The sequence below is a fragment of the Pteronotus mesoamericanus genome, unplaced genomic scaffold (assembly GCF_021234165.1).
Source record: "Pteronotus mesoamericanus isolate MK-2021 breed Mesoamerican mustached bat unplaced genomic scaffold, CSHL_Meso_final contig_347, whole genome shotgun sequence".
NCBI lineage: Eukaryota > Metazoa > Chordata > Mammalia > Chiroptera > Mormoopidae > Pteronotus > Pteronotus mesoamericanus.
Genome location: NW_026555137.1, coordinates 1,211,176 through 1,281,448, shown reverse-complemented (window position 1 = coordinate 1,281,448; position 70,273 = coordinate 1,211,176). Strand labels below are relative to the sequence as shown.

General features: G+C 57.3%; 1 protein-coding gene across 1 annotated transcript; it reads right to left on the bottom strand.

Moving 5' to 3' along the window:
* Nucleotides 1-43,116: 43,116 nt before the first annotated feature.
* ZNF281 (zinc finger protein 281) lies at nucleotides 43,117-47,998 on the bottom strand. Its single transcript, XM_054576544.1, has 2 exons — nucleotides 47,964-47,998; nucleotides 43,117-47,810 (listed from the first exon to the last, which is right to left on the bottom strand). Exon 2 carries the CDS (start codon nucleotides 47,790-47,792, stop codon nucleotides 45,183-45,185), a length of 2,610 nt encoding a protein of 869 aa, XP_054432519.1. The 5' UTR covers nucleotides 47,793-47,810; nucleotides 47,964-47,998; the 3' UTR covers nucleotides 43,117-45,182.
* Between the last annotated feature and the right edge of the window lie 22,275 nt (nucleotides 47,999-70,273).

Sequence of the window (70,273 nt, the reverse complement as noted above, 5' to 3'; positions counted from 1 at the left end):
GCTACTTCATAATAATTTTCAAGTGGCATCTTTTGAAGACTGAGCAGAAACAGAGGCAGCCAAAGTGAGGGGAGCCTGCAGAAGCCCCCCGAAACGCGAAGAGTGAACCACGGGTCACAGGTGGCATGAAAGGAGATGCCTGTTGAAGCCCCATGTGACGTATAGATTCGTGCTTCCAGTGAACTTAAAAATCTGTTTTATTATAATTATCTTTCTTGATACAAACTTAAGGGGTGGGGGGCGGCAAGCCCGGAGGACCGCAGTTTCCATCGGCCCGATATCCAGCCCTGAGCCACACACGAGACGCCGGGCGGGTGGGTCACCAAACCGCCCTCCAGACTGTGACAGGAAAACCACAGCCCCCCAAAAATCGATGCAACAACCCCATTACCGCATACTAATCACACTGTCACTTAGGCCCGTCAACTGTGCGACGCTGGATATTTGCAATAATGATCCTCAAGTCAACCAGACATCAAAGCGTAAGTCGCAACCTTTTGAATGGACATCTTTAATGACTTCGTAATGAGTCAACGAACCCCCCCAAAATTCATCAGTAGCAAAACTAGGAGACGCGGACGGGCAAAGGCAATATGAGCAGATGACCCAGGATCTCATCACCCAAGAAAACTAGCATCTTATTGTACATATTCTCTGGAATCTCCATTCATAAAAATTGGCAACTCAGGCTCTAGACCAGCTCCTTTCTCACCAGTAAAAACTATTCAGGTCACCGTTTATTGTATAACGCCCGGGAGACATGCTGTCTCTTCCAGCCGGACCAAGCGGAGCCGGGTGGGGGCGTGCGTGAGCCCTGCCACGTGCCGGGCAGGGAAGTGACTGGAACCGTGAGCCCCGTATCCTCCCCTCCACACCTCCTGTCCCCACGGAGCCGCCCACGTGAAAACAGCGCCGCACATTTGACCCCAGTTAAGGAGGATCAAGCCAGCCAAGGGTGCACTTGATACGAGTCTTTGAAAGAAAAACAAGTCGGGCCACTCCATCCTTGGGTGGTCAGGACCTCGCTGGGAAGTGCTCCGGGGGCTCCGCTTCCTGCGTCTGTGAGGAAAACACAGCCCTGGCCGCGCAGACGACACAAACAAAGGCTTCGAGACCAGACGCGGCATACGAATGAGGGCCCTACAATGCGGGCCACTGAAAGCCCAGCACACAGGACAAAGGGGACGTCGCGGGGAGGAGATGTGGGCAGCCGTCCAGGCTCCGGCCGCAGCGCGGCAGGCCAGGCGGGGCAGCCGGGGGCAGGGGCCAGCCTGCAGTTCAGCCAGGGCTGCGTGAGGGCAAATCCTGCCTCACCTGTCGCGAGCCCCACGGCCAGCGATGACCTGCGGGCCTCGGAGTCCTCGGTGATAAAAGGGAGAGGAGATCCAGTCCCTCGTGTGAAATCAGGTGACAGATCTAAACCACTGGGCACGTAACGGGAGGCCAACCAACGCTCTTACTGGGGACGAGTCTGCAGGGAGCCCGCTGTACTCAAGGGACTGTGCTGCTCCCAGGGCAGCTCGTCAACGCTCCTGACCGACCGAGCCCTGCCACGTGGTGACGAAAGGGGCCACGTGGCTCCGTAACACGTCCAAACCCATGCCGCTCCGCAGGGGTCGATATCCGATCTTCAAACCCAGGCAGCCTGTGTCCAGAGCTGGTGCCCGACCCGGAACTGCCCCCGGCCCGTGTGGTCTGAGTCCCTGTCCAGGAGCCGGGGAGGGGAGAGCACCGTCGGGGCACCCGCGACGCCCCTACATCCGGCAGGAGCCGGCGCCCGGGACTCGGCACCGAACACCCACTCGCCCTCCACCCACCTCTCCGCCCCCCCGTCTGTTGCGTCTCACGGAGCCCCACGTCCTTCCCCCTCTCGCTCTTGCCTCTCAGAGCAGGAAGGGCCAGCCGCGTCGGCAGGGTCCTCGGTCCCTGAGCCCCTGCCGCCCCCGCCCCCGACGGAGCACGGGGCCCGGCAGCCACGTCCGAGGCGGCGGAGGCCAGTCCACGCCGGCAGCTCTTTCATGACGAACGTGGCCGCGTGCCCCTCAGAACCCCTGCTTGTCCTGTGCTCACGTCTCCAGCCCGCTGTCCCACAGCTTCTCCCCGCTCCCCGCTCCCCGCTCCCCGCTCCCCGCTCCGGGGTGACAGCCTGTCTCTGGGAGATGCCCCCCACGGGGCTCCCCAAGTGAATCTGAAAGGCACTGCCAAGCCAGGGTCACCCCATCATTACTGTTCAAACTTGACACTTCAGCCGGAGGGGGCACACGAGTAATAACCACGCCGGGACAGCGGGTCTCCCTCCAGGGGACAGGCAGGGCCCACGGTCACCTCCGGCCAGCGGTGTGTGACTCAGCTCCCTGCCCCAGCCGGCCCTGCCCGGAAGGGCCCCGCGGTCCCGCTGGATCAGCATTCGGTCACCTGACCCTTGGTCACATGGGCCCCAAAGGCCTGACCTAGGTGGAGAGTCCAACCTTGTTCTAATCACACGGCCGGGACACGGGACGTGGCCGGGACACGGGACGTGGCCGGCCGGCTTCGCCAAGGTCAGAGCCCAGGGCCGGCTTCCCCGGGAACGTGACCGTGGCCACCGTGGCCGGGGACTCTGAGGTGGCCGGCCACCGGGAACCCCTCCTGGCACCCGCCCTGAGCCCACTTCTAACGGCAGGGCAGGGCCAGGCGGGGCGTCGGTAACAAGGGTCCACGGGACAGTCGCCACGGCCACGCTGAGGGCCTGCGGAAAGGAACCCACCACGCGGGGCCCTGTCACTCAGGAACGGCGGTGTCTACCTGGCGGTGCGCGGGTCCCACGGGGAAGGGCTCCGTCTACGAGGACGGCCCTCAGCTTCCGGCGCCAGTGACCCCGGTGTCGTCACGTGTGCTCTGACCTGCCAGCCAGGCCTGGAGGTGCTAACGCCCGGCCTCCGCCCTCGCTTCAGAATTTGCCAAAGCGGCTCCCGGAACTCAGAGAAACGCGGTACTTGCCGGTGACCCCCCCGCGTGGGGTTGGGGTGCCCGCGCCCCTCAGGCGTCAAACCGGCAGGCAGCCCCCGCCTCCCTCAAACCCTGCGGCGGCCTTCACATCCGGGCGCTCGGCTGACCCGGATGCAGACGCGAATCTGCAGATGGGAATGAGAAAATGGCTCCTGCCCCGCGGCGGGGAATCTGCCGCCGGGAATGAGAAGACAGGTCTGTGGTAACAGTCCTGCCACGGGGGATGCCCACGCGGCCGCGGGAGGGACGCAGGTGGCCTGTCCCCGTCACGGAGAACCAGGGGGACGCGGCCCGCCGAATGGCCAAGCGCCTCAGCGTGGGCTGTCAGAAAACGCATCCGCTCTCCCCAAAACACATGTTCAGGAGGGGAAATGTACGCCTTAAACCTGGCCAGTGTTCAGTTGTCAGCCAGGCCTCACGGACCAGGGCGGGTGCGACCTCTGGCTTCGGACCGCGCACAGCAGCAAAGCTCCAGCAGCCACCCCATGACCGCCCCCAAGGGGGGCGGCCGTCCGCACTGGGCGGCGCGCTGAGATTAGCTGAAAATAAAACGGAGAAGGCGATGACCGTACCAAATTTAGAATCAGTAACAGTGCCTTTAACGGGAAAAGTAGTCTCTATTGCTAGAGTCGAACAGGCCGGCCGGTGCGAGTGCGCCATAGCATTTTAAGGAACACGGTTTTCCGTGTTACGGAGAGGAGAGTCCCAGACCCCACACTGGATGCATCATTAAGTCTGACGAACTTTTAAAAGTGGAAATACTCACAGGACCGCCGCCGCCGCCGCCGCCGCCGCCCAGGGACGCGCAGCCCACAGAGGCCCCTGGAAGGAGCCGGAAGCCCCTCCGCGCGGGAAACGGTTGAGGCGCCCAGCCCCTCCCTCTCCAGCAACACTGGAGGGAACCTGGAAGGGAACCAGGACGTGCGCCCACCCAGAGGTAAACAGCAGGGGACACACGGGCACAGGGTTCTCCCTGTCACGTCACGTTCTCTGGGAGCAACACAAACCCATCGTATGCGGGGTCCGGCACAAAGACGCCCTGTGTTTTTATCACAACCCTTTTATTACGAAATCATCAGCATGCGATTCTCTAGCACAGCGATGTCGCACGCGCGCACACAGTAGGACGTGGTAGGCGGAAGGCTGGCCTCGAAGCTGTAAGCGCGCCCGCCCCCCCCACCGCACTCGAGCAGGCCGCCCTTCTGCCTGACCCTGCGTCTACGGCGGGAGGAAACGCGGCAGCCTCCTCACAGCCATCCTCTCTGCGCTGCAGTGGAGTTGGCGCTGGCTTTTAACACTTTCCTCCTTACGATTTGAAGTATTTTCCAATTATTTCATAATGAATAATTATTTCTTTTGTTCAGTACATTTTATTGATTAGGCTCCGACGGCTGTGCCAATGTTTCCCCCTTGCCCGCCTCCGCCAGGTCCCGCCTTCCCGCCCGCGACCCCCACGCGTGGTTCCTGTCCGTGGGTGCTGCACGTCAGTTCTTTGGCTTCCTGGGCTCCTACGCTGTCCCTAACATCCCCCTGGCTGTTTTGTGTCTGCCACTTCTGCTTCCATATCCCAATGCCTTTCCCCCATTCTCCGTCCCCGTCCCCGCTGACCTCCCTCCATGGGGACTCCATTTCTGGGATTTTAGTCCTGTTTTAGCTGTTTGCTTAGTTTGTTCTTCTTTTTTAGACTCCGTTGTTGATAGTTGTGAGTTGGTTGTCATTTTACTGTTCATAGTTTTTTACCTTCTTTTTCTTAGATAAGTCCCTTTAACATTTCATATAATAAGGGCTTGGTGATGATGAACCCCTTTAACTTGACCTTGTCAGGGAAGCACTTTATCTGCCCTTCCATCCTAAACGACAGCTTTGCTGGGTAGAGCAATCTTGGATGTAGGTCCCTTGCCTTTCATGACTTTGAATGCTTCTGGCCAGTCCCTTCTTGCCTGCAAGGTTTCTTTTGAGAAATCAGCTGACCGTCTTTGCAGGGAACTCTGTTTTTCTCTTGTTGCTTTTAAGATTCTCTCTTTATCTTTAACCTTTTGCATTTTACTTATGATGTGTCTTGTGATCTTTACTTATGATGGTGTGGTCCTCTTTGGGTCTAACCTGTTGGAGGCTCTCTGTGCATCCTGGACTTTTATATGTCTATTTCCTTTGCCAAATTAGGGAAGTTTCCTTTCATTATTTTTTTCAAATAAGTTTTTAATTTCTTGCTCTCCCTCTTGTCCTCTGGCATCCCTATGATTTGGATGTTGGACCTTTCAGAGATGTCCCAGAGTCGTCTTAAATTCTCCTCATTTTTTTGAAATCTTGTTTCTTCATTTTGTTCTGGTTGAATGTTTCTTTCTTCCTTATGTTCCAAATCATTGATTTGAATCCCGGCTTCCTTCCCTTCGCTGTTGGTTTCCTGTGGAATTTTCTTTGCTTCCCTTAGTAGAGCCTTCCTTTCTTCCCTGGTGCTTTGGCCGTGTTCAGTGAGATCGTGGAGCATCTGACCGCCAGCGTTTTGATCTCTGCACCTGGTAGGGTGGCTACCTCCACATCGCTTAGTTTTCTTTCGGGGGCTCTGTTCTGTCCCTGCGTTTGGGCCCCCTTTCTTTGTCTCCTGGTTTTGGCAGCCTCCCGATGTCTCTGTAGTAGGGAGAGCCGCTCTGATTCTGTTTTAGGGCACCTGTTAGGTCTATGGGGCGCAGCGTTGGGTATTTGCCAGGGCAGGGCCCCCCAGCTCCGTGGGGCGGGAGGAGTCACAGAGGGGACAACGCCGCTGCTGGCCGACTTCTGGAGGTTTGCCTGGCCCTCGCCCCTTTCCCAGCCACGTCGCCCACCTCCCGTGGGCGCCTGGCACCTCTCCCGCTGCTGCCCTGGCTGTGGTTCCCAGGGCGGGTGGGTTTGCGTGTGAACCTGCAGTGTCTCCGCCGCCCCAGCCCCCGCTGGGTTTACAGCCAGAAGTTACGAGGCTTTACTTTCCTGGCGTTGGAGCCCCGGGCTGCACGCGCTTGCTCACTGCTGTCCCCCCGATTTTCACCCACCACACGTGAATGTGGGGCCGCACGCTCTGCCTCTCCACCACCACCCCCGCCACTCCCCGCTCCCCGCAGCCCCACGGCGCCCTCTCCACCCCAACGCCTCCTCTGCACCCCTCCTTCCCACCTGGGCGAACACAGCTTCTTTAAATCTTTGGCTGTCGGACTTCATACAGTTCTGGGTGTTTTCCTGGCAGTCCTGGGTGTTCTTTATTTCTGAGTCAGTTGTGTTCCTGCTATGGATGTGCAAGGAGATGGGGCGTGACTACCTGCGCCTCCATCTTGACTGGAAGCCCCAAATATTTCTTTTTTATAATCAGGACAAAGGCGCACTTTTTAAAAGAGAATTAATTGGGGTTAGTTCGAAATAAAATATGTGCCACGAGCTTCAGCCTCTGTGTTGTGTTATGGACCCAGAGGTCCCCGTGGGGACTGTCTGCCACATGGTGGGGGGCCAGGCGCTCCCCGCAGCAGGCTCGGGGGCACCTGCCTGTGGGAGGAAGAGGGAGGGGAGAGGGGTGGGGGGCTTTGCAGCCAAATCTGGTTCCCACTAACGCTCAGGGGGAGGAAGACCAGGGGTACCAGGAAGCCCCAAGCCCCAGGTCACACGACCCGGGGCAGCACCAGCCCAGCAGAGAAGGAAATACCGTTAAAGACATTCCTACACGGCCCGAAAACGTCCACAGTTTAACGCTAAAGACGAGTGGCAGTACCTGCTGCTTATAGTTCACGCTGCTGTGTGGTTGCTCTGCTTAAACGTTGCTGTGAAGTTAAATCCTAAACGTTCTCACCGTAAGGGAAAAAAATTGTTTTTTCCTATGAGATGATAGAGTTACCGAAGCTTATTGTGGGAGTGATTTCACAAACTACATGAAGTCAGGTTGAGTGCACCTTTTGCTACATGGCAGTTACATATCGGAGAACTGGAAGGAAAAAAAAATCGTAAAGACAAAGCTACATGGAGAATATTATTCCATTTTATTACAGAAAACACACACTGGAGCGGCTGTGTATGCGAACAGTGGTTGTCCCCGGGAGAGAGGATGGGGGTCATTTTTTAGTCTCTTCTGTATTTTCCAAGTTTCCTACAATGAGCATGTGTTACCTTCGTCACCTGGAAAAAGAAAAGAAATGATGAAAGTGACCGACATGCACACAGAAAAGGCAGGGCCCAGGTCGTGGAGGGGCCGAGGCTGCTGGGAGAGCGTGCCGGCCCACGTGTGTGGCCATGGGGGGCTCGGGACCCGGGGCGCATTCGGGGCTGGCCATGCCCTACAGCCCAGGGCCCCTGACGGACGGACGGACGGAAGGACGGACAGCAGGGAGACAAGCCCCCAGGGGTGGGGCCAGGCAGCTGAGCCCGCAGCACGTGTCTGAGGACCGGACGCGGCCGGTGGAGAAGGCGGCCGATGATGGGAAGTTGAGAGGACCCCCCCAACACACACACACACACGGTCTTGCCACGTGGGCGGCTTCCCTGGTCAGCCCGGCCTTGTCGGCTCCCGCCCGTGGCCGCTGCACACCCTGGAGAAGACCTCCTGCCCCGTCCCGTGGATTTGGCCCCTCGCGTCATTTTGAGGCCTGGAAAAACACCGGCAGTGATGGAACAGGTCAGTGACCGGCGCAGCTGGAGTTCACTAGCCAGGTGGGCACCTTCCAGAACCTTCGACGCTGACCGGGTGGCACGGCCATCGCTTCCTGGTCAGAAGCCGAGCGGTGACAGATCCCTGAGGAGAGGCAGGAGGGCACGGCAGGATCCTGACCCTGAAGGTGTCTGGTGCAAGAAGGGACAGGGGTGTCCCCGTAGCTTCCAGTAAGAGACGCCTAGTGCGGGCACAGTCGCGCCTGCTGTGAAGCTATTAGACTGCTGCCCTGACATCCCCCCAGGCCCCTGCCTCCTGACCCGGCCCAGACCGGAGGCCACCGCCAGGCAGGGCCGACCTGGCCCCGGGGGGGTTCTGAACCTGCTCCACCGCACGACGGTCCGCGTCCTCCGTGCAGACCGGCCTGTGCGGGCTGACGGCCGAGCGGCGAGGGTCTCAGCCCGGGTGAGAGCGGAGCTCTGGCGACCGTCTCCCCCTGCCCAGGGAGCCGGGGGCGCCCTGGCCGCCTGAGGGGAGCTGAGGGCAGGGAGCTGCCCACGCAGGCCCGGGCAGGACCACGGGGGAGCGTAGGCATCACACGTGCCGGCTTCCTCATCACGGGAGCCTTAAGCTGGGACACCAGCCGGTGTGGCGTCGGGGAATTCTCAGCATTATCTGCTGCATTATCTGCAATCAGTCTGTGTCTCTTTGACCCTGTCCTGGGCAGCTGCGAAGTTTACGTAAAAGCCCACACAGAAAGGGAGCCGAGCAGCTAACTCCGATTTGCCTCGGATTTGTCTGCATGTAACCAAATCACAAAAGCGACTGGAGAGCTTCCAGTTGACCCAGAAAAAGTATGAACCTGGCGTGGACAGTGATGGTGTAGTCTATTTATAACCATCCTCTTAAGAAACACTGAATTCCCTAAAAGGCCTGAGTCCCAGCCAACTCGGAAGTGAATACACAGTGAGTGACGCGTCCTTGCTCCTTGGTTCAGCACAGGGTTCTCAACGTATTCTGGCCTCGAGGGGCCTCGCGAGACGTTTGATTCGCAATCCAGGAAGAGAACGTCCCTCACCCACCCCGTCAGCGATCTGGGGATCTCAGTCCCGTGGTGAGTGTTCAGTCTTAGGAAAGCACTGAGAAGAGAGAGGCAGCCGGGCAGTTTCTCCGCAAGGTCAGCGCCGAACGGCCGCAGGGCCTGGTCACAGGACCCAGCAGCACACCCCAAAGAAAAAGGAGAATCCGTAACTTGTATGGGAATGGAGCAGCCTTGTGCCTCACAGCCAAGAGGTGGAGACGACCCAGAAGCCCACGGACAGATGGACAGAGAAGCGGGGTGGAGCGCTACTGGGCCGCACAAGGAGGCGCCGCCGGGGCTGCCACGCGGACGGGCCGTGAGGTCGCCGTGCTGGGTGGACGGACGGGCATCCGGGGCCCCCGCTTGCCCGAGCTGCCCGGGAGGTCGAAGGCCCGCGGGTTACGTCATACTTATTGAACCAAATTTAAGAAAAGAAAAAGATAAAAGGAGACCAGTGGGTCGTGAGATCTGGAGAGCAGAGTCTCACGACCCCGGCTCAGGGACCCTGAGTTCCGGCACCTCCCCCCGCCCCCGCCGCGCCTGTGGCTTTTCTCCTCAAAGAGCAGCGCCCCCGCCCCAGCAGGATGTGTGTGTGTGTGTGTGTGTGTGTGTGTGTGTGTTCAGAGCTCTCTTACTAGGTTTTAAATCTCCAATATTTACCTTCCTCAATCAGATGAGAAGACTTTTTGCAAAGTATTTCTTTCTCTGATACTCGAAGGACACAGTACTTTTTCCCTGAAAGGCATCAGTGGCCCAGCCACAGACATTTCGCTGTTTTTAAGGACACGCTTGTACCGAGGTACCAATCAAAGGAGCTTCAGGTAAAGGAAACGTTTGCTGGCCCCCGGTCAGGACGGCAGACGGGCTGGGGCGACCAGCTCTGAGCCGGGGGGCCAGGGGACGCGCGAGGGGGCCGCCGTTCTGCGCCCGGGGCCCGTCGGCAGGACCACGCGGCTGCCCCACTGCAATGTCCGGCTCGTCCCCTGCGCGTGCGGACAACACGCACGTGGTTACGTGGTGCACCAGGCGGGATAAAAACGTCTCATTTCTTGTCTGTGAAAAGCACGGCAAATTTTCCACCAAAAAAAAAAAAAGAAAGAAAGAAAAAACACGCACACAATTTTAGATGTCCTATAGACTTCTGAGTCAAAAATAACATCACAGTCTGCTATTTTAAAACCAAATGGGGGGTTTTGTGTGTGTGTGACAGGAAACTACCCGGACATAACACCTTATTTCCTGGAAGCTACAAGCAAATTACACGGATTCCCGCGCTGATGTTACAGAAACCGAAGCGCTCCGGTCCGCGCACGCGCGCGCCGGCCGCCTGTGCCATCTGAAATGACATGTGCTCTGTGTTCTGAGACTCGCCCGGTGTGTGAGCCACACGGAAGGGGCTGGACAAACTAACATACAGAAAACAGCAGCCCACGAGGAAGGTTTCTACTCTCCCAGCTGACTCCGATTTTTACTGGGCCGCGGCTGCGGGGCCGCTGGAAGGCTCCCGAACAACCCCAGTCCCGATCTGCACGATCGCGGTCCACACCCTTTCCAAGCGGGGCTCCTGCCGTTGGGGTCAGGGTGTTTTCCCTTCCCGTCCTCACCTGGGGCACAGGCTCTCCGCTCGCTCCAGCGTCTGGGGCCTCGTAAGCCGGCGGGCAGGGAAGGTGGCCCCGTCCCGGGACCTGGCCGCTGGCTTGCACCCCGTCTGTCCCTGCTGTGCACACTGGCCAAGGCCTCCCGGAGGGTCACAGAGGTCTGGGCTCGGGACTCCTCTCTCCTTTGTCCAAGTCCCCAGTCCCTGGCCAGTCCTTCCACCCAGGAACACGACTACCATGCCGCAGGCGCTGGGGACCCCGCCAGTCTGGGCAGCTCTGCGATTCACGGCTCCTGCTGGTCTGGACAACTGTGGTTTGAGTCACGAAACGCCCAGGAATGTCCAGGTTTTTCATCCTGCCAAGCAACGACTCCCCCACGGCGCAGAGGGCAGGCGTCTGTCTGCTCACCTGTCACCCTCGGGCCTGGTGGGGCCTTCCAGTCCCCTTGGTAGGAGACGGTCTGCGGGGTGGGACGGGGCTGACAGCGGTGACCACCGGCTTTCCCTTTGTCCCTGAGGGGGTTCCCCAAAATGCCATTACAGAAAACCTCTCCCCGCGCTGCTCCCCGGCCGCAGAACACGCAGGAAGGCCGGCTCGCCACCCCCACGGTGCAGAGGGCGCGCTCTGGGACCCAGCCGCAGACCCCAGGCCACTGCTCAGCCTCTTCCTCTGCACAACAGGAGAACAAAGCGCCTGCCTTTTGGGGACAGCCTGCCAGGAAAGGTCAGGAGGGACCGTGCACGTGCACACATTGCTGCGGTGTCTTGGTCCCCGCCTTCCCCCTGCGCTCTCGCAGCTGTGACAGCCGGGACGGGAGCAGGAAATGCAACTGTGGAGGGGGAGGAAACGGGGGTTCGCGGCTGAACTCACAGCGTGAGCGGAGGTGACAAGGCGCGCGGGCCGGGGCGGAGCTTCTGGGCCCGCGGAGTGCCCGGGGAGGCCCACGCTGAGAGGACTCGGAGGTGCTGGCCTGCGGGGGGCCGCGGGCGCGTCTGGGAGGGCCCGCCCACACGGCCACCACTGCCGGAGCCGCCGGTGTGGGGTCGGCCCCTGGGACGCACGCACGGGGCCTCCTCCTAGGCAGCGGGCTCCGGGGCCACCCTGGCAGAGAGGCACGGAGCTGGCCGGCTGCAGCCCTGAACTCACCACCACCGGCGCTGGGGGCGACCCGGGCTGCACCCCCTCAACCTACGTGATGGGAGAGGTGGAGGCTCCATCAGTATTTGTTGGATAAAGAAACGTCTGAATGGACGCACACAGGAACCACCTGTCCGCTCGTCCTTCGGAACGGGGCGCGCGAGCTTCCCCGGAAAGAGCCACGTAAGGAGCTGGCTCGGCTCTGCGCCTGGAGCAGACGCGGCTGCTACGCTCGCCTGCGGCCACGGGTGACGTGCAAATGAAGAGACGGGGGTGCGGCCCTGAGCCCCGGCACAGCCGCACCCTCTACCACCACCTCTCGGAGTTTGTGTGACGTGCTCTGGTGACGGATTTGGCGTCCTCTTTGCGCTTTTTTCAACCACTTATAAATGTCCCCGTCACTCCGTTCCCAGGCAGTATAAGGACGGGGCAGCGGGTAAGGCCTATAACGAGTTTGCCCCCCCCGGCACCCCCGCCCCCCGCGCTCCCCGGAAAACCTGAGACGGAAAGGCGAGGAGGCACCGGAGACGAGGCCAGGCCAGTCCAGGCCGGGGGCCTGGAGCCAAGGAAGGAGTGGGGCACTGACCTGGACCCGCAGCGGCCGGGCCCCGGGGGGTCATTCAACCTGTGGCCCCATGTAACCCACCGACCGCCCTGTGGCGACGGGGAGAGCGCTCATTGGGACAGGCAGACGGCGCGCCTGGAGTCTCGCAGCGGGTGACCGGGGACACCCTGTCCCAGGCCCAGTCCTCGGTTCCGCGCCCTGCGTCCTGGGAGCAGCCGGAGGGCGGACGCACCGGCGCGGGGATGTGGGCCTTCACCGGCGGGGCCGCTTCCGAGGAGGCCGAGGACAACGAGCAGGTGCTGGTGCACACGGCGGAGGACCGCGCAGGGCACTGGCGCCCAGCAGGTGTCCCGCGGGTGCTCGGAACCCATTCCGCTGTTCCCCGTGCTGTCAGCCCGCGGGGGAAGGCAGGGAGGGCCGGCCGGGAGCCCGCGCGGCCGGCGCGGCCCTGGGGGTGGACGGACGTGCCCTTCGGGCCCCTGGGCAGGTGCCTGGGAAGGAGGCTTCCCCACTGAGCCTCCACGTCTGGGCCATGGAGGGGTGCACCCTTATGTGGCGGGGCTGCGGTGAATCACGGGGGACCCTGCCCTGTCAGAGCCGCGCTGGGGCGGGACGGGCGCCCACCACGCGCTGCCCCTCACGGGGGGCGAGTCAGGAACGCGAGGCTGCGGGTCTGGGGGCTCCCGCACTTAGCGAACAGGCTGAGGAGCAAAGGGTGCAGAGAGGAAAAACAAACCAATCGATAAAACAAACAGAAGGAAGGACAAGAGCGCAGGCGGACGAGCCCGGCTCCCCCGAGGAATTCACGTGCCCTGACCCCGCAGCTCCTCCCGCGGGAATAATGTGCTCATTCAAAATGTGAGACAAAAATGTGTGTACGAAACATTCGTGAAGCCTTCCACATGAAGAACATCAACGGCGAGAGAGGAGGCACATCAATTGCGGTGGATTCACAGGCCTTATTTTACGCCTGGGGGGCGGGGGGGGCGGAGTGGGGAGCGTGACAGGGAAGGCTCAGACCAAACGTGTCAGCTATTAATGGAGACCAGCTTGTTTCATGAGACTTTCCGACTGCTGCCACTTCCTCATTCATTACAATAAATATGCATGATTCACAGATGCACAAATGCACACCCTCCCAGTCCCCCACCTGAGAAAATGAGTAAGTACAGGGAGGAATTGCCGCGTATCTTCCTGCGGGGCGGGGGCCGGGGGGGGGGGCGCGGCGCTCACCTGGTTCCAGCGTCCCTCTTGGCCGCCCTCACCTGTGCGCCTGGGGCTGCTCCTGATCGTCCCGCCTGCGGTGGCCTTCCTCCCGCCGCCGGGCTGCGCGGGACGGCGGGCGTGCTCCTGGGTCCCCCTTTCTCGGACGCCCCGCCCCGGCCTGGAATGCTGCCCTCCAGAGGCGACCGCCTCGCGAGGCCGGCCTGCCAGCAGATCCCCCAGCACCCCCCGCCCTTCCACGCCCCCCATCATATCTGTCATCTCCATCTGGGCAGTGACTACGGCTCTGTGCTCCTTTGAAAGCATCACGATTGCATTTCGGGCCAAAAGCACACCCCTGCGGTCACGGCCCCGGACTGTGATGTCCGAGTCACTGTGTTGTGCACACACGCAGCGGCCCTTTCCCGGGGGGAGGGGGGCCCCAGCCCCCACCCCCCGGGCCTCACACCTGCCCGGCCCAGCGAGGGGAGGGAGCTCTGTTCCCATCCCCACCCCCCCCGCCCCCCGCCCCCACCTCCCTGCTCTCTGCTCTGCCCGCTCCCCCAGGACTGGCCAACAGGTGGTCCCGGGTTGTGGAGTCCACATAGACGGTGGAAAGGGGGGAGTTTTCGTAAGGAAAAGGACAAAAGTGAAAGTGAAATTATTGCATTTCATTTCCCCACACCCGAGCCCTCCAGCTTGGCCAGCCGGGCTCAGGTCGGGGGTCCTGGGCCACCTCAGCCGGTCCCTGCTGGTGCCTTGCTGGGCAACCTTTGTCCCAAAGGCACGGCCCTGGATCCCTGTCCAGGCACCGTGGAAGTCACGCCTGCCCCTCATCTGCCCAGGGAGGAGGCTGTAAGGGGACAGGGGGCGCTTTCTGAGCAGCTCACGGGGCAGCGCCCACAAACCTCCTCCCCCGAGGCCCGGGAGGCACAGGCCCCCCACCCTGGGCGCTGTTGATGCACAAGGAGCAGCCTGCTTTGGGGCCCCAAGCGTTACCTGACGAGCCTCGATGGGCCACCGTGGGGAACGGGCCGCAGCCACGGTCCAGCGAGCCCGGCACGACAGCCCCGGCCCCCGCTCCCGGCTGCAAGCCCTGCAAGGCTCGCTCGCTGTCAAGGGGCACACGAGGGACACAAGGGTCGCCCCCACCCCCAAAGGGCGCGGTTCCACAGTGAAGCCCCCTGCGGGGGAGCGCCCTGCGTGGGCGGGCCTCAGAGGCGTGTGCGGGGGGAAACACGCCAGATTGGGGGCTGGGGCGCGTGACCGCCGACACGTGCCGCACGCGTGTGCTTACGGCGAGGGGCTTTGCACGTGCAGGAGGCTGTTTTAGGAAATCCTATCACCCCGTGGGGCTCCTCAGGGACACGGCACCGTCGCCCCCGGCCCCATACACCTGCTGAGAAACGGAGCTGCGGACCCCGCCGCCGACTCGGACTCGTCCAGAGCCCCCGCTCGGCCCGGGAGCAGCCCCGCTCCCCCAGGCCCGGCGTCCGCCTCCAGCTCCCCCCTCCTGCCTCTTCCTCCTCCTCTTCGGGGCCATGGCTGGGGCAGCTGAGGAACCTGGGGCAGCTGAGGAACCTGCGGCAGCGCCTGCCCCCTGGTGACAGGCGAACGGCCAAGGCCACGCCGTCTGCGCGTCACCGCGTCCATCACTGAAGGAAACGCACAAGGCAGGAGGCTGGGCGCGACCCCCACGTGCAGGGCCCCCTGAACCCCACCCGAGGACAGGACCCAGGGACAGAGGACAGGCCGCCGCTGGGAGGGGCCGTGAACCCTGCGTCTGTGTGTTCTCCAAGCTCTTGACGCCGCGGGAGCTCAATCTCCAGCCTCAGACACGCCAATAATAACAATATTAAGTGTAAAAAAAACACGGATAAATAATTGCCCTGTTAGTAGCTGTTACCATCCCTGCCAACACGCGAGCACCAGACTCGTCCCTGAAAACCGAGCCCCGGCTGGCGAGGAACGGCTGGCGCATCTGCGGGGGCGCTGTTCCTCCCCGGCCACCTTCCGGCCCTGGCCTTCCCGGGCGGACCCTGGGGGCTCAGGGCAGGAGGCCAGCTCCCTCGCCGTGGCCTTGCCAGGCCCGTTGTGACCGTCAGGTGGGTGGCGCGGCCCTGGGTCCAAGGGAACAGCAGCGGGCCCCGTGGCCAGGACCCGCTCACCGCGGCGAGGGACCCGAGAGGCCTGCCCCCACCACGCCTGTCTCCGGGTTGCCACACGCTGCCCGTCTCCTCGTTCCCTTTGAGAGGCGTCCGTGACAGAGCGAAAGTCATGAGACAGGTTCTGCGCAGCCCCAGGAGCCCCCGGGGTCTCAGCCTCAGGCCCGCGTTGGGGCCGCGTGTGCCGCCCCCGGCCCGCCCCCTGCGGGGCTCTGGCCTCACACCGCACCCACTGCCCGCAGCGCCTGGATGGGCCAGTTCCTCAGCTTCCGGCTCGAAGGGGAGCTCAGTGTTTGCCTCAGGACCCCCACCCCCCCACTCCTGCGGGCGGCGGCGTAGGCGCGCCCTCGCCCTCCCTCACCTGCCTCGGAAGAATGCGGACCAAGCCCATGGCCGCGCACGCAGCCCGCCCCTGGGGCCGCGAGGCCAGGAATGCCGATGCAGAGATACGTCGCTGGGCGCTGGCGTCTGGAGACAGGGAAGGGCGGGAGAGGACATTCCTGCCTCCCAGGAGAGAAGGGCCACCGACCCAAAGGGGGCAGAGGGCACCCGGCAAGAGGGGCACCGTGCAGGGCGGAGAGGGGCTCCTCGGCCCCCATTCTCACTCGCCCGCTGTTCTAGTTTGTTTGTTTGTTTGTTTGTTTGTTGAGAGACAGGAAGAGAGGGAGAAAGGAGGAAGAAGAGAGGGGAGAAACCGGCGCCTGAGAGATGCATCACGCCATCTGCCTCCCCCACGCCCCCAGCCAGGGGCCTGGCCTGCTGTCCACGGGCCCCCCCAGAGGGGCAGGGCGACTCCCCCAAGACTGCACCCGGCAGGCTCACGGTGCTGTCCCCAGGGCTAGCACACAGCCACAGCCCCGTGTCTGGCCTCGGAGGCGGCCCAGGGAAGCCCCACTTCCTCCTCAGCCCTCCCCTCTGACCTCGGCCAGCTGTTTCCACGCTCCTGTCCCCGCACCGGACTGCGGCTGATTCACTAGGCAGACAGTGACCACGTCGGTGGCATCCTCGCTGCCTCGGGACCCAGGAAGCAGCCCGGGTCCTCTGCGGCCGCCCCCGCCCCCTGGAAACGGCCTTCCCGGGTTCCCCCCGCCCCCCGCAGTCTCCCCTGCGTTTTCCTGAGATGCCGGAGCTCCTGACCTTCCGTCTTGGTTGCCCTGTCTCACTCCACTCTCCCCAGGTCTGATCCGCTAGGCTTCACACTTTCACTCACAGAACCGTTAGGATAAGAGCTACGTGCCCCTCACGTCTGATTTGAGCTCTGGCTTCTCACCCAGCTGGCGTGGCCGCCGAGGACCCAGCTGGCCTGTCTGCTGGGGACCCTGGTCCTCCAAACTCAGAGGTTTCAGATCGTGGTCGTTTCTGCTTAACTCCTTCTTCCTCCCACTCACCCCAGATTTTTTTTAAAGTTTTATGGAGATATAAATCACATACCGAACAATTCACCCACTTCACGCGCGCGATTTTCTGGGTTTTATATATTCACAGTGATGTGCAACCATGCCCACCAGCAATTTTAAAACATTTTCACCCCCTTCCCCCGCCCAAAAAAAAACCCTTGGGCCCACTGCAGATCCGCCCCGCTCCCCAGGGCTCCTCCCCCACGGCTCTCAGTCGCCATGGAGACACTTCCTGTCGCCCGCTGTGTCCGCCCGTCCCGGACATTGGTGCAGAGGGAAGCGCGCACGTGCGGTGCGGTCGGTCCCCTGCCGCTCGGCGCCACGACTCCGGGTTCACTGTGTCGTCTCAGGAGTCATCACTTTGTCCCTTTCTATCGTCCAGAGTGTCCCACGGGGGGCGTGGGGGGACTGTCCCTCTGTCAGCCAGCGAGCCCGCGGGCGGTCCTCACATTTTCGGCCGTGACGAATGATCAAGCCGGTGTTCCTGCCGCCCGCGGGTTTGAAACCGAATTTATGGTTAGGCTTCAGGATCTGCGGCCCCAGCCTTCGCACGGGTCGCACCCACAAACTGCACACACCGACCGAAATTTAAAATCGCAACAAAAATCCCCTGGGATCATAATCCGCTAAGAACACAAAAAATTCTCCTGGGTGGAGGAGCAGTGAACTCCAGGGAAGGACTCGCAGTGTCGTCAGCAAATCGCAGCCCTGGCAGCTGTGGGACACAGGAAGCAAAATCTTCTTGGAGACACAGCCCTTCGCGCAGCGAACTGGGCGTGTTTTCCAACTATGAGTTCACCGGCGGCAGGCGCCGCATTGGTACCAACAAACCCTTTGCTGTCTTCTCCGTCGACACGATCTCCGAGAAATTCTTCCGATTAACAAGGGGGGAGACGCAAGCACCTACACACAGCGGGGTCGTCTGACCTTTGCAAGCCACAGCCCCCGAATTGCTTTATGATCCTGAGTCCGAAACCTCGCTCCTCCCTCAGCTGTGCTGCGGCCGCGCGGACGCAGCTCACCTGGGAGCGGAAGGCGCCCGTCCCGGCGCCACGTGGGCCTGTGTTTCGGAAGAGCCGTGCGGAGCTGGGCGGGGTGGCAACCTGTGGGGCCCCCCTGGCTCCCCACCCCGATTTCACTCGCCTCCCTGCCGGGCTCCACTTGGCCGCTGAGCCCATCCCCCCGCCCCCATCTGCCGCCCACCCCCCCACCCCCACCCCGCCCCAGGCACCCGCATCCCGCATCCCCTCTGCTCACACCCGCCCGCATCAGCCTGTAAAGCAGCAGCCCCCAGGGTCACCCGCAGTCCTCTGCAGGCGCCCCAATGTCTGGCCCGGCCGCGTACAAAGCGCCCCCTCTGAGAGGCAGTGGAGCCAGACAGACGGGGACACCTCTGACCCTGACCCGCGTCACCTGCTGAAGGAGGGCTGGGCTCCGGGCCACCGCGTGGGCAGCCCCCCCACCTACAGGGGATGAAGCGACGCGACAGGGCCTTTTGTAAAGGGCAGGCGAGAAGAGTCAACGACTGGAGGAACGTAATGCGCTTGGCACGGAGCCCGACTCAGGGCAAATGAGAGCGAAGCCTCCCCAGCCCTCGCTGCCTCTGCACGGCAGGAGCCACCAGTCTGCCCCGGAACCTCCCCACACCACGCCCCGGCCGCCCTCTCGGGCCTCCGCGGGCTGCGCCCCTCTGCTCTCTGCAGTGCCCTCCCCTCGTCTAGCCCTCTCCCCGGGTCTGCCCGGCGGAGGCCCCTGCCAGACGGCCTCACGGGCTGCCCATCTCAAGGGCCCTCTGCGGGGCCCCACCTTCCTCCAGAACCCTCCACGGTGGGGGCCCCAAAGCTCAGTCCCCGGCCCCTTCTGTCCCTGTCCACGCTCCCGGCCTCTACCCACCCCCCTCTCCGTCCGCTGTGGCCTCACGTGCCAGCAAGTGGACACCCGGTGTGGACACACATGCATGCCCTCCGGTCCCACGTGCCAGCAAACTCCAGCCTTCCTGTGGCTCATGCGCAAACTCTCCGTTTCTAACCTGTGACAGAACCTGCCTGCAAAACAGACCCGGAGCCTGACTGTCCTTCCCCGCGGCCACTGCGGACCCTGGTCCAAGCCACGGCCAGCTCCTGTGGGGGTCACTGCGTGGCTCTGACCTGCCCCGCGGCACACCGGCCCCTGCACGTCTGCCCACAAGGCAGCGATGAGAGTCACGCTTTCAAACCCGGTCACCCCCCTCCCCCGCCCCGCGCCCCCAGCCACAGCCCAGCACCCTCGCCCCTTCGACCTCGCCCTCCGCGACGCCACACGCGCGGGTCCCAGTCGCCCTGGCCCCCTCGCTGGCCCTGTGTCTTACCGGGGCCCAGCGCCCCGTCTTGCTTTTGCTGTTTCCTCCCCCCGGGAACCCCCCGCCAAGCCCCGCACGTGGCTGACTCCCCCAGCAACCCCAGCTCCTTCCTCCATAAAACCCTTTCTCCAGCAGAGCTGCCCCCACCGAGCCGGGCCGGACGCAGGCACCGGGCTCCAGGATGCGCAGGTCGAGTGACGCCCAGGCACCCCAGGCCGAGCAGCGAGGTTTTCACTGAGCGGAGCGTGTCCTCTGGCCCTTGGCCGGGCCTGTGAAGGGGAGACCCTGCCCTCCATCCATAGGGACCACATCACTCGTATTAGGCCCCAGACTACATGACTGAGCCCGAAAACCAAGGCCGCCCAGCCCGCCCGCCGCCCCCAGGGGACACCCGGCCACCGCGTCCGGCCAGGCGCAGGCCACACCCCCTGCAGCCAGGCGAGCCCAGCGCCAGCAGCAGCCGGCGCTGCCGATGACAGGCCGGTGGGGTTGTGCCGGTCCTTCCAATGCCAAGTCACGGTGTTGCGTCCCTCAGTCTGAACTGGAGGAAGAGCCCACGAGGCTGTCACAGATTTCCCTGGTTCGCCGGAGGTGTCGGCCAAGCAGACCAGCGTGTGACGCGGGTGGTCGTCTGCAGCCTTTCTGCCATTTCTCGCCCCCCCTCCCCGCCCCCGCCCGCCCCTCAGAGCTGCAGACAGAGAAAGCAGGGGCTGCAGCCCGCTGGGGCCCTGGCTCCACAGTCCACACTCCTTTGGGAGCTGAGACTCGGGTGCTGGGGTCCCGCTGCCCCCGCTCAGGAGAGCTCGGCAACAGCCTCACCTCCCCGTTTCGGTGGAGGCAGCTCTGAGGCATTAAAATTGAAAGCCCGTCTGTTGGGGGCCGTCAGGAAGGACCGGGAGCAGGCAGGAAACCCGCTGGCGGCCGGGGCTGCGGCCCCTTCCCGCTGGGCCCTGTCCGCCGTCCGCGGTGACGCGCGCGCGCCGGAGGAAGCTCGGGCCCCGCTTCCATGGCGACTGTCCACCTTGTGAAATGACCTCAGGGCGTTTGTTAACACTGGTAAACAGACATTGCTGACTTCCTCCTCGAGGGCTGCTCGCCTGCTCTTTGGTCCTGGGCAGGGTAAAGGGAACCGCTGGGACCCGAGAAAGCTAAGCCAGCAGTTCCGGACGCTCACTCACGAGACCTTTCATCCTGGCTGTGATCCCTTCCCATCCCGAGCTCTGGGAGCTTTCTTTCCTGTTTGAAGGAAACTCAGAGGCTTCCTGCCACTCTCTGGTTAGCACAGCGAAGGAACAAGCCCTGCGTCGTCACCCACGGGCCACGTAGGGGAGCAGGCTTCCTACAGCCCCGCCAACGTGAGGCCTCCCCGCCGCGCGGGGCCCAGCGCGCGGTCTGCTCTTCAGTCCGTAAACGAAAACAAAGCAGAAAATCTCCACTGTGCAAAACTTCAGAACAGCAGCAGAGGCTCACCTTCTCCTTTTTTCCAAACACTGCAAGACGACCGCTTTACCATATATATATATATTCATTTTCAGTTTCTAAGCACAGGAAGAAATAGTGAAAGAACCTCAAAAGCCGATCACTAACCGGAAACAGGACCTAGCGACCTTAGACGCCTCTGAGAACCAGTTTAAAAGCTGACAAGTTACTCAGTGACTGTGCGTCTGTGCAGGAACCCTCACCCTGGCCTCTCCCGGGCATTTGAGTGACAGCCTCGCGGCTCTTGTGCAGGGCTTTTCCCGGGCACAAAGCCGGCCCACCCTGCGGGCGGCGGGCGACTCCGCACACTGGGGCCGCGGCCCTCAGGCGCGGAGACCTGCCTCTGGCCGTCTGGCTGGACGGCGAGCAAGGTCACGGGGCCCCTCCAGAGGAGAGCAGGGGCGCTGGGGAGACAATGGGACGGGAGGAATAAGACCGTCGGCAACACAATTCTATCTGGTTGCTCAAAGGACTGCTGTCTGTCTATTAGCATTTCAATGGCCCCAGCGGGACTCCGGGAGATTCCCCGCTGACCGGCGGGCCAGGGAAGCCGGAGTTTGCACCTTTTTTTCTCCTATTGTTTAAGGGAAGCCTGGTTTTTTTTCCCTGTCGGGACAAACAGACCAGAGAGAAGGCGAATGGGGCAGAGAGACAGCTCCTGTTGTTTACGGGAAGGCAAATAAACGACCTGTTTTTTTCACTGTAAAGACGCACATGTTGGGATGTTGCGCCCTGTGCTCCTCTCGTGGTTCTGTGCTAGCGGGTCCCGAACCTGACAGGGCATCGGAACCACACGGGGGTCTCTGCACAGGACACTGACGGCCTCCTTCCCTGGGAGGTGGGGGGTGCAGGGGGACTCGTAACCTGCTCACCACCAGACGGGAGCCTGAGGGAGCAGCCAGGCAACAGAATCTCACCGCCCTCGCCGAACATAATGGGCCGCGTCCTTGTGCATTAGTATTTCCAAACTGTCTTAACTTTTCAAGTCCCCGGGGAAGGCCTGACTTTGAGAGGCTACTTCAGGACAGGCGTGACCTCCACACACCGCTGTCTGTACGAGACCCCTTGCCCAGGAACCCCAGGAGGGGCGGCTCTGGCCCGTTTCTCTGGGGAGGACGGGGAGGCTCTGCGAAGCCCAGGTAAAGCCCCGATTTCCCGGGGGGCTGTCCCGGATTTGGGGGCCGCTCGGTTACCGGGAGGTATTTGCAGGTGAGACTTGGAGCCGCTGGAATCTTGGTGAACCTCCGGCCCCTCTCTGGCGGGGCCTCTGGACGTCGCGCCCCGTCTGTCCCAGTGTCCCCAGGCGCACACTCTCCGCTGCCTGAACGTCACAGCTCCGCTCCTGATTCGGAAGCGTGTTCCCGCTCTGGGCCCAGAGGCGGCCGTGTGGGGGCGCGAGGGCTGCGCGGGCCCCTGAAAGGCTTCACAGGGGATGTGGCAGAGGCGACTGCGGTGGAGAGGGAGGCTCTGCTCGGCGGGGGTGGGGGGCCAGGCCGGGGCCCCGCGGGCCAGAGCCTGAGGTGGAGCGGACGTGTCTGGGATCCAGGTGCGCGCTTCGGAGCCGGTGGCGGACGGGCTGCAGGCTGCGGGTGAGGAGAGGGGACAGGAGAGGACAGCATGTCAGCCGGGCAGGGGACGCGGCAGGAGCCTGACGAGAGGAAAGGTACCTGCTTTTATTTGCCACATGAGAATCGGCGCGAGCTCACACGTCCGACGGGGACCAGGCAGCCGGCGCGGCACCTGGGGGCACGCACACTGCGCATCTGAAAGCCGCAAAGGGAGTGGATCTTAAAAGTTCTCATCGCGAGGAAAATTTTTTTCAATAAATTCAAAAACTAGGTCTGACAAGTGTCAGAGAGTATTTGGAGACGGTCTCGTACAGCCGCAAATCGACGCGGCATTCAAACCGCCACGACTCTGCACGTGGGCACCCTGCCAAAGAAACGGCTGCCTGTGTCCGACCTGGAAAAAATGACCCAGACGCTGTGTTCGTCCATGAACACGTTTGAGTCACCCATGTGTCCACCGATGGGCTGAGGGGCAAATGGTGCTGCTGTTCATGTCATGAAATGCCAGGCACCAAGTAAAAACAGTGGTGTGTGCATATAACATATAGTATAGAGAGACACAGACATATACATATATGTCTATATATGTATGTATGTATGTATGTATCTGTGTGTGTGTGTGTATATACAGTTTGCGTATATGTATCTATACCTATCTAAATCTGTGTGCCTATATATATGGCTAGATCTCAAAAACAATGTGAAAATGAGCAAATCGTAGAACAATAGGCACATGTGGAGCCATTGACAGGCATTTAAACCCATAAAACAGTACTACCTATGAGCACGGGCATGTGCAACTATGCATGAAATATGGTAAAAGCGCGTGTGAGACAGAGCGGGGGCTCTGCGGGCGAGGACAAGGCGGGGCTGGAATTCCTATTCACGGGAGCTTGACCTTTCCTCCACAGTTTTGTTTCAAAACTGCGACCGGCCTGACAAACACGCTGCTGGACCCGGAGGGCAGGACACACGGCGCGGTGCCCCCCGCGAGCCAGAGGAGGACGGCAAAGGCCAGAGGGCCCGGGACTGGCCAGCGGGGCCCCGAGGGAGCGAAGGACCCATCGGGGTCCCCTGGAGGAAGGGTCGCTGTGGTGATGGGGCAGCCGAGTGACGTCCGGAGAGGGGGCAAAGTTCAAAACCCAAGGTGTTTAATCGCCGTCCTGGGAGGGCCAGGGACGAAGCCACGTCTCAATCAGCTTCCTTTAAAAAAATGCAAAGCCACTTGTACGGTCCCTAGAGAATCCACTTGCACAGGAACCCAAGCACCGTGCTCTGGACTCAGGGAGCATGGGTCTCCCTCTTGGAAAGGCCGGTTACTAATTCTTCTTACATTTATTAATTTTAGAGACGGGAAAAGAGAGGGAGAGACCTCCGTTCGCTGTCCCACCTACGGACGTATTTCTTGGCCTGGTCTTGTGCGTGCCCTGACTGGGGATCGAACCCACGGCCTCGGCGTATCAGGACGGTGCTCTGACCAGCGGCCACCCGGCCAGGGCCTCAGGTTACTAACCTGAATACACCTTTCGAGAAAGCCTGAGGGTCTGGTCTCTGATGACCGATTAGCCACTCGGATAAAGCACCTTAACAGCTCCCCCTCCGTAAGTGACATAGATTAACAGAGCACACCATGACCCAGAGTCACACAGGTTCAAATACAAAATTCAGACACACGCCTGCATGGAAACCCAAGTCCCCGCTCGGAGAAGGAAGACTGACCTCCCCGAGCTGGGAGCGCGCAGCTGCCCCCATGGGAACGCGCCCCTCTGAGGCGTGACAGGCAGGCTGGCACGGGCCCTGCCCCCCCGCGCCCCCCCCGGCCCCCCCGCCCCCCGCCGAGCTGCCTGCAGCCCCTGCACAGCCGGCCCTGCCTCAGCTCCTCTCCAGGGAGGGGACCGTGAGCCAGCGGCGCCCGCCGGGGTGACTCACGGGCAGTGGACCTGGGAACTCGGACCGCGGAGCCTGGGAGTCCAGTTCCTCAAACTGCGCCGCTGACCCCAGCAGAATCAATGTTTCCTCTGGACTGTGACGCTCCAGGGCCTGGGGACAGGGAGGGAACAGGAGTGGGGGGGCAGGGTCAGTTCCCAAAGCTTCCTCCTCCAGGAGGAGCCCCCAGTCAGAAACAGGAGTCGGCCCGCAGGGCTTCAGAAGTTGCGGGGCCCCTGGCTCCCGGCCCTTCGCTTTGTCACAAGGCCACGGCCACGTGTCCCCACCCCCACCCAGCATGTCCGCCGTCAATGCCTCTTTATGGCTGAGCAGTGGAGAGTCCTCTGCTTGGCCCATGTCACCTTCAAAGCCACCGGCACTGGGGAAACTATTTGCCGTTCTCAGTGTGTCCGAGTTAGTGCTGCCTGGACCCCCACGGGCGGGCGGGCGGGCAGGCGGGCGGGCCGACGGCGGGTGACCGGGCAGATGCTGCGCGGCCATGCTGGGAACGCGGCGTCTCTTGCCATGAACAAACTGGAGAGTTCAGAAGCACCTGAAATCAAGGGACAGCTTAAAAAAAACAAAAATCTACTAAAATTTAGATTTATGGATGGGATCAGATATTTTCAGTGGTGATTTCTGACTGTGCCTTTCCCATGGGACACTTTTACACGTATTTCTCATTCCAATTTTACAATTTAAAAAAAAAAGCGCTAAATAACTTACCCAGAGTCACATAGCCAGTTCATAGCAGAAAACAAGAGCCCAAATTTAAATTAGCAATTAAGGATCTGAAATAGCGTGTCCTTTCCACCTGAGATGCCTCCTACTTTTAGCTCCCTCAAAAAACACTTAGTTGCTTCCATCTCAATGAGGAGCGGTCACACTGAGGTGGACAAGGAAGCTGCCACCGCCTCTATCAGCAGAGCCTTCCCTGAAGGCACAAACACTATCAGGTGTGTGCTCAAAACTAAGCTATACAAACACTGCTGCATCTTAATAATTTTATCTGCAAGTTTAAGCCTTCCTCGTATTCATTAAGACGTCACACCTCTCCCTTCCCTGTTGCTGAAGGTCTTGACGTGTGTGCAGAGCGCTCACACGTGTCAGGTCGGCCACGGCGCACATGGACTCATCGCTAACTCCGCCCATTGATCTTGCCAAGGTCAGGGGCGCGTATCCCTGAAGCTTCACTTGTGGGATGAATGGGCGTTTTGTGCGAATTATCTATGCAGGCTGCGGGGGGGTGGGGGGCGGGGGATGAAAACAAGAAACAATTGGCTTATTCAATGGGCACCGAGCAAATTCCAAGCATAAAATCCTTTGTTTGTTTTATTTTGTTTTTGTTTTTCTTACCTACCTCGGGACTCCAAACCACGAAAACAAACACATCTGGTGAGAGTCTTCAGAGCCTTTCTCGGAGCCCCGTGGGGACCCCGATGCCGGCCTGGCTGCGCGGTAAGGAGGGCACTGGGACCGCGGCCTCTCTGTTTGCGTTTCAACACCTTCCGCCGTTTTCTGTCCCTTCGGAGGCTCAGCCAGCGCAGACAGCAGGTGAGGCTGCTGGCTCGCTCCAGCGACGGAGAAAACGCGGGCCGAAGGCAGGTTGCTCTGTCTGGGGCCTGCCGCTGCCTTCGGCTGCCCGCCTGCGAAGCCCGAGCCTGACCGGTCTTGTTAACAATGCACCTTCCACGGCTCTTCACTCTCTCTCGCCCGGCAGAGCAGGACGAGGGGGTGGAGGCAGGCCAGTCTGCCTCCGGGAACCCCCGCTGAGCAAGCATCGACGAAGGCTCCAGCGCTCATGGGCCGTGCAGGACCCGGGGCGAGCTGTCCCAAGACCGACAGCCCCGGCGCCCCGCGGAGCAGCTGGCCCACGTGGTGACCGGGTCGGGCCTGAAGGTGCCTGGCCCCTGCCGCTGGTGGGCGGCTGCTGTCACAGCCACTCGGGGGCCGCCGGGTCACGGTTCCACGGTGGGACCCACAGGCTGCCTTCCCAAGAGTTTGATATCCCGAGAGGTCCTGGCAGATACGCATTCGCGCATCTGCACGTCTTCAGCAGGCACATCGACCGCTCAGGGTCCACGGGGAGGTCAGCGTTTGGGAAGGGGCTCCAGCGCCCGTGGCAGATTACGGGCGCGCGGGACCACAGGGCTCCCTTCCTCGAGGCCCACTGCCGGCAGCCGTTTGCAGGGCCTGGCGGGTCCCGGGCAGCCCACCCTGCTCAGGTGGGCCCACAGTGCGGAGGACGCGCGTGGACTCCTGGGACTTCCTAGCAAGTCCGCCTCCGAAGCTGCTGCGCCCGTGGGCCTGCGTGATCCCCGGTCCCCGCGTCCTGACTCAACGTCACACTGGAAAGGCTCCCTTCGACTCAGGCGATGCCACTCCTCCGCTCACGACTCCCGGGGGCGCCCCATCGGACACCTGATAAAAGCAAGGAACGTCCTTACCTCCAGCGGGGCCGCGGCGCGCGCCTCCCCACCCTGCGCGAATCCCGCCCCCTGCCCGCGGCTCCGCTGCCATGCCGGCGCTTCAGAGCCCTCTCGGAGCCGCCGCTGCGCGGGGCCTCGGCTCCCGCGGGTCCTCTTCCCCCGCGTCGCCAGCTCCGGGCGCCCTGACCCCCTTCGGAGCCTGCTCCAGCGAGTCTGAGGGGAGAGGCCGACCTGTTTGAAGCCACCCCTGCCACGCTACCTCGGACTCCGCTTTCTCTCCTAACACGTACCTGCGCCTGATAAACACCGTTCGTTTACTTACGTATTGTCCGGCTCCCCAGCAGGGCAGCGCCCGATGCCTGACACAGCGCTCTGCTCTTAACAGGCACAAAAGAACAAAGCAAAGGGCAGAATTGGATGAGACCATGTGCAGCTCGCTCTCTCTGGTGCTCGAAGCCCAGGGCCGCGCCCTTCCCTGCACCCAGTGACCCCACCTGGATCTTGACCACGGGCAGCCGAGGACCAGGTCCCCATCTGGAGCAGACCCCCCCGGGGAAGAGGGCGGCTGGGCGGGGACCCCGCGGCCCTCACCCGCACACCACCCCTCGGTCGCCCGGAATCGGAGGGCAAGTCCGGGTGCCAGCTCAGCTGGCGCGACCTTCACCGCCCGGGGGCGAGGCCCCGGACGCGCCACAGCGTGGCCACGTCGCTTTGTGCCCAGATGCCTCTGCTGACTCTGCCTTCGCAGGAGGCAGTGGGGACGGTTTCCCAAAACTGTGAATGAAACGTCGTTGGCCCTTGTGCTGATGAGGCTGCTGCTGACATGCTATCTTTTATGCTAAGATTTTTAGTCGGCGAGCGAAGTGCGGGCCCGCGGACGGGGGCCCAGTTCCGCCGGCCGGCCTGCCAGCCGCCTCGGCCGCTGGCCCCACGGGCCACGCGGCTTCGCCGCCTGGTTTTCTGCGTAACCTATGGGGCGCTCAGAATAGTGAAGCCACAGGCAGCTAAAACAGTCCCACCACCCGTGCTGATTGCGTAGGCCAGGAAACCTTCCGGTGCAAATGTCAAACTCTCAACACGGGTTGGGTTTCACACCTTGGTTTCCCTCCGTGGTCGCCTGCGAGGTGCCCGTGGGTGGGGAATCTGCCTCTTTGGCTCCAAAACTGAAGATCCAGGTGGGGTCACTGGCCAGAAAGAGAACCCGAAAGATTCTAGGGACTTTGGGGCGTTTGTCTCCACCACCCTTGCTCGTCAGAGGGAGAACCCAGGTCCAGGGGGGCTGCAAAGGGCAGGCGCTGTGGCCCCAGCCGCTGACTCCCTGCCGGCTGAGTGTTCTCCCCAAAGCCTGTGAGGACCCTCAGCCAGCAGGGGGGACGGGGAGTGGTTTCCACAGGAAACCTGCCTGTGACTCCCTGAGGCTCTTCACAGCTACGAATTGCAAATTACTTTTCAAAATCACCTCTCTCAAAACGCCCAGGCATCTGGCCACAGGCGGCCGGCACCGGGCACCACGGCGGCGGCGGGGCAGCGGGGCCGGGGGCTGCCCCAGGCGGCCGCCTCGGGCCTCCAAGACAGAGCTCTCGGCCAGGAGAGACTGGAGCGACTCTGGCGGAACGTCGCCGGCCGGAACAGATGGCCCATCTAGTCAGAGCTGCGCAATGAAACAACTGCAAGCAGCTCAGGCGCGCAGAGCCTCTCTCGCCCAACGTGGGAATAATAATTAACTGTCTGAAAACGTCAGCACGGCTCAGGGCTGATGAGTCACCTTTCCAGTGCCAAGAAAAAAAGGCCGCAGCTCCTGAAAGTGATTGAACAGCGTGTCGAGGGGCAGAGGCCGGCCCCCCGCTGCGTCCCACGAGCGGTGAGCTCACCCCTCGGCCACCCAGCCCCCGGCCCAGCCCTGCGCCCGCTCTGCGCTGGGAGGGGGACACGAGGAGAAGGCAACACGGAGTCCCAGAAACCTCCGGCCCTTCTGACACCGTCATCTCATTGCTGGAAACTCACCTTAAGAGATGATCCAAGAAAGAGAAGGTCTCATACCGAGTCCGCATCGACCTGAATGCCCGAGAGCAGGGAGGATGTTAATCGCGGTCCGTCTCCCTGCTGGGAGGCTGCACGGCCGCTGGGGCGGGTTACGCTGAGCGTCGCGGTGTGGGAAGGGGCTGAGGACAACGCAAAGTAACAGGCGGACACCGGTCACCTCCGCCCGTGACGGCGGCCACATCCGAGCACCTTTTCCGCAGGCAGAGCAGAAGCTCAGGCATGGGTCACTTCCCCCTATTTTCCTTAACTTTCTGTAATGCTGTGCTGCTGTTTTGATAAGTTTGAAAGGAAAAGAAAGGTTATGTACAGTGCTCCATACTTTGCTCATAAATCAGAAGGTAGACACTTTAAAAATACCTACAGCCACCTCACACATCTGTGCTCTAAACGCCGGGGTCCAGGTGCTTGCCCAGCGTTTGGCGGCCGGCAGGACGCGCACCTCGGTTCTGCCTCGACCCTCCAACCTCCCAGAGGCCGGCCCAGGGGGGCCGGGGCCCGGGGCCCGGGGCCCAGCCGGGACGCGCAGGCGCTCGGATCCGCCTGGGAGGACCCCGGCTCAGGCGGCCCGCAGCAGAAGCGCTTCCCGAGGAAACGGGTTTGGGAAAGCCTCCGGGTCCTCCCCGCCGCCCCCCAGGCTCTGGCAGGCGCACGGCGCCCTCCAGCCTGGACCTCGGACGCTGCACCCGCAGGGAGGCAAGTCCACAGCTGTGAGGCCCGTCTGAACATCCGTCCCTCAGCCTCGGGCTTTCCCACGCAGAGCGCTCGGGGGACACCCTCGCCTGGACACCCCGAGAGCTCTCGCAGGGGAGGAAGGCACGAGGGCCGCTCGCGTAAGGGGCTCATGGTCCCACTCACAGCCCAGCGGACGGGCCCGGCCCCCCGCCCCATCGCATCCGTCTCCATGACTGATGTTGCCGCGTGAAAGGAGACAGCTCTGGTTTGTCGTTAAAACCATTAAAAAGGAAAAAAGCCCACTAAATTCTCCAGATTTGTTTCACTGCCTTGAGATCAAAGGGTCCCCAGGACCCCAAAGCTCAGCCCCGAGAGGCTCCGCTGCTGCTCAGCGACGCCCTGTGAGCACAGACACAGTCACTTAGGAAGGTCAGCGAACAGCGAGAAATGGACACCGACCCCCAGCTCGTCACGGGTACATTGGAACGACACGGCACCCAGCGAACGCCCGCGCAGTTCTTCGAAGAGAAAGAACGCGCCTCCGCGGGGTTTTGATCAAGCTCTTTCTAAAGCATCGCAACAACGTTGTTCAAAAGCAGGAGAGACCTTGGGCCTAGGGCACCCTCGTGGGCTTTCAACAGAAAATGTGCTGCTCGCCACGGAAACGGCCGCGGGAGCAGGAACGTGGAAATGATTCCTCCCCCAAGGCGCCAAGCGGGAGCCTCGCACCCGCCCCGTCCGTCAGCAGCACGCGGCCCGGCCCACCCGCGCTGGGAGCCGCTCACGGCCCCAGAGGCGCGCCTCTCACACACCCAAACCACCGTAATCAGAGTTCAGCCGCCCACACCCCAAGAATGAAAACCGCTGCCAGTAACAGCACAGAGGCACCACGAATGCAGAACATGACACGGGTCCCTTCATGTCACATAAAGACCGCCCTCAATGTGACGCCCTGCCAGGCAGCAGCGTGAGCCATCTGTGGGCAGACTGAGAGGGGAGGGGCCGGGTGGCATCGCCCGAGGCCGGAGCCACCGCGAGTGGAGAGGAGGGCTGGCCTCGTCACGCAGCGGCCCCACGGCCCGGCGGGCCCTCAGGACACGCATGCTGAGCGAGTGAAGGAGCAAATGGGCGGAGGAGGGAACGCACAAAGGGACAGAGCCGCCCGCCGTGAAAGCGCCGTCTGGAACGCGAGATGAGAGGCATGCGTGCAAGAGAGCCTGCCTTGCGAGTCAGAAGACTCTGCCCACAGTGAGTGTGTCTGCTGCGACATTTATACGTGGGTGTTGCAGGTAAGGCAGCGCTCCTACACCGAAACCAGGGCTAAAACAGTAACAGAACCAGGTCGGGCGGTTCGACAGGCCGTCTCTGCAGACCCGGTCGCGCCGGCATTTGGAGGCCGCCTGGTCACAGCGGCTGGAATCTGTGCGGAGCCCCCGTCCCCTGCCTCAGCCGCTCGCACCCCCGACTCACCACCAGTCATGGGCTAATGAGCTCAGAGGCTGCTCCTGGGGGTCCGGAGGTGCGACATGGTCCCAGAGGCGTCCCAGCTCCTCCGAGAGGCCCCGTTTGAAGTGACCCCGCCCCATCCCTGCGGGCGCCCCCGCCAGTGTCCTCTCTGTGTGGCACTTGCCACAGTCCCGTTCCCTGGCCTGCTGTCCTGTCTGCTTGTTCCCGCTGGAATGGTCCTTCCAGCAGAGCAAGACCTGAGGTCTCCGTGTGCCAGGGTTTTCCAGCCCCTGGCCCGGTGCCTGGGACCCAGGAGATTTTAAATTCTTCAGAGGACGAGTGAGCGACCGAACGAACACCAGGTCCAGGATGAGGTGACAGCTAACCGCCGGTGACAGCAAGTTGCACGTAAAAGCAGGCTCCGGCTGCCACTTGAGGCTGCCGCACGACAACACAGAAATCCGTTCTTCAGTGAGCTCGGGTCGGCGCTTTCTACGTGACTGGCACGGCCCACGGCTGAGGAATCCCAGCCTGCACGCTCCGGAGAGAGTCGAAGCAGGTTCCTGGCCCCTCCAACCGCAGTCAAAGGTAAGGAGAGGCCTACGTCCCTAAAAACAACTTCTTTACAAAGTGAGGTATTCAAAACGGCAGGTCCCCAGCTACAGGTCATCTGCAAACCCGTCTGGCTGAAGAGGCAACTACGAGTTTCCTGCCACGCTCCTCCTTGCCACGGGCACAGTGAAAACACCCCGCTCATGCTCAGCAGTGACTGTGTAGAAAGGCAACCACAGGCACTTCTCACTGTCATCGTTCCGCCTTCAGGGCGCGCTGGTCTTTCGTCACACCTGGGAGCACCGAGCTTCCCGGCTGGTCCCCCCGCCCGGCGGACTGTGTCTCCCGCGCACTCTCTGGGCACCGCAGGGCCTCACAGCCCGCGGCGCTTCTCGGCCGCGGCCGACCAGGGGCCTGCCCACACTGAGCGCCCCCGGGGATAGAAGGTCGCACTGATCTTAACCCACAATTCACTGACTGCACAACCCCAGCCACCTCGACGGCCACACCGCAGGCAACCCCCTCCCAGTCTGTCCTGACTGGGCACACGCGGATGTCCACGTGCCATCGCAGAAATTCAAGGCCTTGATAAGACTGAACAAAGCTTGCGAGCTCATTTTTGTCTGTTTCCAGCCGTTTTTCTTGCTCCCAGCACAACACCCACGCCCTGCGTCCAGTACCACAAGCAAGACCTTTGCCCACGCCTGTCGTCGCTCCAAACCCAGGCACAGCGTGGCCGTGGGAACTCAGCTGGGTTTTCGGGTTTTTCTCCCTGCAGATATTACAGCGGCACTAGTGGAATCAGTGTAAAGGAAGAAAAAAGCATCAACAGCACCAAACCAAAGACGTCAGCCCCTCCTGCACAGGAACAGCGTGTACCTGCCTTCCTCGCAGGTGCGCGACATGCGGTCCTCTGTCTTCCCGTGTGTCTGTGTCTTGTCTATAATGTTCAGTCTTACATAGGCCACCTGACAAAATTCTGTAATTTCTTCAATGCTCCTCGCCAGGACACTAAGCCTCTCTCCTGTTTGGGGTGACCCTCAAGAATGCCACTCCAGAGCCACATGACTACATTCAAAAGCACATCGCGCGCCGGGATTACCAAGGCCAAGGCGGCGAACATTCTCACATCTCGGTTCCATTTTAACACAGACTTCAGAGTTTGTTCTCAGAAGCATGAGTAATCTGAGTGTTCCAGGAAAAACATCGTGAGCATTAAAATGATTTTTGATTATGACAAGAAAACCACTACACAGAAGTCACAGCCCGTGACGGGCCATCAGCCTGGGAGCTCACGGGAAGTTGTGGCCCTTGCGTCAGCTGAAGGAAAGGGTCCCCAAAACACCTTATTTTTCCTGAGCACCCCCGGGAGGAATTAGACGATTACCTGAAGCACACAGGCAGGCAGGAGCCAGCTGGCACATCTAGGGAGCGGGGGCGGGAAGGGTCCCCGTGTCGTCTTCGCACGGGGCCTCCGGCGGAGCCCGGCAGGCCCTGGGTGCCTGGTGTCCCCCCCGTGCAATGAATGCCGAGGAGACCAAAGGGGGGCTGAAATCACTATGTTTGCGTGTGCTGGAGAGAATTCCTTCTTTTCGACTCGGGATCCCGACGGACTGGTCAGCCTGCCTGGATGTGACAGATGTCTTGGTCAGAGCCCACGTCGCAGGAGGGAGGCGGCAGAAGAACGCGAAGCACGGAGCCTCGAGGGGCAGGTCGGGTCCGGCCCGGCCACTCCAGCCTCGCTGCGCTTGGTCAGGTCCGTCCGCAGGCCGCGCCCTGAGACACGTCCACACTCCTCTGTGTGTATGACATTTTCCCAAGGGACCCTCTCTGTATGAGGACGCCAACCACACTGAGCAGAAAGAGCGACACGGAACCACCATGGCGATGCCCACAGGGCACCCCCTTGCCAGGGAATTCAGGGGGGCTCCCGCGGGACCGTCTGGCAAGCCTCCCACCTGCAGCCATGAGCCCAAGGGGTCCCCAGCCAGACCCCTCTCTGGGGGCACTGTGGGCCAGAACCACAAGGGACAGAGGCAAAGGAGACTCAACAAGGAAGTGACGTGGCAGAAAAAAAGCTTTATTTGGTCGCCTTATGGTTGGTGGCCAGTGCCTCCAAGGGACAAGGCCCAGACAGGTGCGGAGGCCACCCAACCCGCAGAGGGGCCCCGCCGGCTTCCTGCAGAACAGTGTTTCCGAGCCACAGGCGGATTTTCAGGGCGTCCCTTCCAGCTCTTTACAGAAAACGAGGCAGAGCACGTCTGAGGACAGAGGCGCCACTTCTGTGTGAAAGCCGTGCATCCAGCGTGTCACGTGTTCACAGGTGATGTGACAAGCACGTCAGACTGTGGGGCCACAGGAAAAGCCTGAAAGTTTCGGTTCTGATGTAAAAGAGCTACAGCGAGGCCAACAGTGAACTCTTCTTCCCTACACTCATCAAAAAGGAAATCCCCGCGCTGCGTATTCCTGAGAAGCGGAAAAATCCCTCGGGCAGAGCCGCACAGCCCGGCCCCTCCCCCAGCTGAGCGGCCCGAAATCACAGAGCGCATGGGCGGCCGGAACCCGGGATGCCTGGTCTCCCCGGAACCCGTGGCTCCCCAGGCATCCCATCCACGGATACACAGCCTGTCCCCCCGCCAATCCCCGGCTCCGGGGCATCCACGCTGCTGGCCCTTCGCCCTCCCTCGTGTCCCCTGGAGCTCACGGTCCATAATCAACGTGTCCTGACCCCATCCGGGCGCCCCCTCCCCACTGTTCCCTCAGGACGAGCCCCCTCCCCTCGGGTCGCACGTATTAACGAGCCCCTCCCAGCACTGGCCTGGCGACAACCAGAGCAGGGACCGTGGGCGCCCGGGCCGGAGAGAGGCAGGCCCAAGACGCCCGGCAGCAAGCGTGGGCTCTGCCCTCAGCAGGGGGGCCAGGGGCGTCAGAAGCGTCTCCAAGCGTCTCTGATTTCTCCGTTATTCCCTAATCAAGTCCTACATTAAACTGCTTCCGGACAGGTTCCTCAGCAGATGCTAATCCAAAAAACTACAGCGTGTGTGTATATCAACACTACGGCTTTTACTCCTGAACAAATCATTGTCTTGTACTTCTCTCTAAAGCATTTATTCTGGAAATAAAGCAGATGACATGGCATGTAAACAACGCTGACATCACTACACTGTTTCTATTTCTGGGGAAAACGTTATTTCCTTTTATCAACTGATTAATATTTATTGAGCAAGACTGCGAAGGCAGGATAACAAGCAGAGTGAAGTGTTTGTGTAAATTGTTTCGTTTGGGGGAACAAAATGAGGAAGGTGGTCATATTTACACAAAATTTCCTTTATGTTCATCTTTCCATGGAAACGGTAAAAATAACCTGAACATCACTGAGCGAGAAAACCACCTACTTGCTCATGGTAGAGAGTCTGCTGCTCCTCAGAGAGACCCCCTCCCGCTGCAGGCGAGTCCCGCGTGGTCGCCCTGCGCCCCGCAGCCGCTGGGAATGGCAACGGCGTGCACGCAGCGCCAGGGCCGCGGCCAGCAGGACGCGCGAGGCCACGAGGAGGGAGGGCGGGGACCCTGCCCTGCGGCCACCGCACCCCCCTGCCCTGTGGGAAGCAGCGACTGAGAGGGGCTTGGCCTCCTCGGCCTGGCCCGGGGGCAGGGCCCAAACCGCATCCGCCACCTGCCACGTGAGACAGGGCTCTCCCCGCCTCCCCATCGGCCCAGGGATCACAGGGGATCGGGCGCTGCCACGGGATGTTCAGGGGCACGGCCCCCCGGCCGGCACGTGGCCCTGCGTGTGCCCCCAAGCCCGGCCTCCCCCAAGCCCGGCCCCCGCCCACAGGCAGGGCGAGGGCTTCGGGTTGCGCAGGCGCCGCCTGTCCCATCGCCACGACCGTCCGCGGCCCCCCTGCACCCACTCCGGGGCCGCCTGTGCCTCTGCCTCGCAAGGGCACCTCTCACACCGCGCACGCTGCGGAGGCCCGTCTTTGGAGGAGGGGTTTCTTCTCTGAACGCTAGCCGTGAGCGTGAAACGACGAGAAAGAGGAGGTTTTAGCCGCAAATAACTCACTGACCTTAAAGAAATGAGGCTGATGGCACAGCCTGCGGCCCGGCCCCCGGAACCGCCCGGACGGCACCGCCCCAGCCGTGCAGCAATCCCCCAGGACACGCCACATCACCAGAGCTCCAGTGACCCCTGCGTGGTCCCCGCCACTCCATCGGGGGCTCCCGTTTAGGACCAAGTTCCCTCAACTAACCACATGCTGCTCAGGTACGACAGTGGCCACAAATAAAGGACAACTGGCTTCCAAGCGAGGTTAAAAACTCAACAGGCTGGACTCGGGTGGGCCTGAGGCGCTTTCTCTAGGACAGTTTCCCACTAACCACCGCCCCGATCCCCCAGGCCGAGCCGCGCGCTCACTCCGCAAACGCTGATCGGCGCTCCCCTCCCGCCGCCCCAGCCCCGCACCATCCGCTGGCGGCCCGCCCCCGCGCGCCGCTCCTCCGCCCCACGTGCTCTGGGGGGCGGCCCCTGGGCAGCATCCCCCGGTCTCCTCCCGCGAACGCGGGTGGCACATGCCCTGGCTGAGGGACCGGGCTCCCGACCCGGCCAGGCCCGGGGGGCAGAGTGCCCGGAGGAGCCCCGCGGGAGCCCCGCCCTGCTGTCTCTACCCGGGGGCCGGACGCGCCAGGGCGGACCTGCAGAGCCCGCGACGCCGCTGGCCCTGGTGGGCACCCCAGCCCACTTCACACCCGCCCAGCACGGACCCCCCCATCACCAGGGTGTGCGCTGCAAGCTGATGCCACATGTCAATTGTCTCAACGACTCCAAAAAGTGTGAAGAAAAAGACCAGACTGAACGGGGACGCCTGCGTGAAGGGCCTGCGTGAGTGGGGCAGGTTTTGGCTGAGGACGAGAGGGCCGCCCCGCCGCCCCAGGACAGGGCTCCCGGGACTGCCCGGCACCGGGACTGCCCGGCCCAGCCGCAGGTCGGACCTGCTGGCCCAGGCGCTGAGACCCCGCGGCTGCGAGGCATTACCACACGGCGGGGAACGCGGGGCGGGGGCACTCTGCACCCAGGCCCTCACCGGCCAGAGAGGGTCCCTGGTGGACGCGGGCCTCCCCGGACACGAGCCCCAGCCTGCAGGCAGGCCGAGCGAGCGGCCTGCAAGGAGGGCGGGCGGGCAGGCCCCGCGGCTGCCCCTCCAGGGCTCCTGAGGCACGGCCGCTCCACGGGGTGACTCGTCCGCGGGTCCCAGGGCGAAGGCTCTCCCATCTTGGGACACGTCTGTCATGAAGCAGAGATCATCCATGTACATTCTGCTTTTCTTTGGGAAGTACTACACTGAAATGATTAATATTAAAAAATGTATTTGGCTTACTTTCTGATTACCGCATACACCACACACGCAAAATACAAGTGACTAGGGCTTCGGCTTTCACAGCAGATTAGACGAGCTTCCTTCTCCACGGTCACCGGCGTCCACGTTGCCGAAGGCCGAGCCCAGCGCACGCAGCCTCGGACCTCGGCTGCGGCCGGCCGTGCGCCGCCGAGAACTGTGAACACTGCCCAAGTCCGAGGCCGGGCAGCTGTCCCTCCAGCTCCCAGGGGGATAACGGCACAGTTGGGACCCACGTGGACGGGGGCACTGGGCGCCGCCACATCCAGCTTAGACATCAGCTCCTGTACGGGGGCCTCTGGTGACAGCAAAGTGCTCGATCTGCCTTTATTACAAAGAGCAACTCGAAGTGAGCTGGCAACACGCAACTGTAAAACCACCACCTCTCTTACCTGTTCCTGATTTAAAATCAAGTGGCACTGCACTATGAAAAATAGAACTTAAACTTAATTGTTTATGAGTTAATAAATGAATAGGTTTTAGCTAACCTGCGGTGTCACAGAACAAAGGGCGGGAAGGAGTAACCGAACTGTGAAAGCACCCACTTCCAAACTATAAGCTAAGTTTACACTTTCTTCGTTCTATTCTACTCAAATACCCAATAGTGGTCACTTCTAAAGGATTACTCATTTCACACACTCACAATGCAAAGACTCAATGTTTATTTAAATTTCACCTTTTGAAGTACATTTCCAGAAATGCATTGTCATTTTACCAAGTGAAAAATTTCAGTTTAAAAAAAAAAAAAAAAATCCTGTCTTACTCTGAGCCCCACCATTGGCTGCTGGCCCGAGGGGCGGGGGCGGCCTCCCCCGACGCCGCAGCGGCTGCCCCGGAGTCTCAGGGGGGCCCTGGCAGACCTCACCCGCCACGTGGGCCAAGGAGTCCAAAGGCTGGGTCTGTTCCGTGAAGCGTGTTTATCAGAAATGCACTTTTTCAGAAACCACGTCAAGGCACGTTCAGGCAGCGGTTTGCCTACTGTTGACAGGCTCAACTTTTTCCTGTCTCTTCACAACCTAAAAGCACTGAACACACTGATCGCACTGCTGGGCAGTGCCCCCAGCGTTGGCTCTGGCTGGTATTTCATCTGAAGACCTAGTTCTTTTTTGATATATTCAGCCCCAGCAATTTGTATTCTGAATATTTTATTACAAAGCAAAGTACCCGGCGGGGAGGGAGGTGGTGAGCACAGGCCTTATCACCTACATAATTATTTACACATGGCTTCTACAGAAAACCACTCCCCGAATTAGGCGAGACACGTCTGCAAACAGTCTACAGTTCTGCTCCCCGGTTCAGCTGCCCAAATGCCCACTGGGAGCTCAGCGCTGACCGGCCCTCGCGGTCGGCGCCTCGGGACAGCTCAGCACCCCCGGAGTGCGGGCGGGGGGGGGGGGCGGGGCGGACGGCTGCATGGGGTCCGGGGCGAGCCTTTCTCACTCATTACAAAACGCACAGTGTTTCTTCTCGGTTTGGAAACCAGAAAAGTCACTTCCATCATTAACTGCCATGAGAAGCCATGAAGTTACTCCGTAACTAGGCATCCAACCCTATAAAATTTTACTTGCATGTCGTGTGAGACTTTTCCATTATAATTCTTTCGTCAGGTCTTGCTTGCTCTTTAGTTAAAAATGAAAATGTTCTTTTCCCTTGTAATATGAATTGTGATAGTATTTTTCCCCCAAACTAAGATGTTCACCCACATTGAGTTACAGTAATTCCAATCTTAACAGTTTCAAGTGAGAACATTTAAATGTTCTTATTAGAAACAAACTATGACGAAAGTGCTTCCTTTCCCCCCATCTTTTCCTAAATATTATCTTTTCTCCTTTGATGGGTCACATGCACTAGCAGTACCAGCAGAAATACCATGACATCATTCGTTCATTAATACTCCTTCCCTCTACTTGCCCAGTATCAATCTGAGGTTTAATAAAGTCAGAAAGTGAACAAAACAGAAGACCGTCAACTTCTATCCATTCTACCCGTCTTCTCTAGACCTCTGTCTCCCCTACGCCGCTCTGACTTTGCCCTGGCCACACGCGCCGGCGGCTCACAGCGGCTGCCCCCGGAAGCCCTGAGGGTCGCCGAGGTCGCCGCTCCCCGGTGCCCCTCGCCGGAGCGCCAGGGCCTCCCGCCCCGCGGCCCGGCAAACAGACCCCTGCTCCGCGGCCAACGTGCGGCACCGACCTGCTGACACCCCTCTTTCACAACCCCGTCCTTCCTTCCCTTTCAAGGCGCGCCTGTCACAAGCTCTAATACTTTGTTTTTCACACTGTGTTCAACATGCACAGGGTGTTTAATATCCAAATAAGTTCTGAACAAACTATGTTAATTAAGTCAAGTCATAACCTCATTTTTCCCTTACTACAAAATGAGGCAATTTAAAAAGTGAAGCGTGTAAAGGTTGCAGGTTACTCTTGCAAGCTGCCTAAGCTGGCCGAGGCCAGCTGAAGGACACCCACGCTCGAGCGTGGCTGAGTACGGACATCTGTGTGTTGGTGGGCTTCCTGAAAAAAGGAAAATGCAAACGCTCCGGCCTTCTGCAGCAGCACCTCCAGAATGCAAAGGAGGCAAACTCCACAGTGACCGCCGCCGTGAGCCTCAGCAGCAGTCACGGTTTTGAGGCGCCCATAAAAAAGGCTGCCATATCACAGCAAAAGCAGAACACAGGACGAGATGAATTTCTTAACCTGTCTTACTGCCTTTACAGCAGCGCTGCAAACCTGGCTCCGTTTCCTGACGCACTGTTTACAAGTGACATCTACAAACTGGGTGTATTAAAGGCAAACATTTCAATGATGACTTTCATTCCTTTGCCTTCTCCACTGGCAAGGGGGAAATTCCAGCCCTCACCTCAGTCTGCTTTCTAAACTCCACTAACCACGCCTGCTGTTTGGGCCACCAAGGAAGAAGACACAGTCTGAGAGAGGATCTTCCCGTCCCTCCGCCGTCCTGGTCGTCATGGGCTGTCCATTCACAGAGACCCACAGTGACACCCATTTATAGTTCTCAGTATCCTCCAAAGAGAGGGGACTCTCTTTCAATGTTTGCACTTGGTGTCCTTGTCGCCGAGCCTAGTTTATGTGCAACCCAACATAAAATAGCCACATTCCTGATCCTGCCACTAAATTTTGCAATCCGCTCTGTAAAGATTAATCTAGAAATGTCACTTCCAGATTTAAAAAGTTGTACTTATCCCAAAACTGAAGGTTAAAATGCACAACTAAAACATTAACTTTCCAACAATTCTTGTAAGACAACATTCTTATTTACAGTAGAATAAACAAATGAGCTAGTCACAAGTTGAAATTTAAACACTTTTCAAAGCAAAATTTAAAAAAACCATTAGGGAGTTTCCGACTTTTTACAATGGGTCGCACTTGCCCTCGGCCGTCCCACAGCACGCCTGGACACACGGTGGTCGCGAATTTCTTTTTTGGCGGGTTGGGGATGGAGGCTCAGAGCTTTTGTTTGAATTCCCAGATCCTGCACTCATTTGCCTGGACACACAGAACGGTGATGTTGGCTCCAACTGTGCTGGTGAGGGAAGTTATTTAAGATCCTCACCCGCCAGGGAAGCTGTGGCTTCAGAAGTTACTAAGAGGAGGTTTCACACGCAAGCAGCCAGATGAACCCGTCCCCTGGGCTGGGAACACACACCGAGCTCGCAGCCGCTGTCCCTGGAGTTGCTCATCAATTGCTCCACAACAGCAGAAGGCTCACTCCGAACTGCAGCCCCCGAGGCCGACCGCAAGGACGACAGAGCAAGGGGCGCGGGCCCTCCCCGCTCCTGGGGCGGACCCCACAGCCCCCGCCCCTCCCAAACCGCCGCCCTGTCCGCTCCACGGACACGTGCACCCCCCGCCCCCACCCCGCCAGCCCTGCCCGCGTTCTTGCTCCCCTGGAGAGGACAAGGTCCACATCATCCCCTCGTCCCCAGCTTTTGATCTCCATTTCCCAAGAGACCTCGTTTCGACACCCGCAGGCCCTGCGTGTCCTTCAGCCCAGCCGGTCGCCCTCAGGCCCCCCGAAGCGCAGCCCGCAGGCGCCGGGAGCGCTGGTTTCCCCCCAGGTGACAGGTGTGCGCTGCAGGTCACCCGCGTCAGCACTGCCCGCGCTGAGCCGCGGTGGACACGCTCCCTCAAGGGTGCGACACTGGGCAGCTCCATGGGACTCTCTCTCAGACGAGAAACCGCAAAGAGCTGGAATTCTCTCCAACTCTGCATCAAAAACCTACGGCTTTAGGCAACCCAGACGTATTCCCTAAAGGCTAAGGCATTAAACCGCAGCGAGGAAAGCGTTCAGGCGCCCTTCGACCGGTTCGAGGCTCCTTGGCTCAGGTGCTGCCTTCCCGACCGAGGCGGACAACGCCCAGGCAGCGTGCACAGCAGGGCCTCCGCACCTGGGCCCGCGGGTGAGGAACGTTTCAGGGGCGGAGGGGGCCAAGCAGCGCACAGATCAGCGTGCAAACTCTGAAGCGCACAATTTCCACTCACGAGTGGGTCTGGGACCCACTCTATCATCGTCTGCCCCGAGTCAGTGACCAGAAAAGCATCGAGTAGTCCTTCCCCAGAGTGAGCCACGGTGTCACCAAGAACTTACACAGCATCTGCTCACGGGACCCACTCACAGCCCGCGCTGTAAAAAAGAGCGAAACAGGGACCGAGAAAGCAGAGGGGACTTTCAAAGTCCATGCCCTCTGTATGGTGGTAACCTCTTTTAAACTATCATCTCATGAGGGATTTTTTTAATCCCAGGTTAAGACAAAAGAATTCCCAGATGCTGTCTTCGTGCTATTGTCCATTTTAAGTAATAAATCAAGGATGTTGAAAAACACAGTAAGTGGAACTGACACATTTTTCCTCAAAACCAGGAGCCCTCCCTCATCCCAGAGGGAAGCAGCCGGCTTCCCCGGCCACCAGGAAGGACCCTGGACGGACACTCCCGTGGGTCAGGACAGCCGCGCGGGGGACGCATGGGCCACGTCTGAGGCCGGCCAAGGAGTCCTGCGTCACATTTCAAAAATGAAATCCTGTCATTATGCATTACAGGAAGCAAACACCATAAAAACTAAGAAAATGACAGTCGTCAGACGTACTTTACTCTAAAAGTACCTCTTTGAAGCTCAGAAGGTCATTGTTTTGAGGGAAGTTCTTCAGTTGAACAAGAACCTGTGAACTGGGGAGCTACGGACTGTGACATCATGAAGCCACATGACTCCAACTGTCCCCTGCTTGGCTTCAGCGTGACAGCTGGCAGGGACCACCCCCCAAGGGCGGGACGCAGGGACGGCGGCCACAGCCCAGAAAGCGCAATCTGAGCCGCACCTGCGTCCCTGTTGGAAATGTTAAAAACCTTAAGTGCAGAGTTTTCGGTCCCATTGGCGCTCTTGTCCCTCAATTACTTCACCAACTGCAGGCCAGCCCACGAGGGCACAGCCGTCCTCGCCGGGAGCACGCGGCGCGGCTGAGACGCAAAACCAGTTCCCGCTGGCACCCCGACACCTGAGGGGTAAAAATCCCAACTCTAAGTGACCGCGCCGCCGGCAGACTCTCCATGCGAGGGGAAGGCGGCACGGGGGGGGCGAGGACAATCCACGTGACAGCCGGTCCCCACAGAAGCAGGCCGCCAGTGCCGAGAAGCCAGAGCCGGACCCCAGCACGACGTCAGGCACGGGGCCGGGCACCCGTGGGCAGGGAAGTGACCCCGTGGGGTGACAGCCTTGGCAGAGAAAAATGGACTTACCTTTCCTTGTCACATGGGCCCCCAGACAGCCCTCTACAGAGAAATCCATGCTTGCGGTCGACATCAGTAAGTGATCATTTCCAACAACAGCATCACGTACTTTCACTCCTAATTCAACACTGGCAGCCACTACATTTCAGAGCACAATCTTCTCATGATTTTATATAGTCATGTGCAATTTTTTCTCCTTCATCTTTAAAAGTTAACATATTTACTAAGTTGCAAATATCTCTTCTGCATCTTCAATATTTACATATCCCAGCTCTTCCCTTCTAATATCTGTACTTTCGGCCTTTCTAAACATTGCTAAACTATGACTGAAGAGCACTTTTCTTCCTACTAAAAGTGCCCAAGACTGTTTTATCGTGTGTGTCACACTCTTATTTTTATTACAACCTTTTTGAGGTGAAAAAGATGTTGTTCCTGGAACCAAAAGATACTGGAATCTGACTTAAAATGAAGCCTCAGCATTAATCTCTCTGGAGTAATATACAGTATGGCTAACTCAGTTTCAATAAAACATGTTCTGACTTACATAGTAAATTTCTATTCTTCCATACAGTGCACCTCAAATACAAAACATATTCAACCAATGTTCCGATAAACCTAGAAATATGAAATACTTAAGAAAAACAAAAATACCAGTCTCTGAACTGCAAATTATACCACAAATATGAATATTTGATGAAATGGAGTTAACAGAAAAATCTGAAAGATGTGACTGGATAGGAAGTGATATCTTTCTTTGATTTTGTGATTAACAGGTTTTTATTGGTAGTAAACTAGAGCAAACAATCAGAATAATACATATGCAGTTTTAAGTACACACAATAAAAGTTATTAAAGAAATTCAAAACCTGTATAAAACTAAACACTGGAGGAAAATCATACATCTTAAGATACAGTGGTAAGGCCCTGTCCGCCCTTCGATTACAGCTTGTACTCTGCACCCAACAGAACTGAACCGCACTTACCAAAATAAGAAATACAGACTTTTTAGAATCAAGTGTATTTAAGAGGGTTAAACACATTTTCTAAGCATCTTGCAGTGACAAGTAGGTGACCCTTCAGCTGGGAAAGCACACTTAGGGAGGAAAGCAGGGGGCGGGGAGGGGGCATTAACTAGTCTTTTGTAACCATTGTAATAATTTCTTATTTTCCAAACACTGCTTCATGACAGAAGTGTCTCACACTTGCACAATATTACTTTATTATACATGGAGCCTGTGGTAGGCTGGTTACACAATAAGACGGCAAACAAACAGTGGTACTTTCCTGACGTCAGAAGAGTACGTAAGACTGAAACATCACCAAAAGTACATAAAAACTCATCAGCATAAACACCAAAGTACATTAAAAAATATAATCAGGAAAAAAAATACAATGGCTAAAAAGTGGTTTAGAGCAGAGCCACTGGTGTCAGCAGCTTCGAATGGCAATTAGGGTTGAAAGCAAGTTTCGATGACTTTCCAAGACCCCTGTACAATACTGACGGACGCACCCCTCAGGTGGACGCCACGGGCTGCAATTTCAGAGCTTCCGACGTCACTGCGAAAGGCAGGCACGGCCTCCCCCTCACGCCAGCTCTGCCACCAGTTGGAATTACAACCTCATTAACATCTACAGCTCGACTACATGGGACTTTATTATACATGAAGATCTGTATAGTTTTTTTGTTGTTTTTTTTAAAAGTGGGGGTTGGCGGATGTTTATCTTATTGTTTGGTACTTGGATGCCATAGGCATATAAAATGCGTAATGAATTACCTATTGAAGTGTAACTCATTCTACAATTTAAATTGTCAAGACAGGAAGAGAGAACAAGGCAAGCCCAGAACTCTTAGAAAGAGGGTAAAGAAGAAAAAGGGGGGGGGAGAGAACCCAGAAGTGTGGGTGACCTATAGTAACGTAAACAAAGAGGACAGTGTCTTTAGGCTATATATAATAACAGCACACACCCCAAAACTCAAAGAACCATGTAATTCCAACGTCGGTTCTAACACTGGAACCCACCGTCTGGGCTTCAACACTGTGCCAGACGTCAGCGACTCAATGTGAAATCACAGCCTTGCCACAGGTGGGGAAGGAGAGGGTGCCTTTCTTCTTCTCCTTTTCCTAAAGCTATCATTCCAGGCTTTGATCAAAGACCCAAGAATATTTGTCCTACCAGGCTGGAATGAATGTGGTTTGGAAGTTCAGAGTACATTGAAAAGCTGCAAGAGAATATAGGTAGCCAACATCTCAGAATTTTGGATCAGCCCAGATGGAGACAGCAATTTGAAATGTTTTCGATCCCTTAACTCAGGTGACGAAACATGAATCCTACAGCCCAGAGCAATTTGAAATGTTTTCGATCCCTTACTTAAATGAGGAAACATATACCATACTATCTGTAAATTGGATATTCCATTACAGTGATAACGTATAGAATTCCCATGCGTTATTACACTTTCCTGAGAGTAAAGGAATTAGAATAACCTTAATCCTAGCAACAAAATTTTTTTGTGTTTTTTTGTTTTGTTTTTTTGTAGGATTTTTTTTTTGTTTTTTATTTTTTTTATTTTTTTGCCTTTAAAACTTTTGGGCTATTCCCTGACGATCTATACATGTAAATTTGATTGCTAAACATTGTCACTTTGAATGTCAAACTATTTTTAATCTATTGATTTTGATTAAAAATCATAATAGAAACAGCTAAAATCACACTAACAAAATAAACTAAATGTGAAAAGTTGCATTGAAAGGGCATTACATTATTCTCAATAGGATCGTGTACAAACATTCCAATGGCAGTGTTCTCAAAACAAAACAAAATGACATTAGAAGGCCTCCAGCCCGGTCACCTGGGGACCTTACCTGTAACTCTGGCTGGTGGGCGTCTTGACTCTTGTACTACATGGCTCACTTACATCAGACATCATATTTGTGTACCCTGAGAAATCGGACACTGAAGTCCTGACTCTATGGTCCACTTCTCCATTAGAGTTGCTGACAAAGGTCATTGGCACCCTGCTGCCCGACTTAAACTGCGAGCCGAACGCTTGTGCGAAGTTCTCGATCTGGTACGTCGTTCTAGGCTCTACGTCTTTCTGAGGATCCATCTGGCTGGCTAACTCCTGAGACGGGATCTGAAAGCTGGTTGAGGACTCCAAGTTCTTCTGCTGTTCCTTCTGGCTAGTCAGTTTCTGAGACGAGGGCTGGAAGGCCGACGAAGTCTCCAAGTTCTTCTGAGAATCAATCAGGTCGTCCAGCTCCTGAGAAGGCGTCAGCTGCTGGTGGGCAGCGTCCAAAGCAGACAGGTACAGCCCTGGCTGAGATCCGAACAGCATCCCAAAAGGAGGCTTTGGCAACGAAGATGGCAACACTGAGGTAACAGATTGGCCGAAACCACACTCCAAAGGAGACGTAGTGTATATCTGTTTTTCTGGGAATAAAGTGTGGTTGTGGAGAGGTGAGGACAAGCTGACAAACTGGAAGCCGTGTCCAAGGGCAAAACCTGCATTCGTGGATTTCTCAAAAGCCTGCTGGAGGTATTTGGAGTATTCTTGCAACACACTCGCCTTGTCACTGGCAGGGGTCTGGGCGCCGGGGCTCAAGTTCTCCTCCGGAACCAGCTCTGAGTGTTCTCCTGAGGTGTGCAAATCCACGCGGGGCTCGGTTAGGTTGAAAGGATCCTCCTTCTGGCTCTCCGACTTGCTGGAGTACTGATCCAAAATACTCTGCAACACCTCGTCAGGGATGCCAGACTTGTCGTGACAAGACTTAATTTCAGTATTTAGCGCTGAGGAGTCGATAAGCGACAGTGGGGCCTCACTGTCCAGGACACTGACGCCCGCAGACTGAATGACAGACTGCTGGGAGACCATGTGTCCCACGTTGATCGAGAAGGCACTGTTGCTGGTGGCGGTTGGTAGGTATCTTCTTTTCTTTGAAAACTGCATGGCGTCGTCGTAGTTACTGTTCATCTGGCCTTGCTTGCCCCCGGCACCCTGGAGAAGACTGATGGTCTCCACGCCGGCGCCCGACGCCAAGCCGAGGGAGCCACTCGGCTTCCCAGACAGGGACTTCTGTCCCACCATGTCTGGCAACGGTGACACAAAGTTCAGGTAGTTTTTGTCTGTGTTCTTCCTGCTTCCTTTCTTAAAGATGAGTTTTGGCACCCTTTTCTGAAGTTCATCGATACCACTGCCCAAGATGCCGCCGCTGGAAGACATGGCGGGCATCTCCACGGAGTAGGTCTGCATGTTTATACTGTTCGCGAGCTGCGATTCACTTGCTTTCCCAGCCTTGTGTTCCTTGTTTTCAACAGCTATGCTCTTGGACTTCGTTTTCCTCCTTGAAGAACTGCTGTTTCCCTGAGACAGCACAGCCAGGTTCCCCATGTTGCTATGGCTCGATGAGCCAGGTTCTGCGCTGGGGGCTCCCTTGGCTATGGCTTCCCCGCACGTGCGCCTGTGTTTCAGCAGTCTATCAGTCCTGGAAAAATACTGCTGGCAAGTGTCACACTTATATGGCTTTTCTCCACTGTGCGTCCTCTTGTGTCTCTCCATGTGGTACTTCTGGATGAACTTCATGCTGCACTGGTCGCAGCCGAACGGCTTCTCCCGGCTGTGGATCTTCTCGTGGCGCTGCAGGAGGTACTTCTGGATGAAGCCCATGCTGCACTGGCTGCACTGGAAGGGCCTCTCGCCGGTGTGAATGAGGACGTGTCTGCGCAGGTGGTAGGAGCTCCGGAAGGCCGCGCTGCAGTGGTCGCAGATATGAGGTTTCTGGCTTGGGGACAGGACCGCGCCTTCTCCGTCTCCCACCAAAGACGGCTTGGAGGATGCGCTGGGCTTCCTCTTGGCTTTGATTCCCTGAGATTCTGGCTTTGGCCTCTTCGCCTTCTTGACGTTCGTGTCCTGCTTTGGCTCCTCGCCGCTGCCGCTGCCGCCGCCGCCGCTGCCGCCGCCGCCGCCACCGCCGCCGCCGCCGCCGCCAAGCAGGGCGTCGCGGTGCTGCGGAGCCTGCGGCTGCTGGTGCAGGACGCTGAGGTCCTGGATGACGCCGGGGCCGCCCCCCTCGCCGCCGCCGCCCAGGCCCGGGGCCCGGTCCTCGGCGCCCGCGAACAGCCCCCCGTAGTGGTGGTGCTGCTCGTCCGGGTCGGCCGGCTTCTCCTGCTTGATACTGACCAGGGGCTGCAGGAAGCCCCAGGAGGCCCGCGGCGCCGGGAAGGCCGCGCCCGAGGCCGCCGGCTCCTTCTTGAAAGTCATGTCCGGGGCCGGCGGCGGGGGCGGCTCGGCCGGGGCCGCGGGGGGGGCGAGCACGCACTGCGGGGGAGGGGCGGCCGGGCCGGCCGGCCGGGCGAAGCTGGCGACCGGGGGCAGCCGGTGGTTGAACATGACCAGGCCCTGCGGGAAGCTGGGCTCCATCTCCGCCCGCCTGCCGGAGCCGCCGCTCAGGAACCCGCCGCCGACTCGCATGCCCCGGAGGAGGCCTGGCTGCGGAGGGAGAGGGGGACGGAGAGGCGGTGGGGCCGGGCCGCGGGACCCCGAGCCCCGCCGCCGCCCGCACTGCGGCCCGCGGCGCGCGCGCACCGCCCGCCCCCCTCCCGGCTCGTCCGCCCGCCCCGCGCCGCCCCCGCCCGCACTTACGGTCCCGCCGCCGCGCCGCCGCCGCCGCCGCCGCCTCCGGTTAATAAAAATAACGCCGTCCTCTCCACAATGGAATTAAAAGCCTCCCCCGCACTGCGCAGGCGCGGCGCGGGGTCTGCCGGGAGTGGCCGGCCCGGCCGAGGGGAGCGCAACGCGGACAGCGCGCAGGCGCCGCAGCTTCCGCCCGGCCCGCCTGTCAATCACCGGGGCGGTTGGGCGCAGGGGCGGCCCGGGGCTTGGGGGGCGGGACCTAGGGGGACCCTCCAAAGAGAGGCCTCCATGGCGGACAGACCTGATTGGTGGGCGGCGGTGAAGGACAGGACGTGGGGAGGGCCTGTGCGGAAGGCGCTCGGGAGGTGGACCCCCAGGGCGGGAGGTCCGGAGGGCGGGGCTCCGGGGCCGGCCGCGGGCGGGGGGAAACTGAGGCCTGCGCGCAAGGCGCGCTCCACTTTACGGTTTGCGGTCCAGGATTCAATCAAAGCCTAGACCCACGAGGGCTGCCCGAGGGCGCCTCTGACGCCACCCAGAAGTGTTCGACCCCAGCTGCCTAGTATGTAGTAAGTCACGTGGCTGGTGTTCTAGCGTGGGGACCCTTCTAATGGGCGCCCGTCCTTTGCATTTGCAGGAAGAGCCAACTTGGAAACCGCAATAGAGGTACCGTTGCAAAAAAAAAAAAAAAAAGTTGTCTTGCTGCCAACCTACCTGAAGGCTACAGGAAAAGGAACCGGCGTGAGCCAGGTGCAGCAGGCGTGTAAAACACGCCCACGTGCGGGTTCATCCTCGGAGGTTTAAATCCCACGCCGGCTCGGTCGGCCTGCCGAGTCTGTCTGCGGCGTTACGTGCCGCCCGGCCCCGAGGGTGACTCGTGGAGACCGGCCCCCAGGCCCCCGCTCGGTCCTTCCCCAGCTAGACCCCTGAGAAGCGCATGCAGAATTAGGGACCAGGCTAAAGTAACATCTTGAAATCAAAGCTAGATCAACAGAAATCAAACATCAGTGCCTAGTGTACACAAAGCACTCACTTTCATGTTAAGCATGCAAAAAATCTAATCCGGCAACTTTCCTAATAAAGTCCTGGAAATTTTTTCGTAAAAGAGAACGATAATAATAATTTATTTACATAGCATATTTTCTTAATGAAATGACCGGTCCACTTTCATCACAATATGTCTAGCTAAGTAAATTCTTATAATTCAATAATAAATGACTTCTCTTGAGATATTTCACCACTGAAACTATGAAGATTATTAACGAACCCTTATGGACCTCTCTGAGTCTGCTCAAATACTTACAGTATTTAATGAGCTTTTGGAGATAAGAAATACTAGTATTTTTCTAGCTCCAAGCAAGTACACATAAACATTCTGCCACTTGAACCGTGAAACTTGCATACTGTCAAATGTAGTTAAGTGTTAAAAGTAAGGCTGGAAATTCAGAAACTCCAGGCGGTGGTAAAATATTAGGCAGTGCGTATGAGAAATGAGGCTGTGCCTGCGTCCCGGGTGTCAGTGTTTAATGGGGAGCCAGATGCATATAAGCTAGTCCAACCATGAAGGGCAGTCGGACACTCATATGAAAAGCCAACTTTGTTCCTCAGTTATCAAGATAAGAAACCTGTCACTTCTCTCATTCACTCTGTCAGCCTTGAGACCCTGGGCGCAGACTCCCCCCCCCCCCGGGCTGTACCCCCCATACATCAGGAAGATGAAGAGACCCTGTAAAAGAAAACGGAGGGGGAAGCTGTTAACGCTAATCATTTCCGCAGCAGAAACACCTGAAATAAACTTTCCTGGGAACAGACAAAAGAAGACACACTTCATCAAGGTCAATTTACTTTTCTATTTTTCAACATTAGCCGCTGTACCTTGAGCATTTGTGAGATAACACACCGGCTCCTCGCTTAGGGTGCTGGCGCCGTTCAATGCCTTGGAAATAGGAAACAAAATGCCACCCTGAGCACATTGAATGTTAATTAAGAAAATCAGGATGCCAGTCTCTGGAAGAGACCTGGGCAAGGAAAAAAATTAAACTCAGAAAATGAGATCAAAGTAATCACAAATAGCTGGAAGCATCAGTATTTCTAAGCATGTTTTAGGCTACCGCAATTAGAATATATATTTCTCACTGTCTCCAATGGGGTAAACATGTTTTTAAGAATAAATGTATAACACAGCTAAAAGGATAAACTTAGGGTAAGAAATATGAATGGTTTTAAAATACCAGTTCAGGCTGAAATAATTTCACACGATCAGCTGTCGTAAAACTGCAGATGTTTTTACTGAATCCTATATACAATAAAAGTCCTCTGAATCTGCTATTTATTAGTCCTTTGCTTTATAAAATAATTAATTATAAAATGTAAATTAAATCTCACACTTAAATCTAAATTTTTTTTAAGTAAATAAAACTGATGTGGTTGAAACTTATTAGACATAATAGGGAGCAAGGAATTTTCTATGCAGTTTGGCCTTACAGAGGAAATACAAATCTACATTGTGCTTTTCTTGTTAGGTACTAATAAACCAAGTATTAAATAGGAGTCTGGACTAAAATCTGAACGTGGTACAAATAGGTAAGTAATATGACACTTTCAAAGGGCACATATTACAGGAATATTTTAACATGGTTTACCTCTGAATTCTTACATCTTACAGATAATGGAGACAATCCTAGAACAAGGAGATTGAATAAAACAGAAACAAGCTTTGTTCTAGTTAGTTCCTTTTAATAGACTTTATTTTTTAAGAACAATCTTAGATCTACAGAAAAATGGAGAAGATAGTGCCAAGAATTCGCATATATCCCACATCCGGTTTCCTGTCTCATCAACACTTCACATTAACACGGCACTTGTGTTACAATTACTCTCGTTAGTTTTCAATACTATCTACATAATGTTCTTCATTAAATTTATTGAGCGTCTGTATATTTCAGAGAGTGAAACTATTGCAGTACATATATGTATTTGTGTTCATGAGAAAGGTTAATAAAGAGTTTTCGAACACTAAAAAATTTTCATCTGAGTCACAGTCTTTTTAAATATTTAAGTGAGAGTCTTGTCACCGTGTTTGCACGACGTCCACAGCTCAGCCCCAGCACTCCAGGCCATCTGCCACACAGCCTTCCGGCCTCCAGGGCACTCAGCGAATTCAAGCTGCGTATGCAGGTCTCCTTTGGTAGGCTACTTGTTGGCCCGTCTTCTAGGTAATTCAAGAAAAATGTATTTCTTCTCTCATTTATGGAAAAAACATAAGGTAATGGACAGCCCTCCTTCCCTTAGACTTTATTTTGTACTGTGTTATATAGATATCAAATTAAGAGGGGTCACTCCAATTTTAATTCTGTTTACCATACAGGAGTATCTTGTTTTGTACAATAGATGAGTTCCTACTGTACCAAGCAATTTCCTGTAAATTGAATCATTGGCACTATGGTTTCTATACCTTAAGAAACTCAGCTGTTTACATGAACTGCATGTGACGCGTGGAAAATCAGCCATTCCGCGATGTGTGTGATCACGCCTATAATTCATCTGCTTTGTAAATTCAGTTTTCTCTAAAAGAAAAGAGAGTATTTAGAAATCACATTTTCCCAGGGTCTTGGTAAAGTGAGGAAGAATAGGGATCATGTCCCAATATTTTTATTCTGCATTCCACGTTTCCTGTTCTACATTTTAGATTTTAATATGTAACCCTTTGAAGTAATGTAAAAATGATCAACCATAGGAATCTCCCTTTTGAAAGAAGGATTTAGACTGAAAAGGGGCTTTAAAAAAAAGGCGGCTTCAATATGAAAAGTTTTTTTTTTTCCTCTTCTTTTTCTTCAACAGACACACCCTTGAGCACGTAACTGACAAGCCCCAGAAGGACCAGGTCTGAGGCCGGAAACCACCGCGGCGCCTCTGCCTTCCCTGCTCTCCCCTCGTCCGCCTCGTGCCCCCCAAGCAGGTGAAGGGCAAACCAGGAATGATGACAAGTCCAATCATCCTGTGCTCCACCCACGGTGGCTTTTGTCCCCGGATTTTGCAGGCTGTTGTGACCATGTGGACTTAACTCTCCTAAACTTCATAAAACCCTCACTATTCTATAAACATCCAATGTTTCCTATTTTCCAAAGAGAAGAAGCAAAACAAATGTTTTAAGTCACCGTGACAATGAGCCACTTTTCAACTCCTGCAGAAAGACCTCCTGTAAGAACAGCCAGAAGCACCCAACTGCCAAATTGCAACTGGCACTGAGGTTTCTGGAACTCCGCACCCCTACATTCTGTCCAACCAATGAGGGACCGCTGAAAGTGTGCCCCGCTGCCGACTTGCACGGGCCCTCACGCAGGCCAGCAGCTTCTGCTGGGCCCCCCATAGATGGATTCCTCCGTAGCAGAGGGGGTGTCTGTCTAGGGAGGGACCAGCTCTCCATGTTGTGGTCACAGCCAAGATAACGGTTGCTGGACAGGACACGTGCCCAGTACATCTGGGGGGCTGTAAGGTGTGCGCTCTGAATGGGCAGGAGCCAGGGACGGGGAAACACAGGGTGTTAGGCCTGATACTGTGCAGGCGTTAGAAAGAGCAACGTAAGAGCTCCAGCCGGGCAGCTCGGGCGGCGAGAGCCTTGTCCCACTAGGCCAAGGTTGTGGGTTCAGTCCCCAGTTAGGGCACCGGCTAGAATCAACCGGTGAGCGCATCAAAAAGTGGGACAACAAATTGATGTTTCTCTCTCTCTCTCCCTTCCTCTCTCTCTAATATCAATAGGTAAAAAATTTTCTTAAAAATATAAGCAATCTTTCATCATCTCTCAGGTTTTTTAAAAAATAGAAACGTAAGGGGATGAGAGAGGGAAAGTCATACTCATTCATTTCATTTTTATCTACGAGACAGTAAAAACAGGCAGCTTTGTGAAGTTCCCGCTGCGACAGAAGTCCACGAGCGATGTCTACCCGCCGTCTCAAAGGCTGCCATCTAGTCTGTTATTTCTATATTGGTTGTCCTGTTCTTTCATAACACACTGCACGAAATCAGTCTCCTTTTAAGTGGTAATACGTTCTTCCCCAGCAAGACAAAGAACAGGAAAGCGCCGCACGCCCACAGCATGGGCCCCCCCGGAGCATCAGAATGGTGCTAATGCTGCTGATCTATGCGTGGCACCTGCATTTACATAGTCCTGCTGGAGGCTCGCTGTGGAGGAGGCAGGAATGCTGTTAGCTCTGTTTTATAAACAGGGTTTTGGGGGGGGGTTCAGGCTTGCCCGGTGACACCGGTTAGTGTCCTGACTCGCCTTAGGGACTCGCAATTTTTTTAATTTATTCATTTTTGGAGAGAGAGAGGAAGGGAGAGAGAGATTTGTTCCACTTACTGATGCATTTCTTGGCCGATTCTTGTATGTGCCCTGACCAGAGCTTGAACCCACAACCTTGGTGTGTTGGGGTGATGCTCTAGCCAACAGAGCTACCCAGCCAGGGCCTGGGGAGATTTGTAAAGCGGAGGCTTATAGAAAACGCTGCAGTTTGATGAGCTCGTGGGGTCAGGGGCTCAGCCTCCAGGAATCCTGGTTCTCTTCCAACCTGGGAAGGCCTCCCGGGGACAGAAGGACAAACGTTTTGCCACAGGGTGCTCAGGTGCTGTGTGCAGGTTCTCTTTCGTACTGCTCCTTACAGATTCGCCTTCCCTGATGCACACTCGCTAGTTGCTGGGACACAGACCTTTTCCCATCCAAAGGCTGCTAGGGAACCGCAGAGTCAAATGTCCTCCTATTACCGTCATTTCCTGAACCCCTTGAACTGAATGGCGTGATGCTGTGTGCATTTGTTTATTTTTAAATCATACTCCAACCGACCTTCTACGAACAGTTCCTGTCTGGGGGACTAAATCCCCCGGAAACAAGAGCATCGGTTCGCAGGGCGCGCATATTTGAGTTGCAGGCGCAGCGCTGGGTGCGGTGGCGAGGATCTGGGAGCTACCCCCACGCCCTGAGCCACAGGAAGGGCTGAAAAATTGTGGCTCTTTGTCGCCTTGGCAGCTCAGAGAGGGGGGAGAGCCCCCCATGTGAGCTGGAGAGATGCCCGTGCGTTGTCAGGAGATAAAAGCAAAGGAGAAAGACATGTGGGTCCTGTGTTCTCACGGTTGTAAAACAAGTAACAAAACATTGTCTTGTCCCTCCCCAAATATAACCAGTCCAAGAGGAGGAAGGTGTAGGAAGATGTGCACCTTAGTGGCCGCTGGTCCCCGAGCGGCGAGGTTGAGAGGGAGAGGAGGTAGGTCAGACCCAGGTGAGGCCGCGGCATCATCACATCAAGAGGTGGGAGACCTGTCAGTCCATGGAGCACGTTGCCATAGAGATGGGAAGCCACACCTGCACAGGGCTGGGACCTAAGCATCAGGTGGACACAGGATACCCGATTTGATTTGGGAAATCGATTGTTTGGGTTTTTCTTTATTCCTATTATTTTCAGAGAGAAACTACAGTACATGTAACAATGTAAATGGGTTTATTTAAAGCAAATTCCGTGTTTACACAGGTTTATGTCTTAAAAATAAATGTCTACCCATTTTGATTAGCAAACCAAGAGAAACATGAGTTGTTTATGCAGGAGAACAAGAAACTTCTCCAGGGAGAAAAGGCGGGTTGCGGGAGGGGAGCCGATGTCTTCAAAGTGATTGTCTCTCGCGTGTCAGGCATTTGATTTGGTTGTTTTCGGAAAGTCTGAGTCTCGAAGGAAGAGCGACCCAGGAGACACCTGGGAAAGGAGGTTTCCCAGAGAGGCTCGGAGAGGGTCCCTGTGGGAGGCGGGCCGGCTCTCGGGAGCCCAGCCCCGTGCAGCCGGCGGGCTTCCCGTGGGACGCGGGGCTGAGGACCCTGAGGGGCCGCAGGACTGGCCCCCAGACGCCCGGCCTGTCCTGCCGGAGCTCAGCGGGCCTTCTCTGGGAGAGGGGCCACGGAGAAGGATTTTCTTCAGAGGCGTGAAGTCACCAGGCTTCTTCTCTGCAGCTCCTGCGGGATGGGGGGAGGCAGCGCTGGGAGGCGGGCCCCCGGGCAGGCGGGCCCCCGGGCAGGAGACTCTCGGCGGGTAAGGGAGTGGCCGTGAGCGCCCGGTGTGGGCGCTGAGTGGCTGTGGTGGAGAGAGCAAGGGCCGGGTTCCAGGTGATTCTGAGGTTTCTGGCTCCCGGGGTGGGCACCGCTTCACAGGACAGAGGATGAGGCGGGAGAAATGCTTGTTGGTGGGGAAAAACAGCACATTCTGTATCTTATGCCTGTCGGGTGGGAGCATGGCCCCATGAACAGTGGGGCACAGAGGTCCGGCCTTCGGAAGCTCTCGGGGACACAGGGAGGATCTGGGCGGGGCCAGTGCAGGTGACACCAAGACCACCAAGCAGGGCGCGCGCAGGGTACGGGAAGGCAATGGTGGCCTTGGACGGAGTTGCAGGAAATAGCACCTCTGCTTCAGAGAGGAGCAGAAAGAACAGAACCGAGAGAAGAGGCGTCAGGGAGGTTAAAAGAGGGCGTTTCCATGGAAACCAAAGGAAGAGGTTCAGGGAGGAACAAACGATCAGGATCAGCAAGAACACAGACAGACTCCAGCAGACTCTGAAGGCAGGCGGCTCGCAGGCCCCGCCCCGCCAGCTGGGGAGCCGGCGCCCCGTCCCTCGTGTCCCTGGGGAGAGCGCGCGCAGCGATTGCGCCCGCCTCGTCCACTGCTAGGGGAGCGCAGCGGGCTCGTGTCTGGGGCCTGCTTAGCACGGTGCCTGGCAGGAAGTCACTGCTGGCTGAATTCCATCCGTCGTCACCGCTAGGTCAGATCGGAAAGGATGCGAGAATGCCGTGTGCTTGGGAGTGAACGGTTCACCCCACATACCCCTGAGCCGCCGCCCCCCGTCGGGCACTGAGGACACAGTTGTGAACGAAGCGTCGTCCTGGTATGTCACCCTAGGATGTCAGGTGCTGGCATTACACCCACGTTACAGGCAAGACCAACGGGGAGCGTGGACGGGTTCGGCAAGGCCACGGGGCCGCACCGTGGCAGAAGCCGGGTCTGACCCGAGCTGGACGGGCCCTGGAGGGCGACTCCTTAACCTCTGAACCGGAGGGTGTCCGGGGGGCCCTGTGACCTCGGCACGGGTGGCTGTGGGACCCGGGTGGGGCAACGCCCATGCTGCACTGGGGGGAGCACTGGATGGAAGCCAGTTAACACGGAGGAAGATCGAAGGCAATTCCACGGAGAACCAGACCTGCAAAATGCAAGCGAGTGATCTGTGGCGGGTGCCCCTCCTCGGAGCGACGGCGTGAGGAGCCTGAGAGGGATCGGAAAGCTTGTCTCTGCGAGTAGCATATATTCGGCGCAAGTGTATTTCCGCTGTCCCCTTGCGGTGAGCTGGGTGCAGCCCCTTCAAGACCGCCGTCCCTCGGGAGTGCCCAGAGGGTGTGCATGTGCTATTATTTGTTGAAACAAGAGCAGCGTCATTTAAATATCAGATCCCCATGTGGCAGAATCTCATTCGATTACAAAAATCAAAGACAATGACATGTGTCCTCAATCAAATTCAAGTTTGGCAGAGGCTGCAGATGAGAGATCAGAAATGTTTGATACATGTGAAAAAAAAAAGTCTAAAAAAAGCCTAAAGAGTGTCATCTTTCTAGATCTGGTCTGAACTAGCAGGTCCCAAAAACCTACACTGTGACCCACGCCGCACCCCTCCCTCCGGCCCTACCCCCACCCCCCAACCCCCGCGGGCCGGGTGCAGGTTAAAGTCCAGGCGCTCACTCCAGCGGCCGTGCAAACCAGTTCTGTGACCACAGGCAAATTGCACTGCCTGTCCGGGCCTCTGTTTCCTCCTTGTAAACAGAGATAATAATAGCACCTACCTCAGGGCAAATGAGCTAAATTTTTAGCACACCACCTGGCTTGAAATAAGTATTCTGTTCATATTTGTTATGTAAAATAAACAAGTCACGGTTGTAAGGGACAGCAAGCAAACAAGGGTTTATACACTTAGGGAGGTTGGAGTTTGCCTTATTTGAAGGTGAAATAAATTCAAACCTGCATCAGTTTCTAGGTTGCCGCCAAAAGGCGGCAGCGAGTCAATCAATGGGGAAGAACTTGAGGGCAGGGCTGCCTTGCAGAGCTTTCCCGCAGGGAAGGTGATGCGCCAGCTCTGACACAGAGCAGCGTAGGCAGCGGTGACTGTTTTGCACCTCTGTGCAGTAAGAATCGCAAAATTTAGTTTATAAATATTATATGGACCAGGCCCCTTCGCTTGCAAATGACAGAAACGCAGCTCCAACCAGATGCAGCCGGCGCGGGCGACGAGACGTGTTGGCAGGATACTGGGGTCGCCATCAGCAGCCACGAAATAGCTGAGCAATTAAGTCCAGGACTAGCAAGAAGAGGCGCGAACAAAGACTCCTCTGTCTGCCTCTCGCTCATCCTCCTGGACCGCTGTTCTCTGCCACCGGGCCGCCCGCCAGCCCCGGGCCCCGTTCTCACAGCCCCTGGCGACTAGTGGGGGCTCTGGCTCTTCTCTCTCGGCTCCTGAGGCTGGTTCCGGCCCCCGTGCGTCCCATGGCCCTCGGAGGGCACTCCCTGCGGGCGCGGGAACGGACTGCTGTGACTGGCTCCGGCCGGAGGACTGGCCGACCCTCTGACCCGTCCTGTGACCAGGACACCAGGTCAGGAAAGACGATGACCACTCCGGCCGAGGAAGGGCGAGGACAGAAGCGGCCACCTGCGGGACGCCAGCACCCCCGTGAGTGTTTGCTGCAGGCCCGGTCACCGTCCTCGGGACTTACGACTCGGTGGCAGCAACACAGATACGTCTGGGTGTCAGAAAGGAGGGAAGGCTTATGAATGTGGACTCTGGTGTTAAAAAACAAAACAAAACAAAACAAAGTTGAGCATTAGAGGCTCCCTGGAGAACCGGGGTTCTCAATCTTAAAAGAGGAGAGAAATCATAGTGACCAACAAGAGAAGGTCTCGTGCCGAGAGACAAAGACTAAGCCGCCGGAGAAAGCCCGGCAGAGAAGCGTGGGTGCGCCAACTGTGGCTTACCGCTGAGACACAATATTAGGCAGACACATAAAAAATTGTTAGACAAAGGTTTTGGTCCTGAGGGAAACCGCGTAAGACACATCAGTAAAGAAAAACAGGCTGCAAAAAGTATGATTTCAGTGATGTAAAAAAAAAAAAAAGCATTTAAATCAAAGGAAACATGCCGAAGTATTGATGATGATTCCCCTCAGGTTGTAGCGTTACAGATCATCTTATAAGTTTTCTTAAAATACTATGTAGTTTTCAAGTTTTCCATTTCTTCTATTATCAGAAAATATTTTCTAAAAATAGATTTTAAAAGATGTTTAGTAGCATGGAACTATATATATATCTTAAACTGTTACATGACCAAAAGCTACAACAAAGTTGTATCTCAATACAATCACAATGTAAAAATACACATAGGAAAAAAACAGACAAACGTACACCAAAAAAGTTTAAATGCGTAGTAAAATTTGAGAAAGTGTCTTTTTCTGAATTTTTTGTCTCTCTCTCTTTTCTCTCCAATGGGTTTGTGCTTCTTTTATCGTCTGCCCTGTCTCTCTGAGTAACTGAGAAGAAGGGCCCCCTTAACTGGAAATAAAATTATTTTAGTTGTTTCTCGAAAGAGCAAAAACAAGGAGGGCCCATCGACAGAACAGCCCGTGAAAGCGGAGCCCCCATCAGCTGCCTGCTGACGGCTTAGGGACCTCACCGCTTAGAAACCCGGACTTCCACGTTCACTTCAAAGGCGGCACCACACGCTTCTCAGAAAGTAGTTTTGAAAGAGTGTTTCCCCATTTTAGCAGAACGGCCTGTTGAGTTTCCTAGAACTTCCCGGAAGACAGGAGGGAAGGTGTCCCACGGGTCCTGCTGTGTCCTGGCAGTCGCTGCGTGGGGCACAGGGCCGGGGACACGGGGGCATCACGCTGCTTCGCCGCCTGGTGGCCTCCCACGGGAGACAGGGAGGTGACAGGAAGCCCACAGTGGCTGCAGCGGCCTCTCCGGTGGGTTCTGGGTGCGTTGTTCCAGGCAAACCTGTCCCTGGGTCCCGGCCGCAGCCTGCGGGCAAGTTCGGAAAACGCAGGAGCAGGAAAGTCCTGGCCCGGGGGACCCAGCACGTGTCATGCCACAGGCAACCGCGGTCCTCAGGACGCGGAGCGTTGGGACTCCTGGCGGTGCCTGCCGAGGTGCGAAGTGGACCTGCCATGTTCCTCCGCTTGAACTCGGCCGAGACCCACGTCGGGACCGCCCGTAGCTGGCGTATCCCGCTGGGTGCCCACGGGTGCCCTCGGCTGCTCACAGCTGCTCCGGTGGCCTGGACGGTCAGCCTTCCGAACTGCAGGCTGACCCTCCGGCCGGGCTGGGACGTGCACCGATTGGGGTAAAATCTGCTGCGTTATACATACACCCCTCCCCCCAAAAACCTTTTTGGAATAAAGAATAAGCCTAAAATTTTTAAAATCTACAAGAGGGCCCAAGGCCGGGAGGTTTGGAAATCCCCCCCCCCCACGCCTAACCCCAGTCACCGTGTTGACAGGAGCTGGGACCCCAGAAGGGGAGCTCCGGGCAAGCTCCCCTTTCCCGCTTCTGACATTTCATTTGTTTGCTCGTGAGCACTCGCACTGGGACTTGAGAGTTGTCAGCAGCGTTTACAGAGCATGAGCTTATTTTGTGCTCCGCGCATCCCATTTTTAAAATGAAGAAAGTAAGTGACTCATGCCATGTCCAAAAGTCAAGTCACGGGGCACAGACGGAAAGGTGGGCCCTGGGGCCGCGGGTGGGGGGCCCGCGGCGGCGCCCACCCCCTCGGCCGACTGACGGCTTGCTCGCGTCCGCCTCGCCTTCTTTTCTGCTGTGCCCACGCTGGGGGGTGGGCCGGAGAGTCATGGGCGACCTTCTCACAGAAGGGATGGCATAAGTACAAATTCTTTAGATGGACTTCAGATCTTATCTCACCATCTTTAAAAGGCGGAACTGACGAAACCTGTGCTTTCTGCCAAATATCTCGAATTTTTTACTCAACCAGTCACTGAACTTGAAATCCTCAGAGGAGACGAAGCAGCTTTTAAGAGCAGGGAGCCCGCTCGGCTGGCCTCCTGTTTTCTTCCTTTCCCTGCGTGTGGTTGAGGATAAGGGGGCCTGCACCACCCAGCCAGACTTTCAGTTCTCGACCCCATAAACAGTCCCCACGTTGTCCCCAGAACCTGAACTATGAGTCATTGCCTTTCAACGCTTGTAGCGTCATACCGCTGCGTAAGTCAGGGGAGAACCGTCGCTCCTGTGGAAGGTTAAGCCAAGCTTCGCTGTCAGGGCCTCACGCTCCGAACTTGTGGTTAAGGAGCAGTTCTTCCTGAAGTATGGGCCCAGCCCAGCCTCTCAGCCTGTGGTCTGGGAAGTCTCATCAGGGCGGGCTTCAGAAGCAGCCTAGGCAGCTTTTTTTTTTTTTTTTTTTAAGTTTTATTTATTCATTTTTAGAGAGGGAAAAGGAAGGAGAAAGAGAGGGGAACATTGATGTGTGGTTGCCTCTCGCGCCCCCTACTGGGGCCTGGCCCACAACCCAGGCCTGCGCCCTGACCGGGAGTCAAACCACGGCCCTTTGGTTCGCAGGCCGGCGCTCAGCCCACTGAGACACCAGCCGGGGCCAGCCTGTCCCCTCCGTGGTACAGCAGGAGCGGCAGCTTCACATGAGACGTGTGGGCCTCAGCCGCGTCACGTTCCATGGACCGACCGTCACGTTAGAGCAGCTGCGAACCGCCTCTGCGCGGCAGGCTGGGGCTCACGCACTGGGCACGCCTCGTCTTCACAAGGCCAGCTTGCTCGTGCCTTCAGGTCTCGGCTTCAGGGTCACCTCTGCGGAGGGGCCTTTCCCGACCGCACTCCTGAAGACACCCCCCACCTCACAGCCACAGCCCTCCGTCCCCACGTTCCCCGAGACGTCCTACGCACCTCCTCATCAGCTCTTCCCGCACCAGTAATGACGGTAAGTATTTAATTGTCGATGACGTTTGCCCATCTCCTCTCAGCTCCACGAGGGAGGCCAGGGCTGCTGGTCCCTGCGCTAGTCTCAGGATCTAGGACATCGCAGGTGCACGGAAAGTTTTGGCAGCACGAGAGAAATAGCCTCACGGGGGCGACGCTGGGCTGGGGGCCGAGAGAGGAAGCGGTTGGTTGTCCCATCAGCAAACCCTGAGGTCGCTGCAGACCTCCGTGCTGCTGTGGGAGACAGGACGCTTGCAGGCCGGAAAGGGTGCTGGCAGCTGGGTGGGCTCCGTCGCTTGTGGGGCTGCAGCGCTGGGGTCAGGGTTCAGGGTCCCGAGCTGACCATTTCCCAAATCTCTGGCATCTAAACCGGACACCACACCCTTCCTAGCCCCCCTTTCTAGGACAAAGGCTCTTCTCTTCGATGGGAACAAAGTGGCAGGTCAGCAGCACAATGGCGATTTCTCCCCGCGTCTGAAGATCCGGATCGGCTAGAACAGCCTCAGACGTAGGAGCTGGACAATGACTCACATGCCCTCTCTGACGCCGGCTGCAGCCCAGCCTGTTCATCCCGCAGACCAGAGACTCCCTCCGACTCAGAGCGGAGCGGGATCTGTGGTTTCGACGTGCATTTCCCTGCTGCCTAACGATGCTGAGCGTTTTCTCACCAGCGATCGGCCGTTTGTGTATTTTCTCTGGAGACGCGTCCATTCTGAGCCTTTGCGCATTATTTAAACTGGCCTGTTTGTCTTGTTGTTACTGCGTTGTAAACGTTCTCTAGATACTCTAGAAAGAAGTTCTTCCACTCGCAAGTATTTTCTTCCATGCAGTGGGCTGTCCTCTTGTTCTCTGCTGTGTCCCGGGAAGCACAAGAGGGTCCACGTTGAGGAAGCCCATTGACTTGCTGTTGGTGGTGCTCCCGCGGCGCTAGGGAGGAGGCCGTTGTCAGACCGCAGGTCACAAAGATTTACTCGCACGGCTAAGAGTTTCCTGACGCCAGGTCTGTCTCCGAGGCCTCCGATCGCTGCGTACTGACTCCCGTGCATGGCGTGCAGTGGGGGTGCGGCTGCGTTCTCTTGCCCGCGGCCAACCCCGGATGGTTTTCACCCCAGGGCAGGTTAGCTTTCTAATACGCAGCTCTAGCACGCGTGGCATTTTTCGAAGGGATGTCGTTGGTGACAGTGTCCACAACATCACAAAAAGTATCCTTTCTGAAGACCCACAGAAGAGATTTTTCTCAGGCCTCGGTTCTGGGAACCGCTCTGTCGTCCGGGCGCACTGAGTGCACACGGGGTGGGGAGGCTTCGCTCTTGGGCGGCGGCCAAGGCTCGGACCCGGACGGGCCGCCCGTCTCCGGAGGGGCAAGGTGGACAGTCCAGGCGAGGCACCGACCAGTTCCACCCTCCCCTGCTGCCTGCATTCCCGCGGCCTCATCTGCTGTGTCTTCACTCCGTTGCAGTATGTGGATCCCAGCGGCCGCCCCAAATCAGTTTTTTAAAACCAAATGAGGTAGAAATAAGTAAACAAAGATCTGCCCCAAAATTGGTATCCTGATTCGTGCCCCAAAGTTTGAGAAATAGGGCTTTGAGGTGATCACCTCTGGGGGGGTAACATTTTAAGTGTTTTTGGGGGCTGGTAAGAGTGATTTGCATGTAAAAAAAAAAAAGGAAGGGCTTGTAAGGACCCCAAAAACATCAACACAGCAATCTCCAAAGACGTATCTTTTGCAAAACTTCTCCTAGGGTTAGTTTTGTGGGGAAATGAACACAATCTAGTTAAAATTCTATAAGCTTCAAGATTCAGGTGAGATAGCATAGATCTGTTATAAATTCCATGCATTTTGTTGGCTGATAATCAGGGGTAGTTATACTGTAAGAAATATGACCCCAAAACAATAACTTTCATGAGCAAAGGCTAGTCTGCGTGGTCCCTCTATATACATAGCGTTAGGAGGGCTGGTTTGCTTTGGAAGGGGGTGAGGAGGTTGTTTTGGCAGCCTGGTTCTTGGGTTCTGACCCTGAGTGAGGGTCGCCTGCCGGCCGTTCCAAAGTGTGAAATTGAAAGAAATACCAGGCAGGTGGCCAAAGTTTTAAAGATTGGACCAAAAGTAATTCTTTTTCCTTTGACTCAGGACAGTGAAACTTAATTATCTCATCTGCATTTGGAGACATATTTTTGGCATACTTTCACAGTGCTCGTAAATAACACTTTTTTTTTTTTTTTACTGGAAAAAGCCCAAAACAATCATATAGAAACCAAACCGTGTAATCTTTATTCTTTCCTTATGTCAGCAGGGTCATTCATGTTTTGAAAGCTGCCTCAGCAAAATCCCCTGGTTTCAGTTTTATTAAGATAACTGTTTCATTCATTTTTTCTGATAAAATCCTTCTAAGCCACACTCTTTACCTCAATCCCTGTCTTGTGTCCCAAGAAGTCCAGTCCCCAGGCCCCAGCTGGAGACGCATGCATCTCAGAAGGCAAAACACTACAGCGCCGCCTGGAACACACACCTTTCAGGCCGCTCTGGAGCTTTCTTAGGCCACTGGCTTGGGCATTATGTCGGGCAAAGGGACAACGAAAATTAAATTTCCCAGGCAGGCAAGACACACATTCTTAAATTCTGCTGGATTGACATAAAAATGTGTATGTAATGATGTTGCTTGTGAGTCAGGCTCACCTTCGCGTATCGACATCCATCCACTTTAAACTCTTTTCTCTTGCCAGGCTAAGCAAGTCCTGTAGGTTCTCTATGTTAGAGCATAATCCGTAGCCCACAGGATTGGGCGTGAGATTTTAATACTCATTTACTGGCGATTTCAGGAACGGTAGGGCTTTTGTTAATTCAGCGCAGCCTGTATTTACCGATGCTTCCTTTGGAGCAAAAATAATTAGGATGGCGTCTTCAGCCTCCGTGACCTCGCCATCCGAGGGGAGCTTTGACCCAGTTGTCCGGCTGCCCCCGTCCCCTCTGGTCCCGAGAGAAGACCCAGGGCTCACCTCAGGAGCACCCCGCCCACTCCTAGCCCCGCGCCCCTCCCGTCCCTCCGTCCGGAGACCTGAGCTCGGCCAGCAGCCCCGCCCCACTCGCAGCTTGTCCTCAGGAATGCGGCTTTCCTGACTCCGGCTTTTCCTCGGCAGGAAGACCCACCTCCCTCTCTCCCCGGGACCCCTGCCAAAGAGACTTGAACACGCTCAGGACTCCCGTTCCATAAGGACGGAACCCTCGCGGACAGGGACGCTTCCTGCGGCTGCCGACTCTTCCTCGCTACAGTCTGGCTCCGCCAGCGGCCCCTTTGCATCTCCTACACTCTTCCCTCCCACGCCCTCCGCCAGGCGCCCTGCACCGCTTCCCCTGCAAACGGCCTCCTCCACTTCACGGGCACAGTTGAGGCTGTGTCTTCCCTGACCTCCTTGAAACCTCCTCCTCGGCGTGGGCGGGACCATGGTCTCCTCGGCTGCCCCCTGGGGATCTGGGGCACCGGCCACGGTGAGAGGTGGTCCCCGTTCACTCGCACACTTCACCCGCAGGCGCCCCTCCGCCCCGGCTCCTGGCAGAGGCCCCTGCCCAGGTGAGCGGCGGTTCTTATTTCAAGAACCTTTCCAGGGCGCATCCCAGAAGACGGGAGCCGAGGAGAGGCTGGCTGAGAGGCCGGGAACTGGATCTGGAAACTGCCCCCACCTTTTCCTCTCTCCGCCTCTGCATCCTAAACTTTAACAGGGTCCTATCGACCTGTTTACATAATAAAAGAAAGGGGCACCCACCTCGCCGCCCTGCAGGAAATGGGAATGAGCTAGGCATTACTTTAACCCTCGGAAGAAAAGATTTTTTACTGGGGAGCCGTGGGGCCTAAATGCTTTCTACATGAATACATCTTTGTTTCATTAAAGGTTTTAAAACACCGTATAACCATCTAGAGTCCTGCAAGACACAAGCGACTCAGATCAGAGTTTGTAGAAAATAAGATGGTGGTATTTTTTCCATAAAGAGAAAGAGTGCCATTTACGGGAACGCCAGAACGCACAGGCTGGAGTCGAAGCCTCGGCTTCTCTTTCCGGCTCCTTCTCCGCCTCAGCCTCCTGGCCCGAACTCAGACGCTCTCGGGCCTGGTCCTGAGGATGACACTTCTCACACCCGAAGCCTTTCTGGACGTCACCGCGGCCGCGGCCGGCAACGCCCTCACCTTTCCCTCCAGCCCCGGTCACCTGCGCGAGCTTCAGACACAAAGGCCGTGCCGTCTGCTCGGCGAACCCAGGCGCTTGTTTCGCAGGCACATCTGGTCCTTTGGCAGGTGTCCGTCCCTCAGGAAATCGCAGCGCCCGCCACCCAGTTCCACGCAGCAGAAGCTCTCCGCCAGTCCTGACAGCGTCGCCACCGAAACACGTGGCTTGTCTGCCTGTGTCGCTCCGTCAGCGCCGCCGCCATCACCATCAACGCCATCATCAGCATCGCCGTCACCACCATCGTCACCGCCGCCAACACCAGCACCGCCCAGCTCACGTCCCCAGCCGCTGAGCCAGGCGGCGGCGGCCGCGCCCCGGCCCGCTGCGCCCTCGCCCGCCCCCGCCCCCGCGCTCTCCTTCAGCAGCAGTGACGCCCCCGCGGAAGGCGGGCGCAGCCCTCGTTGTCCAAAGCCCGGCGTGGGTCCTCGGAGGGGCGTGCGGCTTGCGTGAGAGTGGAGGGAACACCCAGAACTGCCCCCCTGGTTGCTTTTTTTCCCCACTAAATCATGATTCTCTGTTATCACTAACACACATATTAAAGTTTATTTCTCCATCTGATCGTAGAAGGAAGGTCAATGTGTTTAGAAAATGGTAAAAAATGGCCTGAAATGGCACTGTTTGAGACATACTTTATCGCTCCTGTTTTGCCCAGCGCTGCACTCTCCTGTCCCCGAGGTGGAAGGCTCGCGACCCAGGAATGGGGACGCGGCTTCGCCACCCGGAGGCTGGACCGGGGGGCGCGTGCCTCATCTCCTCAGTTTTCCCTCTCTGGGCCAGAAGCCACAAGCGTCTCAAAGACAAAGACAGCTTGCTCTTCAAAGCCTACGGTGTAACGAATAATGACGTAGAAAGAACTGTCACGCATGTGGCATTTTAGAAGCATAAGTAAGAAACGACGGGGTGGAACGTGAGGGGCAGACAGGACGGTCCCGCAGGAGACGCGACCTTCCGCCCGGGCCTTGAAGGCTTCGCGGGACTTTGACAGGCAGAGGGGAGGGCATGCCAAGCCCCAGGAACCGAATAACATCCGCGGAAGAATCAATAAAGCGCATGCCTCTGTTGACATTTCTGTTCCCCTCTCAACGGCCACTTCAGTCACCTGGAGTCTGCTTCTCTTTCTTTGAGTTGTTAATCTAAGGCTGTACTTTGGAGTAGGGCTATTTTTATTTCCAGAAATATCACCTCCCCAGCCAGAGCTCAGTCACTGTCACTGAATTACGGCCGAAGGCCTGACTTCGCATCACACTCGCTGAGCTGAAGGTCTGCCGAGAATTTAAGTGTGTGTGTACGCCCCAAATTTAAAAATTTAGAAAATCTAATCAATCACACCGAACGGCCGAGCGGCACAGAGTCTGAGGCGCAGACGCCCCCGAGTCGGTGGCCGGGGCTCGGCTGGGATCAACGTTGACCCTGGCGTGGAGTCACTGGCCGTCTGGAAACGCACATCGCGGGTTTTGAATGCAGCAGGGCCGGCGAGTGCCTGAGTACCGCCGGCGTTCAGCGCCCACCAGCCCACGGCAGGTCCTCCTCCTGGGCTTTCGTGCCCGCTCTGTAAGAAGAGCCGTTCCCTGTAATGGAACAAGTACCTGGCCACTCACGTCTGCATTCGCTTCACACGCCCTGCCCCGCGCACGGACACCGCGGGCCCTCGGCTGTTCACGGAGGGCTTTTCGGCCCGGTGTCCTGTGCGGCCCGTCCAACCATCCGTCCGCAGGGCCAATCGCGGGCGGAGCCGCCAAGACCCACCGGGGTCGGCGGACGGGGCGGGGCCGGAGAACTAAGCCGTGGCCTGGGCCTGAGTCGGCCACGGTCTGCTCGGCCCAGCTTCACACAGCTCCCGGGGATCAGGGCGCCCCCTTGCACCCGCTGACGTAACAGCGGGCCTATGTCACAGCCGGTCGTTACGGTGGGTCTCCGTCAGCCTCTCTGCCTAGCTATCAAGAGAGGAACACACAGAAACGGAAAGTAGGAAAGCAGCGGCGTTTAGTTTTCTGACGTTAAAACAAAACCCTTTTAGGGATCGCTCTAACGGAACGCGTTGACTGAAGCTTAGTATGACAGCGAGGCGCGCGACACCTCCGAGACCGGCTAGAAAACCGCCCCAGCCAAGCGCCTTCGACCCTCTCCGCTAGGCGTGCGTCAAGGACTGACCTTTGTGCATAAAGGGCGCACGGTGCTAATTGTATTCATGACAGGAAATGTGCCCGCGTTTCCTCCGGCCAGCGGACTGAGAGTCCGTCTTCCATGTCATAGATCAAAATAATAATTTGACGGTTAGCTCGTTCCGGGGGCTGTGGCAGTGGGAACGGCCACAGTACATCTATTCTGGGATTTTTAGGGTTCCTGCAGAATCCTGTCACGATTTGTTTATGATGCAGAGATGATCGACTCTGTCAGTTACTAATAAATGGTAAATAAAAAAGTAACCCGTGATATTAAAGTACTACATTAGCTACATCGTGATGAAATTACAGCAACACCAGCAGCTATAAACCTTTATAGAATCTTCTCAACCATGCAGTGCGCCTCCTAACTATACTATTATGTAGAGCACAAATATTTCTTTGTAAGTCGCGAGCAATACATCAGGGGAGCGTTTACTGCTGCAGCTAGATTGAGAGTGAATGCATCTTGGGCTGCTATGAATAAAAGCTCTAGCTTCTCATTACTTTATGACAAGACACAGAAATTCACTTTACTTTTCATTTAAGCTTTTCGGCTTCCGTTTATAGATGTATGCCTTCACGCTTTTATCCCTTCCTGCCTCCGCCGTACGTAATAAATGATTATAAATTTTCACATTTGACCACCTCTCTGCTGGTCTCATGCTTAATGCACAAAGTTAGGGCACTGCAGGTAAAATTTCACAAACACTTTTATTTATGATGTTGTCCTTGGTAACGGAAATTTCAATGCACTGAAATGAAAAGTATGATTAAAGGGATGCGATGTCCTCACAAGGATAGTGGAGGGCAGCCTTCTATTTCCCACTGAAAATATATAATACTTTTTTGACATCAATTTCATAGAGAATAGACATGGGTTAGTCATGGGAAAAAAAAAAAGACACAAACATGTTTCGAACTTCTTGAATTTTCACTCATCACTTATATGAGAAATCTCTCATCCACTCTGAAGAGCTTATGATTTGAAAAATATTTCAGCTCCATTACAATGCACAGAAATTGGGGAAAGGTATCATTTGGAATGAAGGAATTCATTTTCTGGGAAACAGCCTAAGTGGAAAAGTACTGACTTTTCCGGTTTTAATTATTTGGATAATTGCTTTTTACCGTTTGAAATCTCTACGTGGTGAAAAAGAGTCAGGAAAAACGGGAAGAGTCAGAAAGATTCCTCAATAAACACAACTTCCCGAGTCGTTCCCCCGGATTACCACGGGGCAAACGAGACACGCCCACTGCGCCTACTGCTTAAACCACTTCCACGGTAAATGGATCCGCGTGCTGGAGCGGCCCTTTCCCTGCTCTCAGAGGTACAAATAAAAGATACGAGAGACTGTAGCTGCCTCTGGCGCAGCTGCTCCTCGCAAGCAAGCCCGCCGCTGCAAGGCCCGGCCCGCGGCCTGGAAGCCACGGCGGGCAGGTGTCCACCCGCCCCCTCCCCGCCCCGTTCGTAGTGTGTATCGCCCAGAGAGGGGACTTCAAGGAGCGCCACCCCCCGCTTGACCTTCGCCGGCCACAGTGGCTTCAGAGCCAGTACCTCCTCTGAGAGGACACCGAACATCTTGATCCCAAACCTCCGGACAGGAGATACTGTGGAAGTTTAAAACTGTGTGTCACTTGATTTCCTATTTGCGGAAGCTGGAAATGTACTTGGAGTAGCTGTTGGCGGAGGCAGGGAGCTGGCCCGTCTCTGGGCCTTCGAAACCAGGCCGCTCCCTGTCCCTCTCGACCTGTCAGGGGCTCCTCAGGCGGCGTCTGCCGGGCTTCCACGCTGAGCCCAGCTCCGAGCTGCTCCCGGGACGGAGGGGCGACCCTCCAACAGCGTCCGGCCTTGCTCCTGCCATCGCACTAGGAAGATAAGACGCGCCCACAAGGAACTAAAATTACAAGCCAGGAAGTAATAAGAGCGGCCTGAACAGAGAGGCCCGGGCGTGACATTCGGCCCTTCGGGGCGGGGGGCGTGTCCCGCCGTCTGGTAGTTGCAGGGAGTCTGGGTGGTCGGTGTGCGGTGCAGTCTGTCACGCCGGCAGATCTGAGGGCTGCCACTTGAGGACCAAGAGCCCAGGACCCAGCTGGGCCCACGGCGCCCAGAGCCGACGGAAGAGGAGAAAGAAGGGGCGGGGGCCGCCTGGGAGGTGGACGGCAAGCGGCCACAGCGCCCCGCGCCCCGCCACACTGGGGGTGCAGGAAAGGTCTTTGAAAGACACCGCGCGGTTTTTGGACGAATGAAAAGAAGAAGACCACTGATGCCCAGGCAGAGTGCACACTACCGGACCCACGTTCCCCGTCGCTCCGTGGCTGGGCAAGCGGCCTCCTGAGATGCGGGCTGGAAGCCGCGCCGTCTGCGGAGCACTGCGGCGACCTCGTGGCCTCCCTCAATAACTGTTCCCACAAATGCCTCCTGACACCTTCCTCTTGCTCCTCGGCCGTGGCAGAACCCTGAGAAACACATTACGTCTCATGTCAGCTATAAAAATAACACCACAAATTATAACCCAAACAAAATTACCCAGTAATTATCATTTACACGTCCGCTCGAATCCTGCTCAGAGCTCCTGCTACGTGAGTCGGCCCTCAGGAGCCAGACAGTTTAACACCCGCCGCGCTGGGGGGCTCATGGAAGCCCTTCCCCTCGCCCGTGTGCTGCGATCGAATCCGCGCCCTCCTTTCTGGGGGCGCGCTTCCAAACGCGCAGGCGGCCTACTGCCTGAAGTCTGAAGAAAACAGACACAGCGATCATGTGGAGTCAATTACAGGGGAAACAGCACAAAGGTTAGGGGAATAAGAACAGAGCCCACACTTTCTTTTAACTTGTTAATGTCTCTGACCCTTTTGTGCAAAAATCACTTTAATCAACACTATATACATTTCATTGTGGCTGTACCATTTAACAGCCTGTAAACCATGTTTG

What these genes read in the sequence shown, in the direction of transcription:
- ZNF281 (XM_054576544.1), bottom strand. Translation starts at nt 47,792, where the DNA reads ATGCGAGTCGGCGGCGGGTTCCTGAGCGGCGGCTCCGGCAGGCGGGCG.